Here is a 72089-nt window from a genome sequence, read left to right on the forward strand (position 1 = left end):
AAAGTAGAGGATGTCTAACTTGTTTTTGCAGGGCATGTTGTGATGTGATATGGTTAAGACGTGATGATATATAATTTGTTGTATGAGATGATCATGTTTTGTAAAATTTATCGGCAACTGGCAGGAGCCTTATGGTTGTCTCTTTATTGTATAAGATGCAAGCACCATATAATTGCTTTACTTTATCGCTATGCGATAGCAATAGTTGCAAAAGCAACAGTTGGCGAGACGACCATGTGACGACACGTTGATAGAGATCAAGATGATGGAGATCATGGTGTCATGCCGGTGACGATGGAGATCATGACGGTACTTTGGAGATGGAGATCAAAGGCACAAAATGATGATGGCCATATCATGTCACATATTTTGATTGCATGTGATGTTTATCTTTTATGCATCTTATTTTGCTTAGTACGGCGGTAACATTATAAGATGATAGGGGCAAAGGTGTCCCGATGTTTCGATGAGATAGCAATCGTTTTCTATGGGAGTCGACTTTGACGATCCGACTACGAACGTGCGAAGACGTCGCGCCTTAGCAATCGCTAAACCAACTTCCGAGGGGTTATTGACCACACCGGAGCACGATCAACCTGACCACGAGGGTCTATTTCCTGCGAGCAAACAAAGAACAAGCAAGAAACTGAGATTGCAATCTGGATATTGCGAATAAAAGAGGAAAGCTTTATTAATGAAGGTGGGGTTCTGTGACGCCTTTGTCTGGTCGTTGAACACAAACGAAGTACGCGAAGTTGCAGCTCTGGCGAACTTTTAATCTAAACAAAACCCAAAGTCTAAACGATGCCCTAGGGATTGTATATATGGACGAAGAGGGGGGAAATTTCGTGGCCCTTGGAGGAGGGGTCCGAAACCCACCCTAACTCTTGTTTCCCCACACATACGGACTCTAAAAACAGCCTATATTGAAGTATTTCGAAATTACATGGGCCTGGCCCAAAAATAAGGTGACGCGGCACCTAGAATAGCCTCTGGACGAAAATTATGAAGTGGCATCTTGTATATTTCGTCCAAGGCTTCATGCACTCATTATGGTGGCTTCAAAGTCCTGAAATCATCACTTGAAACTCTGTTCTTGTCTCCCTTGCGCATGCCATCAACTCCATGCTTGTTCTTGCTCCAATGTTCATCCTTCTCCAAGCTAGGCCCTTCATTTGTAAGCAAAACAAATGTATCCAATTTAGGCAGCATCATATTCTCATGAACATTAGAATCATTACCAAGAAATGAAAGTACTTGGTAATTTAATTGGCGTGCGCGAGCTCTAGTAATCGGTCCAGTATGTATAGTAGCAGGGGTTGTGGGTGTAACAATGGTATTGATGTCATCATCATCCTCCCCTTCTTGAAATGAAGTCGTCCTCGACGGAAGCTCATCTTCCTCACCCAAATAAGGCTTCAAATCTGCAATCTTAAAAGTGGGACTAACCCCAAAATCTGCAGGCAGCTCAAGTTTATATGCATTATCATTTATTTTCTCTAACACCTTAAAAGGACCATCAGCACGTGGCATTAGCTTTGATTTGCGCAAATTAGGAGAACCTATCCTTACGCAAATGTAACCAAACAAGATCCAGGTGCAAAGACAACATGTTTTCTACCCTTATCTCCAGCAAGTTTATATTTAGCATTCATGCGCTCAATGTTTTCCTTAGTTAACTCATGCATTTTTAAGATCAATTCAGCATGTTGTTTAGCATCAAAATTAACCTTCTCCGAAGATGGAAGAGGCAACAAATCAATGGGTGCACGAGGTAGGAAACCATACACAATTTCAAAAGGGCACATCTTAGTAGTAGAATGCAACGAACGATTATAAGCAAATTCAATATGAGGCAAGCATTCTTCCCACGTTTTCTTATTATTCTTCAAAACAGCCCGAAGCATAGTAGACAATGTTCTATTGACTACTTCAGTTTGACCATCAGTTTGGGGGTGAAAAGTAGTACTAAAAAGCAGTTTAGTCCCCAACTTAGCCCATAAACATCTCCAAAAGTGGCTAAGAAATTTAGTATCACGATCTGAAACAATAGTATTTGGCACACCATGCAAGCGAATAATTTCACGGAAGAACAAATCAGCAACATTAACAGCATCATCGCTTTTATGACATGGTATAAAGTGTGCCATTTTTGAGAACCTATCCACGACAACAAATATGCTATCCCTCCCCTTCTTTGTTCGAGGTAAACCTAAAACAAAGTCCATAGATATATCCTCCCAAGGAACACTAGGTACAGGCAAAGGCATATATAAACCATGAGGATTGAGTCGTGACTTATCTTTTTGACATGTAATGCAGCGAGCAACAAAACGCTCAACATCCCGTCTCATCTTTGGCCAAAAGAAATGTGTAGCAAGTATATCCTCCGTCTTCTTCACACCAAAGTGTCCCATTAGTCCTCCTCCATGCGCCTCCTGCAACAACAAAAGACGAACGGAGCTAGCTGGAATGCATAGCTTGTTAGCACGAAACACAAATCCAGCGTTAATGACGAACTTGTTCCATGTTCTACCTTCTTTACAATTCTGCAATACATCTTTAAATTCAGCATCATGCACATATTGATCTTTGATGGTCTCCAAACCAAATATTTTAAAGTCAATTTGTGAAAACATAGTATAACGACGAGACAATGCATCAGCAATAACATTTTCTTTACCCTTCTTGTGTTTAATGACATAAGGGAAAGTCTCAATGAATTCAACCCATTTAGCATGCCTACAGTTCAGTTTAGCTTGACTTTTAATGTGTTTCAAAGATTCATGATCAGAATGTATAACAAATTCTTTGGGCCATAAATAATGTTGCCATGTTTCTAAGGTCCGAACAAGAGCATATAATTCTTTATCATAAGTAGAATAGTTTAGACTAGGCCCACTCAATTTTTCAGAAAAGTATGCAACAGGTTTGCCATCTTGTAATAACACACCTCCTAATCCAATTCCACTAGCATCACATTCAAGCTCAAAAGTCTTATTAAAATCAGGAAGTTGGAGTAAAGGAGCATGTGTCAACTTATCTTTCAATATCATGAAGGCTTCTTCCTGTGCGGTACCCCAAACAAAAGGCACATCCTTCTTTGTAAGCTCATTGAGAGGTGCAGCAATGGTGCTAAAATCTCGCACAAAACGCCTATAGAAACCAGCGAGTCCAAGAAAACTCCTCACTTGTGTGACCGTTTTGGGCTGCGACCAACTCTCGATAGCTTCAATCTTGGCTTTATCAACTTCAATTCCCTGTGGAGTAACAACATAGCCAAGAAAATATACTCGGTCGGTGCAAAAGGTGCACTTCCCAAGATTACCAAACAAACGTGCATCACGTAGAGCAATAAAAACAGCACGTAAATGTTCCAAATGTTCTTCCAAAGATTTGCTATAAATCAGTATATCATCAAAATAGACTACCACAAATCGTCCAATGAAAGCACGTAAAACTTTGTTCATTAGTCTCATGAAAGTACTAGGTGCATTAGTTAACCCAAAAGGCATGACTAACCACTCATATAAACCAAATTTAGTTTTAAAAGCTGTTTTCCATTCATCTCCCAATTTCATACGAATTTGATGGTATCCACTACGCAAATCAACTTTGGAGAATATTGTAGAGCCACTCAATTCATCAAGCATATCGTCTAGCCTAGGAATAGGATGACGATAACGAATAGTAATATTATTAATGCCTCTACAATCAGCACACACACACGTGACGTACCATCCTTTTTTGGCACTAGAATAATAGGAACAGCACAAGGACTAAGGGATTCGCGAATATAACATTTGTCGAGCAGCTCCTGTACTTGACGCATAATCTCCTTCGTCTCCTCTGGATTGGTACGGTATGGTGCACGGTTGGGTAGCGATGCATCGGGAATTAAGTCAATTTGATGCTCAATCCCTCGAATAGGTGGTAATCCCGGTGGCACATCTTGTGGGAAGACGTCAGCGAACTCCTGTAAAATGTTAGTGACTGCAGGGGGCAAAGAGGAAGGCACGTCCTCGAATGAAAATAATGCCTCTTTGCACACAAAAGCATAGCAAACAGATTTGCTAAAAACTAGCTCATCAATATCAGATTTGGTGGCAAGTAAACATGCACTTTTCAATTTAATTTCAGAAGCAACACTAGATGGTTTATTATTAGGCTTCATTTGTTGCTCAAATTCTTTTGCCACAATCTGATTTTCACTCTTATTTTTCTCCTGTTTTGCTTTATTAGCTCTATGAATATCATCTTTCAAAATGGAATCAGGAGTCATAGGAAGCAAAGTAATATTTGTATCCTTATGAACAAGAGTATACTGATTGTTTCTACCATGGTGTACAGTATTTTTATCAAATTGCCATGGTCTACCAAGTAATAAGGAACATGCTTGCATAGGTACCACGTCACAATCAACATAATCAGCATATGTAGAGATACTAAAATGCACCCGAACAGTACGTGTTACCTTAACCTTGCCGCTGTTGTTGAACCATTGGATGTAGTAAGGATGTGGATGTGGTCTTGTGGTGATAAATAGCTTCTCCACCATCTCCATGCTAGCCAAGTTGTTGCAGCTCCCTCCATCTATGATGACGTGAATAGAACGTTCCTTCACAACTCCCTTTGTATGGAACAAATTATGCCTCTGATTTTGCTCAGCTTGTGTAACCTGCACACTCAAAACACGTTGAGCAACTAAACATTCATACCTGTCAGCATCTTCAGCAGCCATGTATTGCGTCTCATGATCAGAATCATCTCCACCGTGTTCTTCATGTGTAATAAGAGCCAAAGTCTCCTCATCATAGTCACTAGCGGACTCATACCCACCATCCTCAGTAGCAATCATCACACGCTGGGATTTGCATTCTCTCGCAAAATGTCCTCTTCCCTTACAACGACGACAAATAATATCACTTGTGTGCCCTATTGACGCCATGGAAGAAGAAGAGCTCTGTGCAGGCCCGGCAGGTGTGCTCTTGGCAAATAGTGGTGGTAGTGCCTGCTTTCTCATATCACGATTGGAGGTGGCACCTGAAGGAGGTGATGGTGCAGTGGAAGTAGATGATGCACGTGGTGTCCATGATGAAGGTCGACCTGCAGAAAAGTTAGTTCGCGCCAATGCCTGTCGATCCTGCACTTCACGTTCAGCTTTACAAGCAAGATGGAATAAACGAGTGATATTATTATAATCCTTATACTCTAGAATGGTCTGAATCTCTCTATTTAATCCATCCATAAAACGTGCAAGCATAGCTTCATTCTCCTCAACAATACCATATCTAATCAAGCCAGTTTGTAATTCCTGATAATATTCTTCTACAGAATTTTTTCCTTGTCTTAAGCGCTGCAATTTTTGAAGTAATTCACGTTGATAATATGGTGGAACCCAACGAGTGCGCATAGCAGTTTTCAAAGCAGCCCAAGTAGCTGGAACAGGATATAATCTACAATGTTCAGACCACCAAACATATGCAAAGCTGGTGAAAGCACAAACAGCAGCAGGAACACGTCTCTCCTGAGGATATTGTAAACATGTAAATCGTTGTTCAGTTTCTAACTCCCAAGTAAGATATATATCAGGAACATATCTACCCTCAAATGGTGGAATATTCAATTTCAGTTTAGGGAGATGGTCATGATCTCGTACCTGAGGGGGAGCCCTAACATTGCCATTATTTGCATGTGGACGACCTGGTGGTTGTGGTGCTGGTGGTTGCATGTAGTTCTGATTTTGATCAACCTCATCCTCGTAATCTCCCGCATAATCATCCTCCTCCACATCAGCAACAGGAGCCACAGAAGTTTCAACAGCAGCACCAGCAGTTTAGCCAGGCTGAAGAGGGACACGGCTCGCTCGGCGGAGGGCTATTTCCCGACGTGGAGGTAGTCGTTGTTGTTGTTGTTGTTGTTGTTGTTGTTGTTGTTGTTGCAGAGGTGCGACAGGTGCAGCCGGTGGTGGAAGACGCGCAAGCAGTTCATTAAATCTGTTATCGAGCTTTGTTTCGAACGTCTTCTCAAGGCCAGTGATCTTCTCCATGGCCTCTTCAAAATTGTTTAGCACATCTTGCACCTGTTCAGTCATCATTTGCTGAAACTTATCATGAAGCTCCTTGTTCGTTAAGTTCTCCCAGTCAATCTCGTCGGCTTGTGATCCTGGCATGGTTAGCAGCAATAGAAACACACAAAAATATGATCCTATAGACTACTAACAAGTGGTGGCGGTGGTGGGTGTCACAAATACGTCAAGCAATTCTCAAATTCTTACCAGTTCTTACCCAGCAGCAGGCAGTGATCTGCAACCGATGTAGTCAAAACTCTCAAAGCTTGGATAGAGCGATTACCAGGGAGAGTCAAACGCACGATGTAGATGTATGTGGAGCTGGGAAGGCTTATAATATGGTAGCAAAAAGGGTCAGCAATAATCAATTCAGAGATGCAAAGTTGAATAAACGCTCAACGACGGTACTGTGCTGGTCCTAGGCTAGACCGTGCTAGAGACGCGAGCCTAGAACACTAACAAAATCACGGCGCTGCACGTAAACAAGGGAGGAGCACACTCTGAATTTTTTTCCTTTTTTGCACTTTTTTCCTCTTTTTTTTGCTCCGCAACATTTTTTTTCGAAAAAGTCTACAAATGGCCTAAAAACTGCCTAGCCAGAATTTTCCAGACTTAGTTTTTTTTAAACTGGAACTATTTTTCTACTGCGGGTAACACGGAAGTTTGGGAGTCCTTCTTTGTCACGACTCGGAGTATGGAGTGATCTGGAAATCCAAAACAGAGTAACAAAATACTAGACTCGGAATAGGACTGGTGGCGGAGATGAATCTGGTGGAACTCGGACTGGTGGCGGAGATGAATCTGGTGGAAATCGGACTGGTGGCGGAGATGAATCTGGTGGAACTCGGACTAGCGTGATGGCGTGATGGCGGCGGATAGGTGGTGGCGTATATGGACTCGGATTGGCGGTGAAGATGTGGCGGTGGTATATGGCAGCGGTAATGAAGTTGGTGCGGTGGTGGTATATGGCAGCAGCGATGATGATGATGTGGTGGTGATATATGGCAGCGGCAATGTGACAACCTGTGAACAGAACTCGAAACTCTAAAGGACTAGACGCTAAGACCAGCAACTTGACACGAAGATGCAACCGCAGATTCAACAAAGCAAATACAGAAAAGATTATGCAAAGGCTCAGATTGGTTCGGATAGGATGAACTAACCCTATTTTTTTGGCTTTTTCGTTGACTATAGGTATGAAGAACAGACTCGATCTAAACTACAAAAAACTGTAAAATCTCACCGAGCAACCTGGAAATCTGATACCACTTGATAGAGGCAAAGGTGTCCCGATGTTTCGATGAGATAGCAATCGTTTTCTATGGGAGTCGAATTTGACGATCCGACTAGGAACGTGCGAAGACGCCGCGCCTTAGCAATCGCTAAACCAACTTCCGAGGGGTTATTGACCACACCGGAGCACGATCAACCTGACCACGAGGGTCTATTTCCTGCGAGCAAATGAAGAACAAGCAAGAAACTGAGATTGGAATCTGGATATTGCGAATAAAAGAAGAAAGCTTTATTAATGAAGGTGGGGTTCTGTGACGCCTTTGTCTGGTCGTTGAACACAAACGAAGTACGCGAAGTTGCAGCTATGGCGAACTTTTAATCTAAACAAAACCCAAAGTCTAAACGATGCCCTAGGGGTTGTATATATGGAGGAAGAGGGGGGAAATTTCGTGGCCCTTGGAGGAGGGGTCCGAAACCCACCCTAACTCTTGTTTCCCCACACATACGGACTCTAAAAACAGCCTATATTGAAGTATTTTGAAATTACATGGGCCTGGCCCAAAAATAAGGTGACGCAGCACCTAGAATAGCCTCTAGACGAAAATTATGAAGTGGCATCTTGTATGTTTCGTCCAAGGCTTCATGCACTCATTATGGTGGCTTCAAAGTCCTGAAATCATCACTTGAAACTCTGTTCTTGTCTCCCTTACGCATGCCATCAACTACATGCTTGTTCTTGCTCCAATGTTCATACTTCTCCAAGCTAGGCCCTTCATTTGTAAGCAAAACAAATGTATCCAATTTAGGCAGCATCATATTCTCATGAACATTAGAATCATTACCAAGAAACGAAAGTACCTGGTAATTTAATTGGCGTGCGCGAGCTCTAGTAATCGGTCCAGTATGTATATTAGCAGGGGTTGTGGGTGTAATAATGGTATTGATTTCCTCATCATAATATGATCCCTCACTAAATTTCAAGGTATAAGTGTTCTCCCTGAGTATGCACCGTTGCGACAGTTTCGTGCTGAGACACCACGTGATGATCGGGTGTGATAAGCTCTACGTTCACATACAACGGGTGCAAGCCAGTTTTGCACACGCAGGGTACTCGGGTTAAACTTGACGAGCCTAGCATATGCAAATATGGCCTCGGAACACTGGAGACCGAAAGGTTAGGCGTGAATCATATAGAAGATATGATCAACATAGAGATGTTCACCATTGAAAACTACTCCATCTCACGCGATGATCGGACATGGTTTAGTTGATTTGGATCACGTGATCATTTAGATAACTCGAGGGATGTCTATCTAAGTGGGAGTTCTTAAGTAATAGGATTAATTGAATTTTAATTAATCATGAACTTAGTCCTGGTAGTATTAGCATATCTATATTGTAGATCAATAGCTCGCGACGTAGCTCCTCGTTTTTTTATATGTTCCTAGACTAATATAAGTTGAAAGATGATAGTAGCAATGATGCGGACTTGGTCCGTGATCTGAGGATTTTCCTCATTGCTGCATAGAAAAATTATGTCCTTGATGCACCGCTAGGTGACGGAACTATTGCAGGAGCATATGCAAACATTATGAACGTTTTGACAAGCTCGGTATGATGACTACTTGATAGTTTAGTGCACCAAAAATGTTTAGAACGCCACGGAGCATATAAGATGTTCCAAGAGTTGAAATTAGTATTTCATACTCATGCCCGCGTCAAGAGGTATGAGACCTCTGACAGTAGTTTGCCTACAAGATGGAGGAGAATAGCTCAACCAGTGATCATGTGCTCAGATTGTGTGGGTACTACAATTGCTTGAATCAAGTGGGAGTTAATCTTCCAGATAAGATAGTAATTGACAAAGTTCTCTAGTCACTATCACCAAGTTACTAGAACTTCGTGATGAACTATAATATGCAAGGGATAACGAAAACAATTCCCAAGCTCTTCGCGATGCTAAAATCGGTGAAGGTAGAAATCAAGAAAAGCATCAAGTGTTGATGGTTAACAAGACCACTAGTTTCAAGAAAAGGGCAAAGGGATAGAAAGGGAACTTCAAGAAGAATGACAAACAAGTTGTCACCCCCGTGAAGAAGCCCAAAGCTAGACCCAAGCCTGAAACTGAGTGCTTCTACTGCAAAGGAAATGGTCACTGGAAGCGGAACTGCCCCTAGATACTTGGCGGATAAGAAGGATGGCAAAGTGAACAAAGGTATATTTGATATACATGTTATTGATGTGTACTTTACTAGTGTTTATAGCAACCCTCGGTATCTGATACTAGTTCAGTTGCTAAGAGTAGTAACTCGAAACAGGAGTTGCAAAATAAACAGAGACTAGTTAAGGGCGAGGTGACGATGTGTGTTGGAAGTGATTCCAAGGTTGATAAGATCACCATCGCACACTCCCTCTACCTTCGGGATTAGTGTTGAACCTAAATAAATGTTATTTGGTGTTTGCGTTGAGCATAAATATGATTTGATCATGTTTATTGCAATACGGTTATTCATTTAAGTCAGAGAATAATTGTTGTTTTGTTTACATGAATAAAACCTTCTATGGTCATACACCCAATGTGAATGGTTTATTGAATCTCGATCGTAATGATACACATATTTCATAATATTGATGCCAAAAGATGCAAAGTTAATCATGATAGTGCAACTTATTTGTGGCACTGCCATTTAGGTAATATTGGTGTAAAGCGCATGAAGAAACTCCATGCTGATGGGTTTTTGGAATCACTTGATTATGAATCACTTGATGCTTGCGAACCATGTCTCATGGGCAAGATGACTAAGACTCCGTTCTCCGGAACGATGGAGCAAACAATTGAATTATTGGAAATAATACATACTGATGTATGCGGTCCAATGAGTATTGAGGCTCGCGGCGGGTATCCTTCTTTTCTGACCTTCACATATGATTTGAGCAGATATGGGTATATGTACTTAATGAAACATAAGTCTGAAACATTTGAAAAGTTCAAAGAATTTCAGAGTGAAGTAGAAAATCATTGTAACAAGAAAATAAAGTTTCTACGATCTGATCGTGGAGGTGAATATTTGAGTTACGAGTTTAGTCTTCATTTGAAACAATGTGGAATAGTTTCACAACTCACGCCACCTAGAACACCACATCGTAATGGTGTGTCCGAACGTCATAACCGTACTTTATAAGATATGGTGTGATCTATGATGTCTCTTACCGATTTATCACTATCGTTTTGGGGTCATACATTAGAGACAGCTGCATTCACGTTAAATAGGGCACCATCTAAATCCGTTGAGACGACACCATATGTACTGTTGTTTGGCAAGAAACATAAGCTGTCGTTTCTTAAAGTTTGGGGTGGCAATGCTTATGTGAAAAAGTTTCAACCTGATAAGCTCGAACCCAGATCGGAGAAATGCGTCTTCATAGGATACCCAAAGGAAACTATTGGGTACACCTTCTATCACATATCCGAAGGCAAGATATTCATTGCTAAAAATGGATCCTTTCTAGAGAAGGAGTTTCTCTCGAAAGAAGTGAGTGGGAGGAAAGTAGAACTTGATAAGGTAATTGTACCTTCTCCCGAATTGGAAAGTAGTTCATCACAGAAATAAGTTCCAGTGATGCCTACACCAATTAGTGAGGAAGTTAATGATGATGATCACGAAGCTTCAGATCAAGTTACTACCAAACCTCGTAGGTCAACCAGAACACGTTCCGCACCAGAGTGGTACGGTAATCTTGTCCTGGAAATCATGTTACTAGACCATGACAAACCTACGAACTATAAGGAAGCGATGATGAGCCCAAATTCCGCGAAATGGCTTGAGGCCATGAAATCTGAGATGGGATCCATGTATGAGAACAAAGTATGGACTTTGGTTGACTTGCCCGATGATCGGCAAGCCATAGAGAATAAAACGGATTTTCAAGAGGAAGACTGACGCGGATAGTAGTGTTACTATCTACAAAGCTCGAATTGTCACAAAAATGTTTTCGACAAGTTCAAGGTGTTGACTACAATGAGATTTTCTCACTTGTATCGATGCTTAAAAGTCTGTCCGAATCATGTTAGGAATTGCCGCATTTAATGAAATTTGGCAAATGTATGTCAAACCTGCATTCCTTAATGGATTTCTTAAAGAAGAGTTGTATATGATGCAACCAGAAGGCTTTGTCGATCCTAAAGGTGCTAACAAAGTGTGCAAAGCTCCAGCAATCCATCTATGGACTGGTGCAAGCATCTCGGAGTTGGAATATACGCTTTGATGAGTTGATCAAAGCATATAGTTTTATACAGACTTGCGCTGAAGCCTGTATTTACAAAAGGTGAGTGGGAGCACTACAGCCTTTCCTGATAAGTATATGTGGATGACATATTGTTGATCGGAAATAATGTAGAATTTTCTGGAAAGCATAAAGGAGTTTTTCAAAGAAATACCTCAGTGAAGCTGCTTACATATTGAGCATCAAGATCTATAGAGATAGATAAGACGCTTGATAAGTTTTTTCAATGAGTGCATACCTTGACAAGATTTTGAAGTAGTTCAAAATGGACCAGTCAAAGAAGGAGTTCTTGCCTGTGTTGCTAGGTGTGAAGTTGAGTAACACCCAAAGCCCGACCACGGCAGAAGATAGAGAGAGAATGAAAGTCATTCCCTATGCCTCAGCCATAGGTTCTATAAAGTATGCCATGCTATGTACTAGACCTATTGTATACCCTACCCTGAGTTTGGCAAGGGAGTACAATAGTGACCTAGGAGTAGATCACTGGACATTGATCAAAAATTATCCTTAGTGGAATAAGGATATGTTTCTCGGTTATGGAGGTGACAAAAAGTTCATCGTAAACGGTTATGTCGATGCAAGTTTTGACACTGATCCGGATGACTCTAAGTCTCAATCTGGATACATATTGAAAGTGGGAGCATTAGCTAGAGTAGCTCCGTGCAAAGCATTGTAGACATAGAAATTTGCAAAATACATACGGATCTGAATGTGGCAGACCCATTGACTAAACCTCTCTCACAAGCAAAACATGATCACACCTTAGTACTCTTTGGGTGTTAATCACATGGCGATGTGAACTAGATTATTGACTCTAGTAAACCCTTTGGGTATTGGTCACATGACGATGTGAACTATTGGTGTTAAATCACATGGCGATGTGAACTAGATTATTGACTCTAGTGCAAGTGGGAGACTGAAGGAAATATGCCCTAGAGGCAATAATAAAGTTATTATTTATTTTCTTATATCATGATAAATGTTTATTATTCATGCTAGAATTGTATTAACCAGAAACTTAGTACATGTGTGAATAAATAGACAAACAGAGTGTCCCTAGTATGCCTCTACTTGACTAGCTCGTTAATCAAAGATGGCTAAGTTTCCTAGTCATAGACATGTGTTGTCATTTGATGAACGTGGTCACATCATTAGGAGAATGATGTGATGGACAAGACCCATCCGTTAGCTTGGCATAATGATCGTTTAGTTTTATTGCTATTGCTTTCTTCATGACTTATACATGTTCCTCTGACTATGAGATTATGCAACTCCCGAATACCGGAGGAACACCTTGTGTGCTATCAAACGTCACAACGTAACTGGTTGATTATAAAGATGCTCTACAGGTGTCTCCGAAGGTGTTTGTTGGGTTGGCATAGATCAAGATTAGGATTTGTCACTCCGTGTATCGGAGAGGTATCTCTGGGCCCTCTCGGTAATGCACATCACTATAAGCCTTGCAAGCAATGTGACTAATGAGTTAGTTACGGGATGATGCATTACGGAACGAGTAAAGAGACTTGCCGGTAACGAGATTGAACTAGGTATGATGATACCGACGATCAAATCTCTGGCAAGTAACATACCAATGACAAAGGGAACAACGTATGTTGTTATGCGGTTTGACCGATAAAGATCTTCATAGAATATGTAGGAGCCAATATGAGCATCCAGATTCTGCTATTGGTTATTGACCGGAGATGTGTCTCGGTCATGTCTACATAGTTCTCGAACCCGTAGGGTCCGCACGCTTAATGTTCGATGACGATTTGTATTATGAGTTATGTGATTTGATGACCGAAGTTTGTTCGGAGTCCCGGATGAGATCGGGGACATGACGAGGAGTCTCGAAATGGTCGAGAGGTAAAGATTCATATACTGGAAGGTTATATTCGGACATCGGAAAGGTTCCGAGTGATTTGGGTATTTTTCGGAGTACCGGAGAGTTACGGGAATTAGCCGGGAGAAGTAATGGGCCTTATTGGGCTTTAGTGGAGAGAGGGGAGAAGGGCCAAGAGGTGGCGCGCACCTCCCCCTGCCCAAACCAAATTGGACAAGGGGTGGGGGCGCGGCCCCCCTTTCCTTCTCCCTCTCCCTCTCTTTCCTTCTCTCCTACTCCGAATAGGAAAGAGGAGGGGAATCCTACTTGGACTGGGGAGTCCTAGTAGGATTCCCCACACCTGGCGCGCCCACTTGGGCCGGCCACCTCTTTCCTCCCCTCCTTTATATACGTGGCCAGGGGGCACCCCCATAGCACATCAAAGTTTCTTTTATCCGTGTGTGGTGCCCCCTCCACAGTTACACACCTTGGTCATATCGTCATAGTGCTTGGGCGAAGCCCTGCGCCGGTAACTTCATCATCACCGTCGCCACGCCGTTGTGCTAACGGAACTCTCCCTCGGCCTCAACTGGATCAAGAGTACTAGGGACGTCATCGAGCTGAACGTGTGCTGAACACGGAGGTGCCGTACGTTCGGTGCTAGGATAGGTTGGATCGTGAAGACGTACGACTACATCAACCGTGTTGATAAACACTTCCGCTTTTGGTCTACGAGGGTACATGGACGCACTCTCCCCGCTCGTTGCTATGCTTCTCCTAGATAGATCTTGCGTGATCGTAGGCAATTTTTTTGAAATACTACGTTCCCCAACACTTGTATCGAACCATGTTATGTTTATTGTCGTTTTATGTACTATGCTTGAGTGATGAACCTTTATGGGTTGAGTAATGCACCTATATATTGAGCCTATTATGGTATTATGGTATCTTGTTTACTTTATAAGATTTGGTTGTTTTGGTATCATATTGAGGGGGAGCTCTCCTCATGCTTATTTTATTTATGCACATGTTTAGGGGGAGCATCGCAACAAATCCTTTTGATATTCTAAAGTTTTTTTTTTACATATTGAGAAGTGCATGTATGTTGTCATCAACTACCAAAAAGGGGGAGATTGAAAGTGCAATCATGCCCTTAATCTTATTTTGATGTTGATGACAACATGCATATAGGGGACTAATCATGTTTATCAAGTATATCTCGGGATTAAGTCTCAAGGGCCGTGTGTGGATCATGACACGGACAAATATATATCACTCAAGAGCGGAGATACAAGACAATAGTTTTGGCTCTTTTTCAGTTCATTCCTGAGTATAGGGACCCCGCACTATTAAGAGGGGATCATCGGATTTCGTGAAAGACTTGCTCAAAACCCACAAATTATCCTCTCACAACATCTCTGCTTCATCTATAGTTCTTCCAGTAACTTGTGCACAAAGTCTGTTGTGATCATGAGCTAGTGTGCTTTGTTTTCACCAGACGACTGAAATTCTACGGACGTCCGACCCCTCACAGCCGACCGGGCATCTGGCTCTCTCCGGATGTCTGGTGCATCCTCACAGAAAGAAAATAGCGGAAATCCGGTCCTCTCCGGACGACCGGTCACCGGAGGTCCGTTTCTCTCCGAAAATCCGGGACAGCCTCAGCAGAACACTTATTAACGGATTTCCGGTCCTCACCTGATGACCGGTCACCGGACGACCGGCACATTCTGGACGTCTGATGGTTGTGTGTCTCGTGCTACTTTGTGACCTGGTGGATTCCCAGTGACTGGACGACTGGCGGCCTGGTCAGACGTCCGGTCCAATTTGTGCCACCGGACGTCCGGTATTATCCGGACGACCGAGAACTCAAGTGGCTCAACGGTCAGTTTTTACACTACTACTATATATAGCCTCCTCCCTCCACGGGATAAGGTTGACCATTCACTTTGAGCTTTCCAAGAACATATTTCACTCCCTCTCTTGATCCCCTACACCAAATCCTAGATCCCCAAGGGATTTGGGAACATTTGAGAGAAGTTCTCCAATGAAGTGATAGATCCACTCCTTCCCCTTCTTCTCACCTGAATTTGTGATTTGAGCAAGTTCTTGAGCTTTTCTCGTCGTTCTTGTTACTCTTGGAGGTTGGAGACTCCTAGGCAGTAGGAGTCAGTCGGTGAGGAATCGATCATTGTGATTACCCCCGGAAAGTTTGTGAGGGTTTGGGGATCACTCCAAGGTCTACCACTAGTGGTTGAGAAACGCCTTCGTGGTGTTGTCTCAAAGGGAGAATATGGTGAGCCTTCGTGGCGTTCGTGTGCCTTCGTGGTAACATCCACCTCTCTAACGGTGACGTAGCTTCCCTCCAAGGAAGTGAACATCGGCATACATCCTCGTCTCTCGGAGTTGCGGTTATTCCTAACCCTAACTCTCTACTTGTGGTTACTTGTCTCTTAGTCCTTACTTATATCATATTGTGCTTGCTTACTCACATAGTTGTGTTACTTGTTTACCTTGCTTAGCTCTTAGCATCATACTTGCAATTGTTAGACTCACTTTCATATTCCGCATTATTGCCTAAAATTGCTAAGTAATAATTAAAATTTGTAATTGTACCTATTCACCCTCCCCTCTAGGTCCATCTTGATCCTTTCAGCCATTCGCCCCGGTAGTTACCTTGTGATCGGTGTTCATGCTTTATAATATAAAGCGGGGGAAACCCTATTTTGTCGAAAGCAGATACTTAAATCGCCTGTAAACGTCCACATGACGTTGTCTGGATGCAGTTTGTCATTCAACGCCGTCCGCATCGGCTCGTGGACCAGTCCACTTGTTTGTTTTTTTGCAAACCGGAAGCAAACTAGGGGTGGGGATGGGGGTTTGTGAGAGTACGGACCGCCACCGCGTAGGACTCCGACCCCACTGGCCCACCCAAAACCCCACCAGGACCCGCGTCTCCATCCCTTCCTCTTTCTATGCATCCCCTTCCCTCCTCACCGTTGTTGCCGCTCTACCACCCCGGCCGCTCGCCAAGCCCTTCCAGGACCTACGCGACCTCGGCCGCTTCACCCACTCGCCACACCGTTTGCCTACGCCGCCGGTCCACGCCTCTCGTTCGTCCGCTGCGCAAGTACCATCCACCCCTACAAGGGTCACCACGCCCGACAAATGCTTGGTGAAATGCCCGTGCTAATTTTTTGTCCCTTCTTTGAAGCAATGGATTCGTACATGAAGTACATGTACAAGCACTATGTTGAGTCGTCCGACTTGGAGGATTATGAAGATAAAATGATGATGATGCAGGCAATCCTTGCAGACGCGGAGCATGTGGAAGAGCATGTTCTAACCAATTGTCGCAGACACCGAAAGGCTCTTGGCAATGTCCGAAGCAAGAGAGTGGCCAAGTTTGCTTGGATCTCTTGATTGCATGTATCTGAGATGGTAGAACTGCCCAAAAGCTCTACAATGGCGATATTAGAGCCATGTTAAGAATCTCATCATCATTCTTGAAGCATTTGCATCACATAACCTCTCAATTTGGCACGCCTTTTTTGCATGTCCGAGTCTCACAATGACATTAATGTGCTGCATCGGTCTCCATTGTTTGTTAGGTTGACTAAAGGGCAAGCTTCTCCTTGCACCTATATTGTCAATGGGCATTAGTACAACATGGGCTACTATATTGACGGTATCCAATCTTTGTGGGCTACCTTTGTCAAGACCATCTTCGACTCAGTTGGTCAGAAAAGAGCTATCTTCGCCCAAAGACAAGAAGGAGCTAGAAAAGATGTGGTGGGGGCATTTGGAGTGCTCCAAACCCATTTTGCAGTTGTTTGTGGACCTCCTAAACAATGAGATCCAAAGACCCCGTGGGAGGTGATGACATGTTGCGTGATCATGCACAACATGATCATGGAGGATGAGAGTGAAGATGTTGTCGAAGGTCTAGAATTTGGGAACGTGGGTGATCCTATCCAACTTCTATATCAAAATCCCGCCACGTTTGATGAGTTTGTTTAAGTGCATCAACAAATTCGAGTTTGAGGAACTCATGAGTAACCGAAGAAAGATTGATTGAGCATCTGCGGGCGGTTAAAGGGGACAACTAGGACATATGTGTGAGTTAAAATCAAGTTTGAACTATTTTATTTGAAAACTTAGTTAGAGTTTAATATTTAAATTATAAGTACGGTTGCATTTGAATATTTTCACTCATCAAAAATTCAATATGCTATTATTCTTTAGCTCACGGACTTGAAAAAATTGAGAAGGACGTTTAGGGGACAATGTTGGATGGTCGGCTCTCGTATCATTGTCTGTGGACCTACCCACAGACAAATATAGTGTCCATTTTAAAGGCCGGCGTTGGAGATGCCCTAAGTCGTCAGAATGCTTTCAACAAGGATAGGAATATTATGGATGAGATCATGTTTTTACATGAGATTTTGCATAAAGTCTAAAAGGTTGAAACAACAAGGGGTTGTGTTGAATGGGTGAAGGTGAGGCTATAACTGAAATCCGGGTTCTACTATTATTGATGCTGATGATGGCAACTCCCGCGAGCATCTAGGTCTTACTGGATCAGAAGATGGAGACATTTTGTGTGGTGTTTCCTCTTATGGGCATTGTCTTGGAGCTGGAAGCACCCTGAGGTCTTATTGTATAAGGTAAAGATGGTGGTTGTGTTGGGGAACGTAGTAATTTCAAAAAAAATCCTACGCACACGCAAGATCATGGTGATGCATAGCAACGAGAAGGGAGAGTGTGTCCACGTACCCTCATAAACCGAAAGCGGAAGCGTTAGCACAACGCGGTTGATGTAGTCGTACGTCTTCACTGATCCGACCGATCAAGTACCGAACGCACGGCACCTCCGAGTTCAGCACACGTTCAGCTCGATGACGTCCCTCGAACTCCGATCCAGCCGAGCTTTGAGGGAGAGTTCCGTCAGCACGACGGCGTGGTGACGATGATGATGTTCTACCGACGCAGGGCTTCGCCTAAGCACCGCTACGATATTATCGAGGTGGATTATGGTGGAGGGGGGCACCGCACACGGCTAAGAGATCAAGAGATCAATTGTTATGTCTATGGGGTGCCCCTTGCCCCCGTATATAAAAGAGCAAGGGGGAGAGGCGGCCGGCCAGGAGGGGGCGCGCCAGGAGGAGTCCTACTCCCACCGGGAGTAGGACTCCCTCCCTTCCTTGTTGGATTAGGAGAAGGGGGAAGGAGGAGGGAGAGAGGAAGGAAAGGGGGCGCCGCCCCCCTCCTTGTCCAATTCGGACTAGAGGGGGAGGGGGAGCGCAGCCTGCCCTGGCCGCCCCTCCTCTTCTCCACTAAGGCCCATGTAGGCCCATTAAACCCCCGGGGGGTTCCGGTAACCTCCCAGTACTCCGGTATATATCCGATAACCCCCGGAACCATTCCGGTGTCCGAATATAGTCGTCTAATATATCAATCTTCATGTCTCGACCATTTCGAGACTCCTCGTCATGTCCGTGATCACATCCGGGACTCCGAACTATCTTCGGTACATCAAAACACATAAACTCATAATATAACCGTCATCAAACTTCAAGCGTGCGGACCCTACGGTTTCGAGAACTATGTAGACATGACCGAGACACGTCTCCGGTCAATAACCAATAGCGGAACCTGGATGCTCATATTGGCTCCCACATATTCTACGAAGATCTTTATCGGTCAAACCGCATAACAACATACGTTGTTCCCTTTGTCACCGGTATGTTACTTGCCCGAGATTCGATCGTCGGTATCTCAATACCTAGTTCAATCTCGTTACCGGCAAGTCTCTTTACTCGTTCCGTAATACATCATTCCGCAACTAACTCATTAGTTGCAATGCTTGCAAGGCTTATAGTGATGTGCATTACCGAGTGGGCCCAGAGATACCTGTCCGACAATCGGAGTGACAAATCCTAATCTCGAAATACGCCAACCCAACAAGTACCTTCGGAGACACCTGTAGAGCACCTTTATAATCACCTACTTACGTTGTGACGTTTGGTAGCACACAAAGTGTTCCTCCGGTAAACGGGAGTTGCATAATCTCATAGTCATAGGAACATGTATAAGTCATGAAGAAAGCAATAGCAACATACTAAACGATCAAGTGCTAAGCTAACGGAATGGGTCAAGTCAATCACATCATTCTCCTAATGATGTGATCCCGTTTATCAAATGACAACTCATGTCTATGGTTAGGAAACTTAACCATCTTTGATCAATGAGCTAGTCAAGTAGAGGCATACTAGTGACACTCTATTTGTCGATGTATTCACATGTATTATGTTTCCGGTTAATACAATTCTAGCATGAATAATAAACATTTATCATGAAATAAGGAAATAAATAATAACTTTATTATTTCCTCTAGGGCATATTTCCTTCAGTCTCCCACTTGCACTAGAGTCAATAATCTAGCTCACATCGCCATGTGATTTAACACCAATAGTTCACATCACTATGTGATTAACACCCATAGTTCACATCGCCATGTGACCAGAGTCAGTAATCTAGTTCACATTGCTATGCGATTAACACCCAAAGAGTACTAAGGTGTGATCATGTTTTGCTTGTGAGAGAAGTTTAGTCAACGGGTCTGCCAAAATTCAGATCCGTATGTATTTTGCAAATTTCTATGTCTACAATGCTCTGCATATAGCTACTTTAGCTAATTGCTCCCACTTTCAATATGTATCCAGAATGAGACTTAGAGTCATCTGAATCAGTGTCAAAACTTGTATCGACGTAACCCTTTACGACGAACCTTTTGTCACCTCCATAATCGAGAAACATATCCTTATTCCACTAAGGATAATTTTGACCGCTGTCCAGTGATCTACTCCTAGATCACTATTGTACTCCCTTGCCAAACTCAGTGTAGGGTATACAATAGATCTGGTACACAGCATGGCATACTTTATAGAACCTATGGCTGAGGCATAGGGAATGACTTTCATTCTCTTTCTATCTTCTGCCGTGGTCGGGCTTTGAGTCTTACTCAATTTCACACCTTGTAACATAGGCAAGAACTCTTTCTTTGAGTGTTCCATTTTGAACTACTTCAAAATCTTGTCAAGGTATGTACTCATTGAAAAAACTTATCAAGCGTCTTGATCTATCTCTATAGATCTTGATGCTTAATATGTAAGCAGCTTCACCGAGATCTTTCTTTGAAACTCCTTTCAAATACTCCTTTATGCTTTCCAGAAAATTCTACATTATTTCGGATCAACAATATGTCATTCACATATACTTTATCAGAAATGATGTAGTGCTCCCACTCACTTTCTTGTAAATACAGGCTTCGCTGCAAGTCTGTATAAAACTATATGCTTTGATCAACTTATCAAAGCGTATATTCCAACTCTGAGATGCTTGCACCAGTCCATAGATGGATCGCTGGAGCTTGCACATTTTGTCAGCACCTTTAGGATTGACAAAACCTTTTGGTTGCATCATATACAACTCTTCTTTACTAAATCCATTAAGGATTGCAGCTTTGTTATCCGTTTGACAGATTTCAAAAATGTGGGAATTTGCTAACATGATTCGGACAGACTTAAGCATCGCTACGAGTGAGAAAATCTCACCGTAGTCAACACCTTGAACTTTGTCAAAAACCTTTTTCGGCAAGTCTAGCTTTGTAGATAGTAACACTACTATCAGCATCTGTCTTCCTCTTGAAGATCTATTTATTTTCTATGGCTTGCTGATCATCGGGCAAGTCAACCAAAGTCCACACTTTGTTTTCATACATGGATCCCATCTCAGATTTCATGGCCTCAAGCCATTTCGCGGAATCTGGGCTCATCATCGCTTCCTCATAGTTCGTAGGTTTGTCATTGTCAAGTAACATGACCTTCAGAACAGGATTACCGTACCACTCTGGTTTACCTACGAGGTTCGGTAGTAACTTAATCTGAAGTTACATGATCATCATCATTAGCTTCCTCATTAATTGGTGTAGTAGTCACAGGAACAGATTTCTGTGATGAACTACTTTCCAATAAGGGAGCAGGTACAGTTACCTCATCAAGTTCTACTCTCCTCCCACTCACTTCTTTCGAGAGAAACTCCTTCTATAGAAAGGATCCATTCTTAGCAACGAATATCTTGCCTTCGAATCTGTGATAGAAGGTGTACCCAACAGTTACTTTTGGGTATCCTAGGAAGACGCACTTCTCCGATTTGGGTTTGAGCTTATCAGGATGAAATTTTTCACATAAGCATCGCAACCCCAAATTTTAAGAAACGACAGCTTAGGTTTCTTGCCAAACCATAGTTCATACGGTGTCGTCTCAACGGATTTAGATGGTGCCCTATTTAACGTGAATGTAGCTGTCTCTAATGCATAACCCCAAAACGATAGTGGTAGATCGGTAAGAGACATCATAGATCGCACCATATCTAATAAAGTACGGTTACGACGTTCGGACACACCATCACACTGTGGTGTTCCAGGTGGCATGAGTAGTGAAACTATTTCACATTGTTTTAACTGAAGGCCAAACTCGTAACTCAAATATTTTACCTCTGCGATCATATCGTAGAAACTTTTATTTTCTTGTTACGATGATTCTCCACTTCACTCTGAAATTCTTTGAACCTTTCAAATGTTTCAGACTTGTGTTTCATCAAGTAGATATACCCATATCTGCTCAAATCGTCTGTGAAGGTCCGAAAATAATGATACTTGCCGCGAGCCTTAACACTCATCGGACTGCATACATCAGTATGTATTATTTCCAATAAGTCAGTTCCTCGCTCCATTGTTCTGGAGAACGGAGTCTTAGTCATCTTGCCCATTAGGCATGGTTCGCAAGCATCAAGTGATTCCAAAAAGTCCATCAGCATGGAGTTTCTTCATGCACTTTACACCAATATGACCTAAACGGCAGTGCCACAAATAAGTTGCACTATCATTATTAACTTTGCATCTTTTGGCTTCAATATTATGAAAATGTGTATCACCATGATCGAGATCCAACAAACCATTTTCATTGGGTGTATGACCATAGAAGGTTTTGTTCATGTAAACAGAACAACAATTATTCTCTAACTTACATGAATAATCGTATTGCAATAAACATGATCCAATCATATTCATGCTCAACGCAAACACTAAATAACATTTATTTTAGGTTCAACACTAATCCCGAAAGTATAGGGAGTGTGCGACGATGATCATATCAATCTTGGAACCACTTCCAATACCCATCATCACTTCACCCTTAACTAGTCTCTGTTCATTCTGCAACTCCGGTTTCGAGTTACTACACTTAGCAACTGAACCAGTATCAAATACCGAGGGGTTGCTATAAACACTAGTAAAGTACACATCAATAACATGCATATCAAATATAGCTTTGTTCATTTTGCCATCCTTCTTATCCACCAAATACTTGGGGCAGTTCCGCTTCCAGTGACCAGTCCCTTTGCAGTAGAAGCACTCAGTTTCAGGCTTAGGTCCAGACTTGGGCTTTTTCACTTGAGCAGCAACTTGCTTGCCGTTCTTCTTGAAGTTCCCCTTTCTTTCCTTTGTCCCTTTACTTGAAACTAGTGGTCTTGTTAACCATCAACATTTGATGCTCTTTCTTGATTTCTACCTTCGTCGATTTCAGCATCTCGAAGAGCTCGGGAATTACTTTCGTCATCCCTTGCATATTATAGTTCATCACGAAGTTCTAGTAACTTGGTGATAGTGACTAGAGAATTCTGTCAATTACTATCTTATCTGGAAGATTAACTCCTACTTCATTCAAGCAATTGTAGTACCCAGACAATCTGAGCACATGCTCATTGGTTGAGCTATTCTCCTCCATCTTGTAGGCAAAGTACTGTCTGAGGTCTCATACCTCTCGACACGAGCATGAGTATGAAATACCAATTTCAACTCTTGGAACATCTTATATGCTCTGTGGCTTTCAAAACATTTTTGAAGTCCCGGTTCTAAGCCATAAAGCATGGTCCACTTAACTATCAAGTAGTCATCATACCGAGCTTTTGTCAAAACGTTCATAACGTCTGCATCTGCTCCTGCAATAGGTCTGTCACCTGGCGGTGCATCAATGACATAATTCTTCTGTGCAGCAATGAGGATAAACCTCAGATCACGGATCCAATCCGCATCATTGCTACTAACATCTTTCAACTTAGTTTTCTCTAGGAACATATAAAAATAAACGGGACAACAACACGGGCCATCTATCTACAACAACATAGACAAGCAAGATACTATCAGGTACTAAGTTCATGATAGATTTAAGTTCAATTAATCATATTACTTAAGAACTCCCACTTAGATAGACATCCCTCTAATCCTCTAAGTGATCACGTGATCCATATCAACTAAACCATGCCCGATCATCACGTGAGATGGAGTAGTTTCAATGGTGAACATCACTATGTTGATCATATCTACTATATGATTCACGCTCGACCTTTCGGTCTCAGTGTTCTGAGGCCATATCTGTTATATGCTAGGCTCGTCAAGTTTAACCTGAGTATTCCGCGTGTGCAACTGTTTTGCACCCGTTGTATTTGAACGTAGAGCCTATCACACCCGATCATCACGTGGTGTCTCAGCACGAAGAACTTTCGCAACGGTGCATACTCAGGGAGAACACTTGTACCTTGATAATTTAGTGAGAGATCATCTTATAATGCTACCGTCAATCAAAGCAAGATAAGATGCATAAAAGATAAACATCACATGCAATCAATATAAGTGATATGATATGGCCATCATCATCTTGTGCTTGTGATCTCCATCTCCGAAGCACCGTCATGATCACCATTGTCACCGGCGCGACACCTTGATCTCCATCGTAGCATCGTTGTCGTCTCGCCAACTTATGCTTCTATGACTATCGCTACCGCTTAGTGATAAAGTAAAGCATTACAGGGCGATTGCATTGCATACAATAAAGCGACAACCATATGGCTCCTGCCAGTTGCCGATAACTCTGTTACAAAACATGATCATCTCATACAATAAAATTTAGCATCATGCCTTGACCATATCACATCACAACATGCCCTGCAAAAACAAGTTAGACGTCCTCTATTTTGTTGTTGCAAGTTTTACGTGGCTGCTACGGGCTGAGCAAGAACCGTTCTTACCTACACATCAAAACCACAATGATAGTTCGTCAAGTTAGTGATGTTTTAACCTTCTCAAGGACTGGGCGTAGCCACACTTGGTTCAACTAAAGTTGGAGAAACTGACACCCGCCAGCCACCTGTGTGCAAAGCACGTCGGTAGAACCAGTCTCGCGTAAGCGTACGCGTAATGTCGGTCCGGGCCGCTTCATCCAACAATACCGCCGAACCAAAGTATGACATGATGGTAAGTAGTATGACTTATATCGCCTACAACTCACTTGTGTTCTACTCGTGCATATTACATCAACGCATAAAACCAGGCTCGGATGCCACTGATGGGGAACGTAGTAATTTCAAAAAAAAATCCTACGCACACGCAAGATCATGGTGATGCATAGCAATGAGAGGGGAGAGTGTGTCCACGTACCCTCGTAGACCAAAAGCGGAAGCGTTAGCACAACGCGGTTGATGTAGTCGTACGTCTTCACGATCCGACCGATCAAGTACCGAACGCACGACACCTCCGAGTTCAGCACACGTTCAGCTCGATGACGTCCCTCGAACTCCGATCCAGCCGAGCTTTGAGGGAGAGTTCCGTCAGCACGACGGCGTGGTGACGATGATGATGTTCTACCGACGCAGGGCTTCGCCTAAGCACCGCTACGATATTATCGAGGTGGATTATGGTGGAGGGGGCACCGCACACGGCTAAGAGATCAAGAGATCAATTGTTGTGTCTATGGGGTGCCCCCTGCCCCCGTGTATAAAAGAGCAAGGGGGGAGAGGCGGCCGGCCAGGAGGGGGCGCGCCAGGAGGAGTCCTACTCCCACCGGGAGTAGGACTCCTTCCCTTCCTTGTTGGATTAGGAGAAGGGGGAAGGAGGAGGGAGAGAGGAAGGAAAGGGGGGCGCCGCCCCCCTCCTTGTCCAATTCAGACTAGAGGGGGAGGGGGCGCGCGGCCTGCCCTGGCCGCCCCTCCTCTTCTCCACTAAGGCCCATTAAACCCCCGGGGGGGTCCGGTAACCTCCCGGTACTCCGGTATATATCCGATAACCCCCGGAACCATTCCGGTGTCCGAATATAGTCGTCCAATATATCAATCTTCATGTCTCGACCATTTCGAGACTCCTCGTCATGTCCGTGATCACATCCGGGACTCCGAACTATCTTCGGTACATCAAAACACATAAACTCATAATATAACCGTCATCAAAATTTAAGCGTGCGGACCCTACGGGTTCGAGAACTATGTAGACATGATCGAGACACGTCTCCGGTCAATAACCAATAGCGGAACTTGGATGCTTATATTGGCTCCCACATATTCTACGAAGATCTTTATCGGTCAAACCGCATAACAACATACGTTGTTCCCTTTGTCATCGGTATGTTACTTGCCCGAGATTCGATCGTCGGTATCTCAATACCTAGTTCAATCTCATTACCGGCAAGTCTCTTTACTCGTTCCGTAATACATCATTCCGCAACTAACTCATTAGTTGCAATGCTTGCAAGGCTTATAGTGATGTGCATTACCGAGTGGGCCCAGAGATACCTCTACGACAATCAGAGTGACAAATCCTAATCTCGAAATACGCCAACCCAACAAGTACCTTCGGAGACACCTATAGAGCACCTTTATAATCACCCAGTTACGTTGTGACGTTTGGTAGCACACAAAGTGTTCCTCCGGTAAACGGGAGTTGCATAATCTCATAGTCATAGGAACATGTATAAGTCATGAAGAAAGCAATAGCAACATACTAAACGATCAAGTGCTAAGCTAACGGAATGGGTCAAGTCAATCACATCATTCTCCTAATGATGTGATCCCGTTTATCAAATGACAACTCATGTCTATGGTTAGGAAACTTAACCATCTTTGATCAACGAGCTAGTCAAGTAGAGGCATACTAGTGACACTCTGTGTCTATGTATTCACACATGTATTATGTTTCCGGTTAATACAGTTCTAGCATGAATAATAAACATTTATCATGAAATAAGGAAATAAATAATAACTTTATTATTGCCTCTAGGGCATATTTCCTTCAGGTTGCCCTTTGGTTCTTCTCCTACAGATGTCATTCATCCTTTGTTGGTTGGATGTTTGGGCGTGTCATCGGAAGAGCCGAAGATTTTTATCCGAAGCGGGGTTAGCGAGTCCTCTACCACTTTGGATCAACTCATTCCGAGACGACACCCCTTCCCTCTTTTACAATGGGTGTTGTTGGATGGCAATTAGACAACCTTTGCTAAAGGTGTCTGCCTTGATCTGGTTAGAGGATGACAAAGTTGAAGTCATTCTCTCCGTGGGCTGATGAGACATATGGACGTCGAGCGCCTTTTCTTCATGTTTCTGTAACGTGCTCCTTAGTCGTCTTACCCGCCTCCCTCCTCTTTTTTCTATATCTTTAGCCTTTTTCTCTTCATTTTGATGTCACTGCACTCACGACTATCGTCCATTCTTTCACTTCTTTTAATGAAATGAAAATGACACCGATTTCTTTGGTGAAAAAGAAGACTCACCTTACATGCTGACGTCTCTTCATCCGCTAATACATACCATGCAAGTTTTGTAATTGTTTTGAGTACATACCATGCACGATAAAATGAGACTTTGAGATGGTTCTATACATAGGAGGGGATTTATGGCATGCAGGTGCGGACGCTCGCAATCCCAGGACTCCACTACAAATCTGATGTTAGTTTTTTGACACATGGCAAATCAAACATTTTTTATGTCAATTTGCGTTTGACGGGGATGACAAGTTTAGTTGGCAAGTGTTGCAAATCTGGCTCAGTTCATTTTTTTGCTAGAAAATTGTCGTGCTCGTAAACTAAATTTGACGCTCTCACGCCAACTAAATTTGCCATAAAAATGTTCGATTTGCCATGCTTAAAAATCAGACGTCAGATTTTTAGCATTACCATTTTTCTTTTGGCTTTTGATTTTTAATCTTTCATACATTTTGAACCAAAAGTCTAAATTATGTTTTATCGTGTTTCTTGTGATAAGGGCTTTCAAATGAGATTCATTTTGAATATGTTTTGACAACATTTTTTATTATGTTTTCAACTTTTGAAACTTGGTATGATCTATCGACAAAATCGCAAGTTTCAGAACTCGCAACCAACAAAATCATAGGCTTTCAGTTTCAACTTTGAAACTTGGTACGAGCGGCCGAGAGAACTGTAAGTTTCAAAACTAAAACTTAAAACTTGATGTACCATCATGTGGGATCCCACTACTTTGCGGATCGCGAGGTAATTGGGTGGCTAGTGCGGCTTGGCAGGTGCGTGCCCGTACAATTTTTTGATGTATGCATCATGATGATGTAGAGGCTAGAGCCATCTTTATTTTTTATAGAGACTTTGAGATTATTAGGCCCTTCCCAATGCTCCATTTTGTATGAGTGCTAAGGTTGCTATTTAGGCAAAAAACCTGATGTGCCAAGGTATTTAAGAGGAGAGAGAAGAGTTTGGTGACCTCGATAATAAACAATGCTAAACGCATGAACCTAGGCAAAACACTTAAATGAAGAAATCTCACAAATACAGGCAAGAGTTTAATTGCTAAATCATTATGAAGGAAGCTTAACTTCAAGATGTACCTGAGAGCTTTAGTTGCTAAATTTTTAAATGCACTTATCACCTCGTCTAAGCAACCCTGCATTGGAAGAGACCTTATGATGGACTGCATCTATAATTTCAATGGCCTAGATTCATGATATATCAGAAAAAACGTGCTGGTTAATTTGTTGTTGCTGCTGCTACCAGCGAGTTCTTGTCTCGGATGTCACTTGGATGAGTAAACAAATGGCAGGGCATCTTCAAAGCGGACCCCCAAAACGTCCGCATCCGTTCGGACCGGCCTGTCCAGACACATTTTGCCATCCAACGCGGTACCCATTGACTCGCCGACGCGTCGAGGCGTTCATTTTCCCGCAAACTTGAACCAAACAAAGAGGGGCTTTGCGGGAGTCCGGACATCCACATGACGAAATAAACAACCACCATGTACCCCTCTTCTCTCGGTTTGGATGGTGAAAGCCCGCAAATGCGGTTTGATAGAAGGATTAGCATGCTTGGCGTTTGGCGAAAGCAACTAATCACTTTGTTTCACAATTTTTTTCCTTCATTTTCTCTTTCAGATGCTCATTTGGCGGAAGCAAGCAGGCTGGGTACTATTCCCTCTGTCTCAAAATTCTTATCTTAGATTTGTTTAGATACGGATGTATTGGGGCGGAGGGAGTAGTTCATTTGGCAGAAGCTACTTGCTGGTGGAAGCTAGTTCAAATGCTTAAGCAAACTACTAGTTCGTGCTTCACTTGACCGAAGCTAGTTCAAATGTTGAGCTAGCTCATGGACTAGTTGCCTTCCGCCAAACAGAAGGCCACTAATCATCATTGTTATTTTTTTAAGAAAATCACATGGTTATTTTGACATATTTGAAAGAAGATATTTGACGGAGGGCTATTTAGGAATAAATTTAACAGAAACGAATATTTGAGATATATGATTGGATGGACACAATGTCTGTCTTAAAGGTCAATGTTGAAGATGTCCTCACTGCACATACCAAGAGCATCCGGATAAAACAAGTGATCGCCCATCGTTTGTTGTGCCCGGTTCCCTTTTGTGACTTTAATGCTCATCTGGACAACAGTTGACTGAGAGTTAAAACAGGAGGTTCCCCAAGGTCGCAACCCTGCCCCTTTGCGCTCACGTAATTGCTCATCATTTCTCAAGCATCATTCAGTTCACCTACCTTTTTACTTTTGTGAACCGGCATCAGCTCGTGTCGCGACTTTGCCGATAAATTCCCGTTGGCACCATTCATACACGAGACTCCACCCACAGATGCGAATCATGTGGCCGCTCGCTTTCGGTGGTACCTACGTATTCGGACGAGAGAAGGCCGGCTACACGCTCCCAGTTTACTTTTTTTTTTTTTTTTGCGAATGACGCTCCCAGTTTACTTAACACCGGAGTATGCGAAAACTTTGTTGGACTAGTAAAAGGATAGCAGCCAACACGTTTCGTCGAGTGCCTAGTTAATTAAAGGGAAAAAAAATCAGGCGAAGAACAGTAGAATAAACTGGAAGGACCTGGCCAGAGTAGACCTGGAGCCCTGTGGCTGGACGACGCGATCGACACGGCAGACGAACGCACGACCGAAACAACCACCGCCGGAACCGACCCACGGCGCGTAACTCACGTGCGATCCTTGCTCCCATATCGCTCCGCTCGCAGATCACAGTCGTGGGAAGGGGCGTCGGGTGTGCTGTCGTACCTTTCCTTCGTGTACAAGTCACTGCTGGGCCCGTTCCAGCGGCCGATCGCTGCTGCGGGCTCGTGCAATCAATGCTGGATCTGCTCTTGTACTCTTCTTAAAAAAAACCAATCCAAGGGCTAATCCTCGTTGGCTTTTTTTATAAGAGAAACTCCGTGAGCACCGCATGTCCGTGCCGTAACTCGAACTTGGGTGGGCTGGCAGCAACCTCAGCTGCCCAGCCAACGGATCGACGCCCCGTCCTCTTGTACTCTCCTTGATGTGTTGTGTTGGTCCGATTTTTCGCACTTTTTGTTAAAGCGAAGCTAGAGCAACTTTTTCTTTTTGAGTTGGAAGTTGGAGCAACTTTTTTTTGCATGGTAATACGTGTCTCATTTATAAGATGAAATTAAGTTACAAGGCACGTACACACCGACCTTACAGACCTGAAAAGATAGGATAAACCTATCCAAAAAACAGCGCCTGTCTCCCTCCTTGGACACCACCGAAGCGACCACCAAATGGACGGAAGACAGATCACCTCTATACGCGAGCTCGACGCGGCTCCATCGCTGATCAGCAGCTTTACAGACCTCCAAAATCGTTTGCCAGAAGCAAAACCATTGCCGTTGAACGAATCAGACCGGGGCAACATGTCCCCGGACACGCCATCAAGCTCCAGAACTGACATCCCCGCACGACTTTCGATGGTCTTGTACTTGGACCGAATACCTGCCAGTACCATGTAGTACCTCCAATTATCGTCTGCATTTCCTTAATATATAGTATATAATCTAGATATATCGTCTGCATTATTTTTCTTTGACGTGGCATCAATTGGTGTTTTATACCTTAACTTGTGTTTTTTTTAGGGATTAACTTGTGTTTTCTTAATGGCGCATCAAATGGTGTTTATGATCAAGTGATTAGCCGCTGGCTTGTTCCTTCAGTCGCCGCCAACACGGGCCCAGCTGGTAACCTCGCTTCCTTCCTTGACGGGCCTAAGCCCAAACCCGGAGCTGAAAAGTAAGCTGGACGTCTAGCTACTCCTTGCAGCCAGCCGCAACCCGTGAATCGGCCGCGTCCCCCTTCCTCTTCGTCAGTTCATCCACCCCATCCCGGATCTCGTCACGCATCGCCGCTGATCCCACCTCCCTCCTCGCGGCCATTCCCCCGGCCGCCTCTCAGTTAGATCTACGCGCATCCGCGCCCACATTGCGCGCCGCCGTTTACTCCGATCTCCTCCCCACCACCACCAGTCTCCGCTTCGCTGTCCCACTATCGTTGACCAATTCCGCTCGCATTTTTATTCGGAAGGCTTTCCTCGGATGCGGCGTTGATGAAGTGAGCCCTCGCCATGGCCGAGGACGCCCACGAGATGCGCGATTCCTCGCCGCCGCCTCCGGAGCAGGGCCCGTCCGTTCCGCTCGCCGACGAGGCGGGTGCCGAGGCGGCTCCGTCGAGTCCGGGGACGAGCGCGGCCACGCCAACTTCGCCGCCGGCGCCTCGGGAGCAGGGCTCCGTGGAGCAGCTCACGCCGCTGCCGTTCACCGACGAGGTGGGCGTCGAGGAGGCGGCGTCGAGTCAGGAGACGAGCACGGGCACGTCGGCGCCGCTCCCGACGGCCCGACAGCAGGGCCCCGTGGCGGAGCAGTTCGCGGCTGTTCCGCTCACGGATGAGGTGGTCGTGGAGGAGGGGCTGTCGAGTCAGGAGACGAGCTCGGGCATGCCGGAGCCTTCGCCGGCGCCTCAGGAGCAGGGCTCCGTGCAGCAGTTCGCCGCGGTTTCGCTCAGCGAGGAGGTCGGTGTTGAGAAGGGGACGTCAACTCCGAAGACGAGCACGGGCATGCCGGAGCCTTCGCCGGTGCCTCAGGAGCAGGGCTCCGTGCAGCAGTTCGCCGCGGTTTCGCTCAGCGAGGAGGTCGGTGTTGAGAAGGGGACGTCAACTCCGAAGACGAGCACGGGCACGCCGGAGCCTTCGCCGGTGCCTCAGGAGCAGGGCTCCGTGCAGCAGTTCGCCGCGGTTTCGCTCAGCGAGGAGGTGGGTGTTGAGAAGGGGACGTCAACTCCGAAGATGAGCACTGGCACGCCCACGATGCCGCCGGATCCTTCACCACCGCTGAGGAGTAGGCATCGGCCTCCGGGAGTGCCAGCTGACGCGCCGCAGGAGGTGGTGCGGGCTGTGGATGCGGCGGTCATGGGCAATCGTGGGGGTGGGATGGACTGCCTCCTCGAGATGGTCTCTGAGGGGCAGGGCGAGTTACCGCACTCCGTCGTTGACGTTCTGCTCGGAACCATGGGCGGCGTGGATGGCCTCGATGAGGTTAGGGACACCACTGGCACTGGCACTTCCCCGAGCATCATGTCCAACTCGGGCGCCGCCATCACTGCAGCGGAGCTCCTGCCTCACCTCCCCTTCAGCGAGGAGCCATCACCACGCACTCGTATGGCTGTGGGCCTGCACGCCGCGCTAAGGGCCTGCACCCGTAACCGTGCTATGTGCTCTTCGTCAGGCCTCCTAGCTGTACTCCTTGAGTCTGCAGAGAAGCTGTTCGTTGGAACAGGCCGGAGTAGTACTTCCCCGAGTAGCTGGGACGGGACACCACTGCTTCAGTGCATTCAGCTCTTGGGTGGCCACTCACTTAGTGTGAAGGACCTCCATTCCTGGCTTGGCTTGGTTAAGAAGGTGCTCGGAACAAGCTGGGCCACGCCACTGATGCTGGCACTTGAGAAAGCTATGGGTAGCGAGGAAGCAAGAGGTCCTGCTGCAACGTTTGAGTTTGATGGGGAGAGCTCTGGTCTGCTTGGTCCTGGCGATAGCAGGTGGCCCTTCTCAAGTGGCTATGGATTTGCTACTTGGATCTATATAGAATCATTCTCTGACACACTTAGCACAGCAACAGCCGCTGCTGCCATAGCTGCGGCTGCAGCAGCAACATCTGGAAAATCATCAGCAATGTCAGCAGCTGCAGCGGCCAGTGCCCTTGCAGGAGAAGGTACAATACACATGCCACGGCTTTTCAGCTTTCTCTCTTCGGATAACCAGGGTGTGGAGGCTTACTTCCATGGCCAATTCTTGGTGGTGGAGAGCGGGGGCGGGAAGGGTAAGAAGGCTTCTCTGCACTTCACTTATGCGTTCAAGCCTCGGCGCTGGTACTTTGTTGGGCTAGAGCACACAAACAAGCATGGTTTGCTTGGGAAGGGAGACAGTGAATTGAGGTTGTATGTGGATGGTAGCCTGCATGAGAGCCGTGCTTTTGATTTCCCGCGCATATCGAAACCGCTGGCATTTTGCTGCATTGGGACGAATCCACCACCAACTATTGCAGGCCTGCAGAGGCGTCGACGGCAATGTCCATTGTTTGCCGAAATGGGCCCCATCTACATCTTCCGGGAGCCAATAGGTCCAGACAGAATGAGTCGGCTGGCACTCCGGGGAGGAGATATACTTCCCACTTTTGGAAATGGTGCAGGTTTTCCATGGAAGGCAACGAACGACCATATTAAGAACATGGCAGAAGAGAGCTTTGCACTGAACCATGAGATTGGGGGCTCCTTGCACCTTCTTTATCACCCTAGTCTTCTCAGTGGCCGTTTTTGTCCAGATGCTTCCCCTTCTGGTTCAGCAGGTTCTTTCTATTTCTTCTTTTTACATTAATGTTACTATGATCGTTTTCCTTTATAAGCAGTACATTCTATGTTTATGGAGAATTAAAATTTGATTTAATTTACCCAAGTGGAATAGCTATGCAGTCTTGCAGGTAGAGAAACACTTTGTAACTTAGAAACTGATGCCTGAATTTTTGCTAAATCTCAGTTACATTTTTAGGCCTTCGGATCAAGATCCAACTATTGTCATTTCGCTTCATCCCATTTACAACATAAAGACTGAAATTGCAGTTAAGTTTGATTAAAATTGCACATTTTCAACACTGCATTTTTTGGTTAAATGATGTGCAATTTTAGATGACTGAGATTTACAGAAGTTATAGTCAACTGAGAATCAGCTAAACCATTTTTTTTCTTGGGCAAAACATAGTACTATTACGTTTTTAAGCCATATAAAGAGGTGGCGTTAATCATCTGCACAAGGGATAGTTACTATTTTAACCCATCAATTTTGGATGGGTCTTTCTCTGGACCTTCTAAAAGGAAAAAAAAACTATAGGGGAGGCCCTTTTGAATGTCCTATCATGGTCCAGCAACTTTCTCATTCTGGCCCTATAATAAAATCCTTTTGAAAGTTGTGTACGATCACAAATTGTAGCCTAAAAATTGTAGGATCCCAAAATAGGCCTTTCCCAGAAGACAACAGAAGATGCATCATACTCGAAAAAACGAGAGAAAAGATTTGAGAATTGCCATCAGCAAGGCATTCACTCTTGCATAGAAATCAATATTTTACTCATGAGTCAGTTCTTTAATCTATTTTTTTTCATATGATCCAAAAAAAAACAGATTGGGTTCCACTATCAACTGATAATGGAACAAAAACAAGAGAAAAACATCCATGTGCAAACTTCAAAGCTATTCAAACAGGTTCAAAGAGGCCTAAACAACCGTGGCCACTGCCACATGCGTAAAGGGGGGGCAAAAGTATAAAGAGCTACAAAAGGACACATCAACATCACATTATCTTGAGTCATCTAAATATTTGCTACCAATAATTGACAAATCACTGAGTCAGGATCACATTGTCTTGAGTCATCTATGCCATTTTCAGTGTGCAGAGCTATTTGATAATCCTTCTCCACTATATTGTATTTGTCATTGCTTTTATGTTATCTGTATCAGATTGTCAAGTTTTTGTTGTAGGAATGATGCTGGGACATTTGAATGTTGAAATTTTCAGTTACTTCTGAATGTACTGAGCAATGTTCTGTTATATATGATTTTATTGATGCTTTCTTCTGTTAAATTGCAGGAACTCATCGAAGGCCTGCAGAGGTTCTTGGGTTGGTTCATGTTTCACCTCATGTGCGGCCTGCGGAATCTTTGTGGGCCTTAGCTTATGGGGGTCCAATGGCTTTACTTCCATTAACTGTGAGCGGTGTGCAGATGGATACTCTTGAGCCTGCACTTGGTGAATTGTCGTTGTCACTTGCCACTGCTTCCCTTTCTGCTCCAATCTTCAGGATTATTTCCCTGGCTATTCAACATCCTGGCAATAATGAAGAATTATGCCGTACATGTGCACCTGAGCTTTTGTCACGCGTTTTACATTATCTGTTGCAAGCATCTTCAAAGCTGGGAAGTGGAGAAAAAGAGGGAGTGACTAATGAGGAGCTAGTCGCTGCAATTGTATCTTTGTGCCAATCTCAAAGAAACAATCATGAGCTTAAAGTGCAGCTTTTCAGGACTTTGCTGTTGGACTTGAAGATGTGGAGTTCATGCAACTACGGTTTACAGAAGAAGCTTCTGTCCTCACTTGCAGACATGGTATTTACTGAGTCTATTTGCATGCGAGATGCAAATGCATTGCAAATGCTTCTTGATGGTTGCAGAAGGTGTTACTGGGCGATTCGGGAACCAGATTCTATCGATAACTTACCACTTACTGGAACAAAGAGATCCTTGGGTGAAGTGAATGCTCTGATTGATGAGCTTTTGGTTGTTATCGAACTTCTGCTAGGAGCAGTATCTTCCACGGCTGCTTCGGATGATGTTTGCTCTTTGATTGGATTTATTGTTGACTGCCCACAACCTAATCAGGTGAATGGCACCTACCATTGCAAGTACATTGACTGTATGCTCTTAAAGATTGCATGTGGTTGCACAATATTGTTCTTTTGTGATATGTTATATACTACCTCCTTCCCAATATGTAGGTCCTTTCAGCATTTTTCCCATCCAAATATTTTTAAGTTTGATCATCTATAAGAGAAAAAGTACTCCCTCTGTAAACTAATATAAGAGCGTTTAGATCACTATTTTAGTATTCTAAACGCTCTTATATTTGTTTACGGAGGGAGTACTACGTAGCATCCAAAACGTCAAGTTGATATTAGTGAATCTATAATGAATTATAATTTCATGATGTATATTGATTTATTTTGGATAGGAGGACGTATTCTCTTATGAAAGTGTAACAAAGTATGTGTAAGATCGCCTAATGTGGCTAGCTTAATTGACAATCTAGTATGAAGCTGTTCCTTATGATCTTATGAAATGTACTCGTTGGCAGGTAGCAAGGTTGCTTCACCTCATCTATAGGCTGATTGTGCAGCCTAACATTTCTAGAGCCAACATGTTTGCTCAGTCATTTATATCTAGTGGTGGTGTGGAAGCACTTCTCGTTCTTCTACAGCGAGAAGCTAAAGCTGGCAATAACCATATTTTGGACAATAGTGCAAATTTAAGTGAATGTGATGTAGTGAGTAATGAGGGTTCTGACGCAAAAGCTATGACCGGTGAAGGATATTACCAGGATGATGAAAGTCAGTTAGCTGAACAGCATGAATCCATTGTTCATGAAGACACTGAACAGGAAGCTGCAAAAACAAATGGTGCTTCTTTTAAGATGTTGGGAGCAAAAATAGGAAGAAAGATTTCTAACTCTGAGAATCAGCTCATAAAGAATTTGGGTGGCATCAACTTCTCAATTACTGCTGATAACGTCCGGAATAATGTATACAATGTTGACAAAAGTGATGGAATCGTTGTTGGAATCATTCGCATTCTGGGTGCTCTAGTTGCATCAGGACACCTAAAATTTGCCTCGAGTTCTTCAAATCCAAATTTACCTGATGGTCTTCTGACGACAGTTCATGACGAAGGAAATACTATGTCAGAAGACAGAGTATCACTGTTACTTTTTGCGTTACAGAAAGCATTCCAAGCAGCCCCAAGGAGGCTTATGACTGCAAATGTCTATATGGCTTTAATTTCTGCTGCGGTACGTTGATTACAATTTCAGTTGCCCTTATTTACGCAAATGCCCCCCACAGTCGAAAGTTTCTACCCTTGATGTTGTTGTCTTGAATGCAGATTAATGTTTCTTCAGCTGATGAAAATCTGAACCTATATGATTGTGGCCACCGTTTTGAACACATTCAACTTCTGCTAGTGCTGCTCCGCACGCTTCCGTATGCACCAAGGTCATTCCAAGCTCGTGCTATACAGGTGCGTTTTGTTATTGTGCATGGTTCCAGTTGTCGTGTCAAACCTACTTTGTCTGCTTTGTGCTAGTTTTGAACTGCCATTGATTTCCCTCATCTTAACAGAAACTAGCTGCCCATACAGGCAAGGGAAAACTTGCCCACTGAGGAGAGTCAATTGATTCTATCATGTTGGCAAGGCCGTTGCTAAGGCTAAAATTATATCATGTTGTGTCCACCAAATAGTTTGAAATAAATGCTGCATACTCTTACAACAATTTTACCTTTGTGTTAAATAGACCCTCATAATTCTGAATTCATCTTATGCTTTCAACTTTTCAAGACAAAATAACCAAACACCTAGCTTTGCTAACCTTTCTTTCCTGAGCTATTGCTTATGTGAGCTAGTTTTTCCTCGCCTTGGAAAGCAAGGTGGCATGGGATCCAATCATGCCCTCAGGTTTTGGAGTTGTAACTTTGGTATTTTTCAGCTTCATTTACATTACACAAACCATTCTCAGTCAAACGGCATGCATACTTAGCAGTGGTCAAGGTCATCAGTAAAAGTCAGCGGAGAACTCAAAAGAGCAATCTACAGATATTTGTGTTATTTGTGTAGTGTAGGTGCGCATTGATGATGTCATGTCGCCAAATACTTGCACGTCTGCAACTCCGGATGCTTATATTTCATGATCTCCGTTAATTTTGTTTGCTCTATTCCATTGTTGCTTTTTTTTTGTAACCTTGTTTGCCAGCTTACCTGCTTATTTTCTTAGGGTCTCAAAATTTCCTTCTGTATCATTTCAGGATATTCTGTTTTTGGCTTGCAGTCATCCTGAGAATAGAACCACAATGACCACAATTGCAGAATGGCCAGAATGGATTTTAGAGGTTTTGATTTATAATCATGAGGTAAGTATCACAAGCTTTTGACATTATTTCATGTTCTAATTAAAATTATATAGAATGCACTAGTTTCATCGACTACATTTCGTACTGTGTTCTACCCATACCTCTAATTCAGATGTTTACAATTATAGAAGGGTAGTAAAAAATATGTCGATGGTGTAAGCATTGGTGAGATTGAAGACCTTGTACACAATTTCCTGATTATCATGTTGGAGCATTCAATGCGACAAAAAGATGGGTGGAGGGTAAGATAACTTCTTTTCCAGATCAATTTACTCAGAAACGCTTTTGCTTTTGGGTCGTGCAACCTTCTTTCTGGGTTTTGTTGGGTTGATTGTATCACTACCAGCTCCGCCTTGTAACTTGAAAGATTTTGCTATTGCTGTCACAACATAGGATGTGGAGGCTACAATTCATTGCGCAGAGTGGCTTTCATTGATTGGAGGATCTAGCACTGGAGACCAACGGTTTAGGTACTCTCTCTCTCTCTCTCTCTCTCTCTCTCTCTCTCTCTCTCTCTGTTTGCATGTATATGTGTATGTCTGTAAAGCTGAACTACAATCTCGGTACCTGTTCTTCTTAGGCGCGAACAGTCATTACCAATTTTCAGAAGGAGATTATTAGGTGACCTGCTTGATTTCTCTGCCAGGGAGCTTCAAGTTCAGGTAAGTGCTCTTTTCTCGACAAGATTTTCTTGCATTCTTATGCATGTCCAAGCTGTTGTTTCTTACATTCTTTGCTGTTACTACTTGCTTTAGTTGATTTTTCTTTGTCATGTGATGTAGTTTGTTTGTCCTGACCCATTTTAAGCCCTCTTTGTATCACCCAAAAGAATAGAAAAAGCACAGTAAAGGCAGGAATAGAAAAAGTGCATTGATACCACATAAATAGAAATTTCGTACTTCCTCCGGTCCATATTAATTGACGCTGCTTTAGTACAACTTCAGCGTTAATTACTATGGATCGGAGGGAGTAGCATTTTCTTCTGGTTTAAAGGGTTTTTATAGGAAAATACTCTAGGTATTGGATGCTGAAACGCAAAGAGGGCCTAATTTTTTGAAAAATTATGGGAAAAGGCGAGTGTAAATCTAGACAGATTCTGGGATACCCTTCAGATTGAACTAGTAGAACACCACAATTGATACCTTCGCATTTCCACAACCCCATTTGAACACGCAAGCGACACTTTGCACCTAGATGTAGCACTACAACGCCAAGAACATTGCACTGTTATTTATGATGTTACTGGGACGGCATATATCCAACTCCATTTGTTTTTTCTTTTGAACTTGAACAATAACTACCATGCTACTAATGTTACCTTGGACTTGAACAATATCCAACTCCATTTTTTACTTTATACTTTTATCTCTATTCGTAATGTGCCTTCCTTTTGCTTGCCCTGCAACAGACTGAAGTAATTGCAGCAGCTGCTGCTGGTGTTGCTGCTGAGGGCTTGTCTCCTGAAGAAGCAAAAGTGCAAGCAGAAAATGCTGCTCATCTCTCAGTAGCACTAGCAGAAAATGCAATAGTTATCCTCATGCTTGTAGAAGATCATCTGAGGACACAAGGCCAACATTATTGTGTGTCCCGTGTACTCAATAGTGTTTTTTCTTCCGCCTCCATTGCTTCGTCTGCTCCCAGTCGGACAAATTCATTGAGCAGAGCTGGTAGTGAGCATATGGATACTGGACTCTCAAGGCGGTCATCTTTGTCCAGTGATGCTGGTGGCCTTCCACTAGATGTAAGAAGTGCAGACTGCAGACATTTATATTCAAGTCAGTTATTGGCATTATTCTGATCAAATGGATATTTATTTCTAAAGGGATTAAAATTTGAGTACTTTTACATTTACCTTTATACGCAATATGGCCATCTTGGATAGATATGTTTCCTTCAAGATGATGTGTCATGTTGTTGGAAAATCATGATATTAACCTGGATTTAGACTTTTAGATTGATTTCATACTTTATCCATGTTCCTGGAATCCTAGCATATCATTTACTAGCCTTATATAGTACTCCCTCTGTAACTTAATATAAGACGTTTTTTGATACTGTCATAGATTCCAAAAACATCTTATAAAAAGTTAGAGTGGTAGTAGCTATTACACTCCTCATGGCTAGGATATGTAGCAAAAGTTTTTTTTTCAACCTAGTCAGCTTGCCCACCTTGTCCTGCATTGGCATTTAATACCGGAGCAATTTATTGCATGGGGAATGCTAGGATATTTCTCATTACAGGTATTGATCATGTTTGATCTACTGCAAATTGGATGTAGAACAGAGTGTAAGTTTTTTGTTTAACAGATTATAGATAGGAAGACACATTCCACTTTAATAGAGGTGTTCTACAAGAAAGTTTCTTGTAGTCTGTCTATTAGTGTGCACAAGCACTCACACGTGGCAGCATGAAATACCTGTGAAGTCGATAAGCACTACTGGAAATTAGGTTCCCTTTTTAAGATTTACCATCAATTTTGGTATTTTTTCTGGTTACCTAATGAACCTGCATGTAATCCAGTGTTCCTTTATGGCTTATGTATAATTTTAGATATTGCAGACAGATTGGCAGATAGTTTTTAAAATTTATTCATATGAGTGCTGCATTTATTCTTGATTCTGTGTGACCAAAGCAGGTGCTTACTTCTATGGCTGATGCAAATGGACAAATTTCTGCTGCCGTGATGGAACGCCTTACAGCAGCAGCAGCAGCTGAGCCATATGAATCTGTCAAGCATGCCTTTGTGTCTTATGGGAGCTGCATTGCAGATCTCGCAGAAAGCTGGAAATACAGAAGCCGCTTATGGTATGGTGTAGGCGTTCCATCCAAATCTGATTTATTTGGTGGTGGTGGAAGTGATTTAGAATCTTGGAGATCTGTTTTAGAGAAGGACTCAAATGGGAATTGGGTTGAGCTTCCACTTGTGAAGAAATCACTCGAAGTGCTGCAGGCACTCTTGTTAGATGATTCTGGACTTGGTGGTGGTCTTGGTATTGGAGGGGGGTCTGGCCCTGGTATGGGGGTTATGGCTGCACTTTATCAATTGCTAGATAGTGATCAGCCATTTCTTTGCATGCTCAGAATGACTCTTGTTTCGATGAGGGAGGATGACAATGGTGAAGGTGATGCTCTTTTGAAGAACACTAGTATAAAGGACGTCATATCAGAAGGAAGCCTGGTGCCATTTGATGGCAACAGTCACTCATCTACAAGGAAACCCCGGCCTGCACTTCTTTGGAGGTACATACTATGCACCATCAAGTATCAATTATCAAAATGGAATATGTACTTTTTCAACTGCAGGAAAAAAAGATTTACAAACTATACTTTCCCATTGAACTACCAGAATCCATTTCGAGAGGAAAAACGTTAACAAAACTCAAAGTTCACTTGATACCTTTTAACTGAAAACTTTAGGAGAAAATCCATTTAGCATAGCAGAGTCCTGTGCTAAGAATCTCTGATAGGAGCTGAACATTTGTATATAAAATGCGTTGGAATAGTCTTTCATGTTGAAAGAAATCTTCTTCATACTGTTTTGCCATTATGTAATAATATCCAAAACTTTGATGGAAGAACAGTTGCCTTAATATATTACATAGGTGGTCAGCCTGTCTATTCTGGGCTACTATTATGTTAATTTTGATTTTACTGAAACTCTTATAACTGTACAGTGTGCTTGGCCCAATCTTGAATATGCCTATTACTGAGTCGAAGAGGCAGAGGGTGTTGGTTGCTTCTTCTATTCTCTATTCAGAGGTGAGTCTGTTACTTTGCCTTGCATACAAGCATGCCACGCCCTGATAGTCAATTTCATTCCATGCTCTATTCTTTGCCTACGATTCTAATGCCGAAGAATAACCTGTCTGTCCGAATTTGTAAAGCTACTGTGATTTATTAATCATTGTGTGATAACTTAGTACATAAATGTTCATCACGTTACACGTTCTGTAACTTCTTATTTATTAGAGATAGTAATCTGGACAGTAAAAATATCATATATTTTCATGCTATCTTGCTCGTGATGCAGGTATGGCATGCTATTAGCAGGGACAGAAGCCCCCTAAGGAAACAGTACATTGAGCTGATTTTACCACCATTTATAGCCATCCTAAGAAGGTGGCGGCCACTTTTGGCTGGTGTTCATGAGCTAACTTCTTATGATGGACGGAATCCACTCATTGCTGATGATCGTGCTCTGGCAGCAGATGCACTACCCATCGAGGTACTAACTGGTTCTTTGTAAGCCAACCATAGTCCCGTCAGTGAAGTTACATAGTGTTAATGCTGAATTCTGCATCAGTGGCATATTGCACTAGCAAAATATGGTGATATGTGTTATGCTTGTTTTACTCGTATCCTCTCTCTTTAAACTGGGAAACAGCAAGTCCACGGAATATCTTGTTATTTTGCTTACCTTAGTCCATAAATGGAAGGTTGGATGGGTCCAATCACCCATAGACTCACCATAAGCTGATAATCTTAAAATAGTCTAACATGATTTATCTAGCTTCTCCTAATCTGGTAATATGATTCACACCTGTTGACACTCGCCCTACCTTCTGATCCATCTTATATTAGTCTCTCAGTGTAGCTATTGTCTGCTTGACTTTTTTCCCCTTACGTATTTGGCAATTGGTTAGCATTTTTGTTGTGGACACTTTGATATCTAACTAACCTGAACTCATGTTACTAAATATTCAAATGTGCTTCGTGCCATTTATCATATGCTCATAATTTGTCACAAACTTTGATGAAAAAATGCTGTTGTGTCTTTGCTAGTTTAAAACTAACTATCAGATGTTGCCAGGCTGCTCTTTCAATGATATCGCCTGGCTGGGCTGCTGCTTTTGCCTCACCCCCGGTTGCAATGGCATTAGCCATGATGGCTGCTGGTGCCTCCGGAACCGAAACAGTAACACCTCAAAGGAATACCTTGAGTAGGCATGACACTTCTTTGCCAGAGCGTAAAGCAGCAGCAAGATTACAGACCTTCTCAAGTTTCCAGAAGCCTGTTGAAACAATGCACAACAAGCCTGGGTCCATCCCAAAGGACAAAGCAGGAGCTAAAGCTGCGGCATTAGCTGCTACACGTGACCTCGAGCGGACTGCTAAGATTGGTTCAGGAAGGGGTCTTAGTGCTGTAGCAATGGCAACATCAGGACAGAGGAGAAGTGCAAGTGATATCGACCGTGCAAAGAGGTGGAATACATCTGAAGCTATGAGTGCTGCTTGGATGGAGTGCCTGCAATCAGCTGATTCTAAGCCTGTTTCAGGAAGAGAATTTTCAACCCTTTCATACAAATATGTTGCAATTCTTGTTTCTGGTTTTGCCTTTGCACGGAACTTACAGCGAGTTGAGGTAAATCCACTTGGAATATTTTCATTTCCGATGCTTAGAATTTACTACCATACATCCTATAAATTTTTGTTCATGATGCAGATGGAGAGGCAAACACAAGCTGATGTGCTGAATCGGCATCGTGCATCAACTGGAGTTCGAGCATGGCGGCATCTTCTTCACTGCCTGACAGAGATGGGAAGACTATATGGACCTTTTGAAGAACCCCTGTGTACTCCTGATCGGGTATGTACAATAGCTAGTTTATTTATTTTATCTCTGTTTTCGTGCCCAGCTTCTTTATCATGACACACACTTTGTTGACCGGTACATCTGGGAGTAGTTGAGTTCTTCTCATGTAAGATTCTTCACATCTGCATGAAAAGAAGCACTGTGTCAAAAGAGAGAAAAAAGCTCTAGGACAAATCCTGATATATCTTTTCACTCCTGCATTTTGCAGATTTTCTGGAAATTAGATTTTACTGAAAGTTCTTCAAGAATGAGAAGATTTATGAAAAGGAACTATAAGGGATCTGATCATTTGGGTGCTGCTGCTGATTATGATGATCGGAAGCTTCTTAGTGCTGCTGTGCAATCAAATGAATGCAACCCCAAGGGTGCAGACTCTTCATTAACAGACACCATTCCATCAACTGCATCGGTAGTAATTGCTGAGGCCATGTCAGTGGATGACAGAAATGAGGACATTGAGCAGTTAGAATCCGACACTACTCACAGCAGTGCTGATCAACTTCAGTCCTCATCAGCAGATCAACAATCGATGAAAAGATCAGTAGATTCAAGAAGTTCTGGTATTTCTGCCGATCGCAATTTGGTTCGATCCACAGTTGTTGCACCTGGATATGTGCCAACTGAAGCTGATGAGAGAATTATAGTTGAACTTCCATCATTGATGGTGCGACCATTGAAAGTTGTGCGTGGAACCTTCCAAGTAAGCACTGAGAAAAGTTAATGCTTGCCAGTTACGAAGTTCTAGTGCCATGAGCAGTCCTGAAAATGCGAAGCTGAGCTTTGATGGTGTAGAGTTTAACTTATCTTGTAGGCATCCTTAATCTAATGTGTTCTTATCTAGAATTCTGAATTTCAAAATTTAGGGTCCGTTCTCTTAAGATTGGCTAGTTAACAATTTAGCTACAGTATATCACATACGTTGCAGTTATTACCAATAAAGGTTGCACTAATTTAACACAATATTTTGCCATAGTGTTTTATTCTGTAGTTCAACGGTTTCTCAAAATTACTGTACCATTTCAGTTGAAGTAGTGCAATAATATGGCGAGTTTCTTCTTTCCTTTGATGTAGCATTGAGTTCCGTAGCAGGCTACAAACTGTTGGCACTTCTGTATGGATGGATGAGAAAGCTTCATGCTACCTCATTATTAATAATGACTAAAATTGCTTCCTACTTCTGATTTATGTATTCTCTAGTGTAATCATCTATGATCTATCCCTTGTAATGATATATGTTGTGTTAATATTCCATTGTTTGAATCATGCACTCCTTGTGTGTTCTAGTAAATGTGTACTCCCTCCGTCCGAAAAAGCTTGTCTAACAAGCTTTTTCGGACGGAGGGAGTACATGAAAACAAATCTGTATTTTTTTTTATGGTATCCAACTATACATACATGCAAACATATGCACAAAAATATGATGTCAATATGCGTAGGGGTGCACCCGATCTGCTTTGTGCTTAACCACATAACTTTTTCATACGAAACTATGACTACGGAATCACAAGGATCTATATGATGGAATTATTCTCCTTTTTCTTCAGTTCCCACTTAAGCTGTTAGCTGGTATCATTCACACCTGTAATTTTGTTCCCAGGTAACATCAAAGAGGATTAACTTTATAATTGACGAGCATGCAAGTGACAGTAATGTGGATGATCATGCATCCACTAGTGGCCAATGTTATCAGCAAGATAAAGATCGGAGCTGGTTGATCTCTTCTCTACATCAGATATATAGCAGGCGGTAAATTTTATATTCTGATCTGGTTCTAATGTTAAAAGTTGATTCATACATACTCCTATGATGCATATACCCTGTTCTGTTGGAACAAAAGGTGTCTATGCTTTTGGACTGAATAACTGTGCAGCATCATCTGTGAATCACCACACCATGTAGTTTAGAGTTTATTTTCCATTTACTCATTTGGTGATTTTGTTGACTTGTTGCAGGTACTTGTTACGACGAAGTGCTTTGGAATTATTTATGGTAGATAGGTCAAATTTCTTTTTTGATTTCGGGGTACGATCTTTATGATACTCTACTATAGTGGTTTAGGTCCATGCCTGACACAGATTAATAACTTCCTTACACTTTTGTGTCTGAATTTCTTATACTTTATCTAGGATATGGAAGCACGCAAAAATGCTTATCGGGCGATTATTCACACCAAACCACCTAATTTGAATGACATTTTTCTAGCTACCCAGGTTAGTGCAACGTTTTTTTTCTCCTAATCTCCAGTGTTGTCAATATGCAATGATGATCAGCAGTAATCTATAATATTTTGTTCAGAGAGCTGAGCAAATCCTTAAAAGAACTCAGTTGATGGAGCGCTGGGCTAACTGGGAGGTACGCAAACACTAAATATGTTTCATTTTTGTTGTTGTTTCAAGATCTAAGTATGTCCAATTTCTTCAGATTAGCAATTTTGAGTACTTGATGGAACTGAACACTCTTTCTGGGCGCAGTTATAACGACATAACTCAGGTCAGTTTGATGCACATAAAGTTTGTCTAGCCTAAATGTCTAATAAAGTAACCTATCATTCAACTAATCTTATATGCTTGTGCAGTATCCTGTTTTCCCCTGGATAATTGCTGATTACCAGTCCAAAGTTTTGAATCTGGATGATCCTTCTGCATTCCGTGATCTTTCAAAGGTTGATCTCCTGCTATTATTGCTTCTATCTTTTCCCTAATTGTGTAAACTGCTAACCGTAGTGGATATTTGATGCAGCCAGTTGGAGCACTAAACCCAGAACGACTAAAGAAGTTCCAAGAACGGTACTCGACGTTTGAGGATCCAATCATCCCGAAGTTTCATTATGGTTCACATTACTCCAGTGCTGGCACGGTATAATCTTCTTTTTATAGCTGAACCAAATGTTTATCTATAATGTCAGCTAGGTACTATCTCCCGCTGAAGGATTTCCAATCATATTCTACTCTCTGGGTCTCTGTAGTTCTCAATAACTTTTAGCTCAATCAATTTGTAATGTGCAGACTAAAAGATGATATCGTAATTACCGTATAAGAGCCTACATGTTATGCTTGCACATGGCTTTTCCTACATCGGTGAAAACTCTGCATGTGCATCGTATTAATATTAAGATACGACTGTTGATAGGTTCACCCTTCTGAATAATTTTGGTTGGCTACCGGTCTGCTTTTGCTGATGCTGTTCATTTGGTTAGGAGACATAACATCCAATATTTAATTACCGTTGGCCTACAATTCTATTCTGTACCCCAAGTGCTTTTTTTGATGCAAAACCATTTGAATATTTTCTACTGATAACTAATATTCATTGCAGGTCTTGTATTACCTTTTCAGGATGGAGCCCTTTACCACACTATCTATACAATTGCAAGGTGGCAAATTTGACCATGCTGATCGCATGTTTTCTGACCTTTCTGGTACATGGGATAGTGTTGTGGAAGACATGAGTGACGTAAAAGAGCTAGTAAGTTGTTGGTGTCTCCAGTATGTTTTCCTGGATGTTGATTGGGTGGTACCGACATCCATTCAGGGTTTGCTCCAATTTTATTATATGGTAATTTTTATGTAGGTCCCAGAGATGTTTTACCTCCCTGAGGTATTTACCAACATAAATTCTATTGACTTCGGGACAACTCAACTTGGAGGAAAGCTAGGTAAATGCATTTTCCCCTGTGTAGAAGTACGTATCAGAATACATGATTGCAGAGTAATGTAATACTGAACAGCATTGCAGATTCTGTAGAGTTGCCTCCTTGGGCCGAGAACCCTGTTGATTTTGTCCATAAACACCGGAAGGCTCTTGAGAGTGAGCATGTCTCGACTCATTTGCATCACTGGATTGATCTAATATTCGGGTACACTGTTCTATTCTATTTTACTACTTTTGCAACCTACTCCCTCCGTTCCTAAATCTAAGTCTTTTTAGAGATTCTAATAAGTGACTACATACGGAGCAAAATGTGTGAATCTATACTCCAAAATATGTCTATATACATCCGTATGTAGCCTTTTATTGGAATCTCTAAAAAGACTTATATTTAGGAACAGAGGGAGTATTTCTTCATGGAATGTTGTGTGCTTGAGCGCACACTCGAATATACCCACCATAATTTGGTGGAGACTGTTAACTAGTATAATATATGCATTATTGTAAGTAGGATGACCATGCTTATATGGCCAATCTAGTAGGTTTAATCCATGTGACCCATAACTCTTCTGTATCTTTCTTTCTAATGTACTAAGATGCAAAGCTTCCATATGATGATTGTACCTATGATGGTTTGAACTTTCTTTCAAGCATTACCTTTTTGTCACCATTAGTATGTTATCTCTTTTTCCATCAGTATAACCTAACCTCATAAACTCAAGCCCCTTTTTGGATCGAAATCGAGCACTTTTGATGCTTAAAAAAAACATAAAATCCTTTGGATGGAGCATCCTATTTTTAGTTTGGAAAAAGATTTATGTAATGTAGCAAGATGAAGGATCTGGATTTTCAGTATTGGCAAATTCAACCTTTGTGTTTTTGTGCTTATATTTTGTGTCTGACATCCATGAATAAGGTAGGACACCTGGTTACTTGCTTTATGAATATCCTACTTATGTTTTGCCTGCACAATGTCTATGCACAGCTGTTTTATCATGGAGACTTCCTTTTGCAGATATAAACAGAGGGGTAAAGATGCGGTAATGGCCAACAATGTGTTCTTCTACATCACTTATGAGGGAACTGTTGATATTGACAAAATTGCAGATCCAGTAAGTATTATTTATTTGATTTGGTGTTACATGGTTTTGAACCAGTTTCATTTGGCTGCTGATATTTTACTGAAAATGCTTAAGGTGCAACGGCGAGCCATGCAAGATCAAATAGCCTACTTTGGACAAACACCGTCTCAATTGCTGACTGTCCCTCACATGAAGAGAAAGTCATTGAGAGATGTCTTACAACTGCAGGTACTTTATATTAGCCGATGCATGAGTTCAAGTATTTTTTTAATTAACCACAATTAGTTAAATTGGGTTTGTGTAGCTAATTGAGTTTTGCCTTTTCCCATGCTAGAAATGGAAATTCATTGCCATGCGAAGAAGTGATATAAAAAAAAATACTCCCTCCGATCCATAATAAGTGTGGTGGAACTAAAACCACGACACTCATTATGGATCCGAGGGATTAATAATCTAGCTATAGTTCTCCATTACAGAATTTTAGGGTATGGTTGTTCTTTGAATTTAGTGTATCTCCATTTTGTTTATCATGCTTCTTGATAGAAGAGCACTACATCCCTGCAAAATAAATACGTAATAAAATTGACAACCACTCTTAACAGCTCTTACTGCCTTTTTTGTTTTGCATGACCTGACCCTCATGATTTACTATGCAGACCATATTCCGGAATCCAAGTGAGCTTAAATCTTATGTACTGCCTAATCCAGAACGCTGCAATGTCCCTGCAAGTACCATGCTTGTATCAAATGATTCTATTGTAGTTGTAGATATAAATGTGCCCGCGGCGCATGTGGCACTTCACCAGTGGCAACCAAATACTCCAGATGGCCAAGGGACACCTTTCCTTTTTCATCATGGTAGAAATGCTGCAAGTTCAACAAGTGGTGCATTCATGCGTATGTTCAAAGGATCCACTAGTTCTGGAGAAGATTATGAGTTCCCAAGAGCTATAGGGTTTGCTGCTTCTGCAATCCGTAGTTCAGCTATTGTTGCTGTCACATGTGACAAAGACATCATCACTGGTGATTATTTTTCTTACTGTTTGTCCTTTGGATTTATTATCTGCATACCAACACTACCTTTTGAAGAAACCTCAAATTTACAATCACGCACAGAAGATACAAAAGAAAAGGCCTTCAGGATTGACACTGGCTTTATTTGTTTTCACACCTTAAAATTGACTTACTTTGTATCTTCTGTAGAGTTGGTTTGAAGCTGAATCTTTAGTGTAAATGTAGAATACTGCTTCCTCTATCTAAATAATTTTTAAGATTTTTTGGTAGATTTTTAGACCAAAGTGCACACCCCTAATAATGCCATTCTAGAATTTTGTTTCTTATTATCAATTCTGCTATGATACTTTTAAGCCGCTTCTATTGTTTGGTCTTTCGATGCTGCTGCTAATGCCATCTCTAATACCATTTTGTCTTAACAATAGGTGGGCATGCGGACTGTTCGGTGAAGTTGATCTCCCCAGACGGAGCAAGGACAATTGAAAGTGCTTCTGGGCATCTTGCTCCAGTAACCTGCCTTGCACTTTCCCCTGATAGCAACTACCTTGTGACAGGGTCTCGAGATACTACAGTTATACTCTGGAGGATTCATCAGGCAGGCTTTATACATAAGAAAAATCCTCCTGAACCTCCACCTGCAACACCAAGGACACCACGCAGCCCTCTTCCTACTAGTCCTAGTAGCATGAGCAACCTTTTAGAAACCAGGAAGTGTCGAATCGAAGGTCCTATGCATGTGTTAAGAGGACACCTTGGAGAAGTAATTAGCTGTGCAGTTGGTCCAGACTTGGGACTTGTTGTATCCTCGTCAAACATGTCTGGTGTGCTGCTACATTCTTTGCGGACAGGTCGGCTGATAAAGAAGATTCATGTAGCGGAGGCGCATGCTGTATCCTTGTCTTCTCAGGGAATCATATTGGTTTGGAGTGAATCAAAGAAAAGATTATCTAGCTTCACAGTCAATGGAGTCCCTATTGCTACCTCAGTTCTATCACCTTTTTCTGGGGGAGTTAGTTGCATTGAGATTTCTATGGATGGTCATTTTGCCCTGATTGGAACTTGTTCGTCCAGCAATTACAAGTGTGAGGACAATACTGAGGTAGCAGATCATGAGCCCAACAAATCAAGTCGCAAGGTTGATATATCTGAGCAAACTGAAATCAGGCAATCTGTTAACGTGCCTTCGATCTGCTTTGTTGATCTGCATAAACTTAAGGTTAATAAACAAACAAATCTAAAACAAGTTTCTGATTTACGTTGTTTGTCATTTGATGGAAGTCTTACCAGAAACGTTTTCCTGCTAGGTGTTTCATACACTGGAGCTTGGAAAGGGCCAGGACATCACAGCAATTGCATTAAACAAAGAGAACACTAATCTTCTAGTTTCTACTGCCGATAAGGGCCTAATGGTTTTCACTGATCCTGCCGTGAGTATACTACATATGTCATTATAAATTTTGCATCAGCAATCCAATTTTACCACCTTATATGCGAGCACTTAATCTAATTAGAATGTTGCTAGTTGCATGGAAGTTTGACTTGTGCAACTTTGAACCTTCTTTCTGATTTGAATTGGTAATGTTGCAGTTGAGCCTGAAGGTAGTGGATCAGATGCTACGCCTTGGCTGGGAAGGTGACGGACTTCTTCAGTCATCAGAAAGCCATCGATGTTAAAAGTCATTACTTGCTTATAGATTGGTGACGCCCATTCGTTAGCATAGGTAGGAGCAGGGTACTGAAGCAAATGGGTGGAATATGCCATATGTACAAAACGAAAAAGCAATAGGCGTTGCGAGTTAGGCTAGGTCGTATACTGTATCCAACTGCTCGTATAGTCAGAGATAAAGTGGGAACGCGTAGACTTGCTGAGCAACAGTATGATCCTTCTGTTGCGTCAGTTTTGCCTTGTAAATTCTCGGCCGTTCTGTAGAGTGCGTGAATAGATACTTAGCATCTTTGCCAATGTAATTTTGGCTGGTCGCTGCATACCATTTTGATGTGAGTTTTGACTGTTGGTAGCAATAACTAAAGAGTGTTGAAAGGTGTTGGACTAAGTTTTTTTATCAGTTGTGATCGGCATGGGCGGCTGCAGCCCCTATTCATCATGGTTACCTTGCCTTATTTCCCTATTGAAGTCTTGTTTTGTTACATTCTTTTGACTGCGTTCTGTCATTACTTTGTTAGGGCTATCTTGTCGCACATTGACCTTTGAAGTCTCTACATTATTTTCCAACCGATTTTTTTGTTGCCAAAGGGCCAAAAGAATGGTAGTAATATATTTTACTCAAATCAGTGCACAAAATTGTCCCATGAACTTACTTGCCGTGCTCACCTGCGCCTGTACGAGCTCCACTGCCTCATATTTGTGCTCCAGCGCCTCGTCCTCCTTTGACGCCTCGATCGTCTAGAGCTGCGCCGCCCCCTCCGTGAAGGATCTACGCCGCTTGCTGTGCGAGCTCGGCTGCCGCTTGTGAGGTGTAGAATTATGTGCGAGCTTCACTGCTTGTTTGCTTAGGCCGAGGTATAATCTTGTGAACGTGAGGGAGATGGTAGTCTGGTTCGGCTCCGACCATGCACCACAAGTCCACAACAAGCTAGAAACATCAACAACTAGCAGATGGTAGCAGTGAGCGCAGAACAATAGCTAGCAAGCGGCAAGCAGTTAGCAATCAGTAGAAAAATCTCCTTAGCCGAAGGGGAGCGATAGGCGCCGGCGCGCCGGCCCAAATTTGGGCCGGTCGCAGCCCAGGCGTTGGATGTGTGCATGTACGGCCGTTAGATCTGGGCTCCTCCTGTCGTCTTCTTTTCGAAAAACAAATCTGAGCGATGCCGGTGAAGAACACGAGCAGCATGGATGAGCGAACGAGCAACCTCGAAGCACCGTCACTTCGCCGCCGGTCGCCGTCCTCGCCGGTGGTCGGTGCCTCCCAAGCGTTTCTCGCCGACTTCACGCATGCAACACCGAGCGCTTGCAGGTTGCAGTCACAAAGTGCCATGGGTCGCAGCTCCGGTTAACGACGGGGCGCAGCTCCGGTGGCGGCGGTCGCCGGCCGCAGCGCTCCATGGACGAACTCGCAGTGTACCTCCCCCGGTTTCTGGTCGCAGCAAAACCGCCTGCCAGTTATAGCAAACGCGAACAACGGTTGCAGCAAAAAAGCAACTCCTATCATTGCCGCACGCCATTGTCAGCTTACCGCTCTCTCGTTGAGGCTTTTTCAGAAGCGGGTTGAAGCTTTCTCATAGTCGGTTGCAGTTTTTCTCTGATTTTCTTCGCCGGTCACCGCCAAAGAAGGGTGGTAACAAATTATGTCGCCGGTCGTAGCAAAAAATGACCGCGGTTGCAGCAAAAAATGTGTTCACCGCCGTCGCATGTTTAGCATCACCATTAATGATGTAGCAAATCTCGATGATGGTAGTAGCAAACATTTACGACGGATGCAGCAAAAACACGTCTCGCCATATAACCAATGCAGCTCGCGCGCTACAGGTTGCAGCTCGCCTTGTTGCGGGTTGTAGCAAATTGCAACAATGATGGTAGCACTTTCACAGATAGAGGGAGAGGAGAGGGAGGGTCAAGCTGGAGACTGCCCCTCATGGCAGCACCTAGGGGGGATGTAGCAGCATCTGTGGGGGATTGTAGCAAATCGCGACTATGGTTGTAGCAGTTTCAAAGGTAGAGAGAGAGAGAGAGAGAGAGAGAGAGAGAGAGAGAGGGGAGATCAGGAGAGGGACGGCCAAGCTGGAGAACCCCCCTCGTAGCAGCACCTAGGGTAGCCATGGAGCTGTGCTCTAGCTGGGGAAGAAAAAGGGAAGGGACGAGTGGAGGAGAGAGCTACAGAGAAAAAATAAGAGAAATACAGTGCGTGGGCCAGAAAAAAGTATGAGTGCGTTGTCTCCCTGGTCGTACGATCCAGTTGGATCGCGTGGCCCGCGCGCGTCCGGCGCAACGGTTTGGCCGGCGCGCCGGGTGGAAACGTTTCCCTTAGCCGAAACCCTAGCAAAGACCGTCTCTTCCTCTATCTAATCTAAATCTAAAGGAAAAGAAAGAAGGGCGACGGGGTTGGCGGCGGAAAGACAAAGAGCGGCGGAGAGCGGCCTCGTGAGGTGGAGATGGAAGGGGAGGCGAACGGCGAGAGTGGTGAATCTGGAAACTGCATCGGCCATGGTGCTGACATCCAGAGGAGGAAGCATCAGGAGACAAAATCGGAGATTGAAGTAGCCAACAAGAGAGGTCAGGTTGCGGCATTGATTTCCGCTTCTGTTGACACAAAATTGGAGATGGGGGAAACTGAGGGGATGAAGGAGAACATGCTGTCGGAGATCCAGCACGAGGGGACAAAATCGGGGACTCAGTCGGCCACGGAGATGGTCAGGGCTGAGATCTGCTCCTTACTCAGTCGTATCTCCAAGAAGGTCACGGAGCTGAAAGCCGAGCAGAAGCTGAGGATTAGCGACTATAGCAGTGACGAGGTCCATATCCACATGGATAACATGTACAGCGAGGTGACAAATTTGCTGCAGATGATGGAGAAGGTGCAGAACAGCGAGATTCCCGGCAAAGAGCAAGTCTCGGAGAACATCGGTGTGGAAAGGATTCAGATTAGGACTGAAGACAAGGGTGGATCAGCAACCAAGAAGCAGGGGCTGACCTACTATGAATATGGACTGAATGCAATCTTCAACGGGTTGGATCAGCTTTGCACCCGGTTGGATCAGATGGGACATCTTAGTTACAATTCTCAATTGTTCTCCGAGCTGTTCAAGGAGTCGGTCAACATGACCAAAATCAGGTTAAGAGCCAGAATCAAATTGGATGAGGTGGATGAGACGACACCAATAATTTCCGATGATACTCTGGAGGCAGCCAACGGGAAGTGCGAGGTGTCGCCGAAGATTTCCACTTCCACAGAGATAAAATTGGAGATAGAGGAAACCAAGGAGATGGGAGTTAAAGCAAAAGAGAAGCTCAGGAAGGCCATGATGCACAATAAACAGGATGAGGAGTTCTTTGATGAGTACCGTCGTGGCTGGGTATCGAATTGGTCCAGATTATATGGTACCTTCACAGAGACGAGTGAGTAAACATTCGTTCATGCCATATATCTGCTCATTGTTCATTGCGTTTCTTCTTTCCAACTGCATGTATCAAACAAGCATACTGCATACATAATCTCTAAATAGTCTTCCCCTCTGATGGCTGCAGCTTCATTGAGTCCTATGCACTTTACACACAGTACACCAGGAAACACCCCATCTGCGGCTTTTGTTGCTAGCACTCTGCAGATTTACTCCATCCAAGTTAAAGAAATAGAAGATGTTCCAGGCTTGAAGTGGCCGATGGAAGTGTACGGCGTGATAGCTGCAAGAGACGATGTGGATCACAATCGCAACATACTCTTTTCCCGTCGAAGGAATAACTGCCAAATACTCAATCAAGAGGTCCGTTTAGTATTTTTCTTCCTATTTTATCTTTCCTGGTCCGTTAATTAGTTATGACTGATGCATTTAGAAATACACATCTTGTTAAGAACACACATCAAGCGATTGCCCACTAAATTGCTAGCTTAGCAAAACTGATTAATGAATGGTGAATGCAGGATCCTTTTTTGCACTTGACTGGCCCGTCTCGTGCAATTGTATGTGAGGAACCTGTTCATGTGGAAATCAAGCTCAAAGTGAAGGCTGGAACAGAGTCTGAAGATATTGCGTTGATGACTCGTGTCTGGTATTACAGCGGTAAAGTGTCATGTACTCTATATACCCCTGTTGTCGGAGGCTTATGCACAATGGTGTTAAGCTCAGAGGAACTTCATGAATCAGTCCAGGCTACTATCGTGGGTATCCGTCTCCGTGTTCCTGAAGAGACACCAAGTCTTTTCAAAAACGGTGGCAGAGTTGTTTGCTTCTCTCTGCCTCGGAAAGGCAGGCCTCGGAAAGGCAGGTTGCCTAACAGTACTCACCCTTTATTTCGGCAAGTTGTGCTTCAAGATGGAGCAATGACTAGTTGTTCAAAGGGTTACCTTAATCTGTCAAGGCATGTTGTCTCTGTAAAATTATGTGGAACGCTTGAAGTTGTCATACATGCTAACTCGCAGTCTGGGGCTATCAAAGGTGAAGTATCCATCAAGGCCCAGAAATGCAATATAACTCAGGATGTGTGTCACCTTGGCGACTCTGAGCTGGAAATCACAGTTGCTTGGTCCCGTCTAGTTCAAGACAAGCTGTGGATCTCAATGGAGGGAAGTGAGGAAGTTTGATTGTGCTCAGGCGTTATGAAAGCTGTCAGACTTAGTATTTCCAGTGTTCTGTATTGTAGAAGTGTATTTTGTATTTCCAGTGTTGTGTATTGTATTAGTGTATCCTATTATGTAATGTGGTACTGACCAGTATGTCACAAAATATCTGACTGTTTGTGTATAGGTCTTGTTCTCGTCAGCTTTTTGTTATCTATGCTAACACTCTGGCAGCATTGTTCTTACTTAAATGATTCATTCAACAAATCTGCTGAAGTGAAAAAGCCTGAGCGAGTAACGGAGTTCCACCCTATTAGACTTGTAATGTACTCTGCAAACTTATCTCCCAAGATTCTTGCAAACCGGTTGAAGGAGATACTGCCAGAAATCATCTCGCCAACACAGTCCGCATTTGTTCTGGGGAGGATGATTGCAGACAATGTGTTATTGGCATATGCGATTACTCACCTGATGCATAGGAGAAAGGGTGGTCGTGTGGGGCTGGTTGCAGTCAAGCTAGACATGAGCAAGGCTTGTGACGGGTGGAATGGAGCTTTTTGGAAAGAGTCCGTTAAGTACCGAGTTAAAATTCCCCCGCAAAAAAAATAAGTACCGAGTTAAAATTAATCGGGGCTTTATAGGAGACAATTGTGCCTGAAAGGGGTCTCCGACAACAGGACCCTCTACCCCGTACCTATTCATTATGTGTACTGAAGCGTTTTCCGAATGTTGCAGCAAGCAGAGGAGGAGGGAACCATTCAAGGTGTGCAGATTTGCAGGGGTGCACCAAAGATTAATCACTTGTTCTTTGCAGATGATTCTCTTATAGTTATGAAGGCAAATGTGCAAGGAGCAGCAAAGTTACAACAGATTTTAGCTTTGTATATGAGGAGCAAACTGGCCAAAAAAATCAACAAGGACAAATCCACTGCCATCTTTAGTAAGGGGACAAGTGCGGCAACAAAAGCGGGTGTTCTTGTTAGTTTGGGTATTGCAACAGAATCACATAACCAGAGGTACTTGGGCCTCCCGGTACATATCGGTGCATCCAGAAGCAAAGAGTTTGAATGTCTGAAGCAGAGAATATGGCAGAGGATTCAAGGATGGAAGGAAAAGTTACTACCGAAAGCAGGGAAAGAGGTGCTCATAAAGGCGGTTGCATACGCGATCCCAACCTATGCCATGTCGTGCTTTGATCTCACTAAGCAAGTTTGCGAAGAAATCAGTGCACTAATTGCGCGGTTTTGGTGGAGTCAGCAAGATAAAATGAACAAATGCCATTGGGTCAGTTGGGAGAAGATGACTAGATCAAAGAAGGATGGTGGACTTGGCTTCGTGACTTGCATATTTTCAACATGGCAATGCTAGCTAGGCAGGGATGGCGACTTCTGGAAGCACCAGACACACTATGTGCTCAAGTCCTGAAGGTCTGCGATCTAATCAACTCTGTGACTGAGCAGTGGGATGAGCCGTTATTACATGACATTTTCTGTGCCGAGGACGTGAAGGACATTCTGAAAATACCATTGAGAGGAGGAATGGCGGATCACTTTGCTTGGCATCCTGATGCTAAGGGTCATTTCACAGTCCGCTCTACGTACCATTTGGGAGCACACTTGTGAGATGCGAAGAGGAGGAGCCAGGTGGGCTCCTCGTCGGCAGGTGGCCGAGGTAGCATGCAGTGGGATAGAATCTGGAAATCAGCATTTCCAGGGAAGGTATGTATCTTCTTGTGGCGAGGCGACTAGCACATAACAGTCTGCCACTTTGCATGAATGCTCAGAGGAAAAGGATTGAGCTTGATACTAGATGTCCTGTGTGTATGCGCCTGGATGAAGATGGAGGGCATTTGTTTCTAAAGTGGAAATTTGTCCAAAGGATATGGAGTGACATGGACATGGAAGATCCCAGGCTAGCTCTGTTACAGTGTAAGAACGCAGCTGTGGTTTTTGAACATCTATGGACCCTTGTGGCGCATAAGAGAGATGCTTCTTTTGTCCTGCTGTGGGAGGGGTGGTCGGCCAGAAATAAGGTGAATGCTGGGGGCAAGCTGAGATCGGCTGATGATATAGTTTATTCGATCAGGCAGCACATTCAGGAACTCAAAGCTGGTACGAAGGTTGCGAACGCCTCTGTTGCTAGCCAGCAAATACTCCAGTGGCAAAGACCCCCGGATAACACACACAAAGTTAACTTTGATGCTTCTCTTTATGCGGAGACTGGCAGGGGCGCTTGGGGCTGTGTTGTCAGGAACTCTCAAGGGGAATTTTTAGCTGCACGTTCAGGATATTTGGAGCACATGGCTGGGCCGCTGCATGCTGAGATGTCGGCCTGTGTGAGGGCCGTTGAAGCTGCTGCAGAACTGGGCATTCATAGGGTGATATTTGAGTCAGACTCCTCTGTCCTGGTTAATGCTCTCAACTCTGATGAGTATGATCGTTCAACGATTGGCGTGCTCCTGAGGGAGTCTCAGTCTTTGCTTTGGGAACTTTTGAGTCTTTCGTGTTTAGCTTTTGTAAGCGCGAGTGTAATAAAGTGGCCCATGAACTAGCCGTGTTTGGCTACCGGGCAGGTGGTGTAGTTTCTTCCTGGCTTGAGCAAGCCCCGGACTTTGTGTCAGCTATTGTCGCCAGCGATGTTGCTGGGCGGGCTTAGTAATGGAAAGTTGGTTTCCAGCGTAAAAAAAGAAGAAGCAAATCTGCTGAAGTGAATGCCATCGCTTGGTTCTGGTGATTCTTCTTGGGCGCTGCTAGGCATTGGTATGCAATGCATCCATCAGACTAGTCATTGCACCATCGGATCAGAAGAATTAGGGGCGTCCAATCTGCTTCCTAGGACCCACGCGGGAGGGTGTTTAGGATCGCTAATTGCGTGCTTCCTCACACGCGCCTTCTCCTGCAACCAACGCCCTCCACTATCGGGGTTCTCTCCCTCAAGCCGTTCCTTCCTCCTCCATCTGAGTATGTTTCCTAGTCCAGATGATTTTGTCCAGTTTATGCAAAAATGGCGCACCTGATGCTTGAGATTGAGTATCGGGATCCCTATTGCAGATCGTCATCGTGCTTCCGGTGGTCCAAGTCTGGCATCAGTTCCGAAGCAGGAGGAGATGCTGCAGCCTGGCTTGAGTTCGGAAGGAGGAGATGCTGCAGGTGGGTTTAATCGGCAGTTCAAAAATTCCCCGGTTTTGTCAACGGAGGCGAAGACGTAAATTGAAGACTGTACCTGTTGTTTCGTTTTTTGGGTGATTTTGACGAGAATCGGGCTCCGTTTGATGCTAGTTAGTGTTGAATGGATATTTCTCCATTAGGCAGCAAGACCGTGTGATTATTGGGATAGTTGTATGTATTTTGTTATAATAATTCGATGGAAGCATTATATGTGTAGATTTGTGATGCACCGGTCATGCTTGGTAGAAGCTCTGAATGTCCATGTTCTGTTGTTTCAGCTATGTCATGTTCTTGTAGCATCCGTGTTCATGTTTTGTATGTAGAAGCATTATAGTTTGCCAAGTTCAAGGAGATGATGGAGGAAACAACATCTTTGACTATAGATGCGGTAGAAGGTAATCTGTTTCAGTTTGAGCTACAGCGTAATGATCCTAGTTCCAAGAAAATTCATATGGTTATTGTCGACCCAGTTGCTAGCTCATATGACTGCTCATGCAACCGAGTCCACATGAATGGGGTCTTGTATCATCACATGCAGAAGTTCATGGTGCATACTAATGCGCAAGAAATACCAAAGATTTTATCGACGTGTTTGGTTCGACAGTTTTCCACCGTCGCCCGATTACACGGAATTTCCTATACGCCGCTTATTGCGGCAAGTTGTCGCGCCTTCGCACAGGGCGCAGCTCACCCTGGGCCGGCCCATTTGCGGTCGTTTCCCTTCTCGCGAGATTAAAAACAGCACCTTCTGTACACGCCGCGCGCTAGCCACCCCGACTGACTCGTTCTAAGTTGACGAACCACAACGCGCAACCTAGAAAAACATAAAGCAGCGACAAAACTTAAAACCAGTTCACGGAATTTTCCAAAAAACTTTTGTTCCTTCTACTGGTTTTTTCGGGTTTTCTTCACAGTCTCTTTCCGTTCTTTCGTTTCTTTATTTTTTCTTTTCTTTTTAAGTTAAAATATTGTTCAGAATTTTGAAAAAAAAATCTTGTAGCCAAAATTTGTTCATATTTTTTAAATAATGTTCACATTGCCAAAATTTTGTTCGCAATTTCAAAAAAGTTCATGTTTTCATATTTTAGGTTACAATTCAAAAAGATGTCCCAAATTCCAAAAAAATTCACATTTTCAAAATTTTGTTCACAATTTACAAAAATGTTTGGAATTTCGAAATTTGTTAATCGCTTCAAAAGATGTTTTTTGAGTTTTGTTCATGTTCTGAAAAATGTTCAAAATTTATAATTTTGTTCACATTTTCAAAAAAAATCGCACTGTTAAAAATGTTCGGAATTTCCAAAGAAAATCATGTAGAAAAATGCTTGGAGTTTCAAAATTTTGTTCGCATTTTTCAAAAAATGTTCACCTTTTCAAAAAATTGTTCTCACTTTTAAATTTTGTTTGTGTTCTCCCCATCCCCGTCGCGAGCAGCCACGCTCGCCGGACTTCCCCCTTCTTCGTCGCAAGTAGGCATGCCGGCCGGGCCTCTCCCTTCTCCTCACTTCTTTTCCGACGCTCTGGTTTGGGAAACCAACCCTTCGTTGAACCAAACACATCACGGATTACCGCCCATCCGTCAATCGCCTTATCTTGTCGACGACCCGTGCCACCAATCGCCTTATCTTGTCGACGCCCCGTGCCGCCGATCGCTTGAATCCACTGATGTGTGACATTCAGTCAAACATGTTCACCAATAACAACTGGAATACTCTTCAGCAGCACATTTGGGTAAATATTCACATAGGTCGAGCAACATCCCTGAACCAACACGAGAGCATAACAGTTACAGTCTTTGAGAAATTTGCATAGCAGCATAGCAACAACCAGCAGCACATTTGGCAGCTGATACAAGAATGAGAAAGTTGGTTTCTGAGACAAAACATGAACAGATGATGTAAGAAAAGGGGCATGATCACAGCTGATACCCGAGCACCAGGATAATCTAACACACCTATGTAACACGACTCTATTTCGCTACTGAAAGAGCACTTGTAAACACTCTTTCACTCTAGAAAACTGAATCTGTGGGTAAGTTTCTCTGCACATCATCCTTGCGCCAGACAATCGTCCAGAGGAATTCTTGCCGGCCGACGGCAGCTCCTCCGCGGCCACGTGCCATATCCTTCCGCCTCCTCCCCTCCTCCTGGGACGCGCCCTCTCTCCTCCGCATCCCAGGCAAGCGGCCCAGCGACCGGGACGGGCGGCAGGCGGGTTGGCTGAGCGGTGACGGCGTACGAGCAGGTGAGGCGAACGACGACGATGGTCGGGCGGAGTGAGCAGCGAGCGGCGACGGCAACCGGGCGGGCGGCGCGGAAGGCGCTCTTACCGACGACCAGAAATTTGGCTCGTTTCTCTGTCGAACCAGATGCATAAGCATATAGGAATACTCTCTACGTGTACACAACCTTAGGGGTAGTTTGGTCTTTTCTGATGCTTACAAATAGAAAAGAAAAAAGAAAATTAGTAAAAGAATGAAAGTGGCATGGTAATCAAGGAGTCAACGGGCTGAGTGGCAATTTTGCGAAGCCAATCATCGAAGTGGCAATTTTAAGAAGCCACGTATAAAAAGTGGCAAATATCCCATTTTCTCTCGACTAGGAGCGCCGTGAGCAGAGGGGTTCTCTCCTCCTCTGGCAGTGGGGCCGGGCACTGCATCTGCTGCATCTTGGATGCCCAGTTCTGCAAATATAAAACGAGGCAATTCATCAAAATCTGTCGCACCTTACAGGAAAAGAAGAATATGAATGTGTGTGTTACACTTGCCGGTGGGGCATCGTAGCCGACCTCGAAGCCGAGGTCCTCCCCTTCCTTAGGGATCTTGTCCATGGACAGCTTGAAGAGCCGCATCCACATTCCGGCCAAGGTGGAGCGGAAGAAGTTGAGGACGAGCCCCGCTTCCTTGGGTTTGTGCTCCCACATCGGGGTGGCCCGGATTTGGATCGGGAGGTTGCGGCGGTGGAGCATGACGTTGACTACGTCGGCTAGCTGGAGGTCCTTCTTTGATCTTCTTCATCAGTGCCTCCACCTCCTCTGGGTTCCCCTAGACGATGCCCTTCTCCCTCCAGGACTTGAGCTTCCATCTGGCCGGCGAAAAGCGGCTCGGTGATATAAAACCACTCGCGATGCCATTCCTTGACCGTCTTGATAAAGGCGCCTTTGAACCAGTCTGCATTCTGGTTCTTGCTAACCGTGTCCGCTCAGCACTCCGCCAGATCGGAGCCGCTAGACTTTGGCTTGACGCCGAAGATTTTCAGCCATAGACCAAAGTGTGGCTCGATGCAGAGGAAGGCCTCGCAGACCGCGATGAAGGAGGCGAGGTGTAAAATGTTGTTCGGGGACATGTGGTGGAAGTCGAGCCCATAGTAGTGACGGGGAACGTAGCATGCAATTTCAAAAAAATTTCTACGATCACGCAAGATCTATCTAGGAGATGCATAGCAACGAGAGGGGGGGGGAGAGTGTCCATGTACCCTCGTAGACCAAAAGTGGAAGCGTTAGGTTAACGCGGTTGATGTAGTCGAACGTCTTCGCGATCCAACCGATCAAGCACCGAACGTACGGTACCTCTGAGTTCTGCACACGTTCAGCTCGATGACGTCCCTCGAACTCTTGATCCAGCAAAGTGTCGAGGGAGAGTTTCGTCAGCACGACGGTGTGGTGACGGTGATGGTGATGTGATCCGCGCAGGGCTTCGCCTAAGCACTACGACACTATGACCGGAGGAGTAAACTATGGAGGGGGGCACCGCACACGGCTAAGAACAATTGATGTGCTTTGGGGTGCCCCCTGCCCCCGTATATAAAGGAGAGGGAGGAGGCCGGCCAAGGGGCGCGCCATAGGGGGGGGGAACCGACTAGGACTCCAAGTCCTATTCGCCCCCTTCCTTCTTACGGAGGGGGAAAGGGGGAAGGAGAGGAGAGGGAGAGGGAAAGGGGAGCCGCGCCCCCTCCCCTTGTCCTATTCGGACTCCCCTTGGGGGGGGGGCACCCCCTTGTGGGCTGCCCTCTCTCTCCCCTATGGCCCATGAGGTCCAATACTTTACCTGGGGGGTTCCGGTAACCCCTCGGTACTCCGAAAAATACCCGAACCACTCCGAAACCATTCCGGTGTCTGAATACCATCGTCCAATATATCAATCTTTACCTCTCGACCATTTCGAGACTCCTCGTCATGTCCGTGATCTCATCCGGGACTCCGAACAATCGCTACGATGGAGATCAAGGTGTCAATCCGGTGACGATGGAGATCATGATGGTGCTTTGGAGATGGAGATCAAAGGCACAAGATGATGATGGCCATATCATGTCACATATTTTGATTGCATGTGATGTTTATCTTTTATGCATCTTATTTTGCTGAGTAGGGCGGTAGCATTATAAGATGATCCCTCACTAAATTTCAAGGTATAAGTGTTCTCCCTGAGTATGCACCGTTGCGACAGTTCGTCGTGCCGAAAGACCACGTGATGATCGGGTGTGATAAGCTCTACGTTCACATATAACGGGTGTAAGACAGTTTTGCACGTGCAGAATACTCAGGTTAAACTTGACGAGCCTAGCATGTACAGACATGACCTCGAAACACTGAGACCGAAAGGTCGAACGTGAATCATATAGTAGATATGATCAACATAGAGATGTTCACCATTGAAAACTACTCCATCTCACGTGATGATCGGACATGGTTTAGTTGATATGGATCACGTGATCATTTAGATGACTTGAGGGATGTCTATCTAAGTGGGAGTTCTTTAGTAATATGATTAATTGAACTTAAATTTATCATGAACTTAGTCCTGATAGTTTTTGCATATCTATGTTGTAGATCAATGGCCTGTGCTACCGTTCCCTTGAATTTTAATGCGTTCCTAGAGAAAGCTAAGTTGAAAGATGATGGTAGCAACTACACGGACTGGCCGGGTCCGTAACTTGAGGATTATCCTTATGACTGCACAGAAGAATTACGTCCTTGAAGCACCTCTAGGTGCAAGGCCTGCTGCAGGAGCAACTCCGGACGTTATGAACGTCTGGCAAGCTAAATCTGATGACTACTCGATAGTTCAGTGTGGCATGCTTTACGGCTTAGAATCGGGACTTCAAAGACGTTTTGAACGTCATGGAGCATATGAGATGTTCCAGGAGTTAAAGTTAATATTTCAAGCAAATGCCCGAGTTGAGAGATATGAAGTCTCCAACAAGTTCTATAGCTGCAAGATGGAGGAGAACAGTTCTGTCAGTGAACACATACTCAGAATGTCTGTGTATCATAACCACTTGACTCAGCTAGGAGTTAATCTTCCAGATGATAGTGTCATTGGCAGAGTTCTTCAATCACTGCCAACAAGCTATAAAGGCTTCGTGATGAACTATAATATGCAAGGGATGGAAAAGAAAAATTCCCGAGATCTTCGCAATGCTTAAGGTTGCAGAGGTAGAAATCAAGAAGGAGTATCAAGTGTTGATGGTTAACAAGACCACTAGTTTCAAGGAAAAGGGCAAAGGCAAGAACGGTAACTTCAAGAAGAAAAGCAAGCAAGTTGCTGCTCCCGGGAAGAAGCCCAAGTCTGGACCTAAGCCTGAAACTGAGTGCTTCTACTTCAAAGGGACTGGTCACTGGAAGCGGAACTGCCCCAAGTATTTGGCGGATAAGAAGGATGGCAAAATGAAAGGTATATTTGATATACATGTTATTGATATTACCTTACTAATGCTCGTAGTAGCACCTGGGTATATGATACTGGTTCTATTGCTCATATTTGCAACTCGAAACAGGGGCTACAGATGAAACGAAGATCGGCTAAGGATGAGGTGACGATGCGCGTCAGAAATGGTTCCCAGGTCGATGTGATCGCCGTCGGCACACTACCTCAACATCTACCTTCGGGATTAGTTTTAGACCTAAATAATTGTTATTTGGTGCCAGCGTTGAGCATGAACATTATATCTGGATCTTCTTTGATGCGAGACTGTTATTTATTTAAATCAGAGAATAATGGTTGTTCTATTTATATGAGTAATATCTTTTATGGTCATGCACCCTTGATGAGTGGTCTATTTTTGTTGAATCTCGATCGTAGTGATACCCATATTCATAATATTGATGCCAAAAGATGCAAAGTTAATAATGTAACATCCCAAATTTTCAATTTGAAATGTTATACATAGGTCATCCATGCATATCATATTTTATTGCATTTCGTTTTGCGATCCTCGAAATTCTAAGCAACTCAAGGACCCACGGAGAGAGTTGAGGATTTCACGTTTTTCATATTTGAATTTTATCAAATATCGAAACAAGGATCACTTTGGTTTTAATTATTTTTCTCTCCGAAAATATTTCATATTAAAATATAAGAGAGGAGATAATATGACTTCTCCAAAATAAAGGGAATATTGGAGGAAACATATTAAAATCAAATACATAATTTTTTGGACTTTTATTGCTATTTTATTTGAATTAGGAAAAATATGCGTTTTTAAAAATTGCATTAGAGGCCCAAATAAATGTTCACTTTGTCCGCAATATTATTAGAGTACCGTGAAAATTCAGGATTTTTGGACTCCGTTTAATATTTCTTTTACTTGTTTTTCCGCGTCAGGATTATTTAAAAAAAAGGTGCACCGACCTAACGGGCCGTGCCCGACCCGGACACCGCCCGGCCTTTAAAGGGCGAGGCCCGAAAGCCCTAGCGCCGCCGCCTCGAAATTCGTGCCGCCACCGCCACTTCGCGCCGTCGCCGCTCGACGCCGCCGCCTCGCGACGCTGCCACCCGCCGCCGCCGCCGACCGCCGCCCGCCGGAGCCGCCGCCTATCGCCGGAGTTGCCGCCGCCACCGATCCCGCCGCCGCCGCCACTCGCCGGAGGTAGAAACAGCCGCCGCCGCCGCCGTCTCGGTTTTTCTCAGAAAACCGATCGGTTTTTAGTAAACCCTTGATTCATTTTTTATTAGATCGGTTCGGTTTTTTTCTCGGTTTAGTTACTTAGCGGATGTTCGTCCGTACGTTCGTTTTAACGAACGTTGTTCATTAGTTAGCCGCAGACAGCGAACGTTCATTCGTTCGCCTGTTCGTCTCTTTTTATTTTTCCAGGGTTTTTCCGCGATTATTTCCGATCACGATTTCTGCCCTAATCTTCGTTCTAGTATATCTTTTCGCTCGTTTATCCAAATCAGGTGAAACAGGCGCCTAGATCTTCGTCTCAAAACCTTCTGTTTAACCAACTTGAACAAGATTTTGGTACTGTAAAATTTGATTTTAGTCCAGATTAGTAAACGGATCTTGTTTCTTTCGTAGTTTGAGTTTCGTTGCTCCGTTTGATTTGATTCTTTTTGCAAATCGAATCTCCTCAGTTGAGTTTTCGGATTCGATCTTCTTATTTGAGTTTACCTGTGCATCTTTGCTTGAGTGCTTATGTATGTTATTGTTTGTTGCGATAGAATTCCCGGAGTGCGAAGCATGCTACTACGAGTCCCTAGGTTTTGCGGATCGTCAGCAAGGCAAGTAACACATTGATCATACCCTTTTATTACCCTGTTTTTATGCATTAGTTTCAACCCTCACACATTGCATGAGTAGGATCTCTTAACATGTGGGTCTGGGAAGTAGCTGATGAGGTAGAACCTATTACCTGTTTTATTATCAAACCCTTGGGAGTTACTTCTACGTTATGCTTATATTGCCATGCTCTGCTCATAGACGTGGATTGGGTTTGAGTGTATCCATGACAGATGTGAGTTTGTAAATTAATGGTTCAACTTAAGGTGGCAACTTTAATACACATCTGGGTGGATTGCTCGTGGGCACCTGGAGAATCCAGTGTTGTCCTAGGATATCCCGGAGTACCCGTGTGATCATCCTACGGTCCGCCACCCAGGCTCAAAGGGATCATAAGATTATTCATGCTAGAAACTTCTGTGTGCAGCCACAAGCCATTATGGGCTCTGGCATAGTTGAGTATGTTGCGTGACCTCTTTCAGTGGTAGGCTAGCAGATGTAGAGGGAAAGTAGGTGTAACTGTCTACCCAGAGTAAAGAGTTAATGCTTCTGAAAGACTGTGTCTCGGTCATCCGTTTCTCAAACACCATGTAGTGCGAGAAATCAAATGGAGGAGATCGAGTCTTGTGGGGAAAAGTGCGCAAACCTCTGCAGAGTGTATAAACTAATCATGGTTAGCCGTGTCCCCAGTTATGGACAACTTGAGTATTTGGTACTTGAATTATTGATTTGATCTCATCAGTCTAAAATTAATTTATTGGGATGTTAATGATTACTTTAATTGGGATTGAGTTGGAGGAACCTTCTCAATGATGTTCAACCACCATGATAGTTAAATAAAATCTATTCCTTTGCTGTAGGGAAAATTTGGCTTTTTGCAAAACAATATAACCATAGAGCCTCCACCAGCCATATATGCATGTAGTGATAACATTTATCTGTTCATTGCTCTACTGTGTTATTTATCCAGCATATTCCATGTGCTGACCCGTTTCGTGCTGCAACATATCATGTTGCAGACTTTTCAGACGAAGAGTAAGGTGCGTTAGGCCGTTGTCATGCACTCAACTATGCCGTTGGAGTTGATGGAATCACTTTATCTTCCAAGCCTTCCACTGTTATCTTGTTTAGATGGCCTTAAGCCATATTTATTGTAATAAGTTCTCTTTTGAGACATTCGATGTAATAAGTGTGTGATTTATACTCTGTTATAAATCCTTCGAGTACTGTGTGTGTCAGCATTACCGATCCACGGATGACACTGAACACAGAGACTTGACCGTCTGAGGTCGGATCGCTACAAATAATGATAGTGCAACTTATTTGTGGCATTGCCGTTTAGGTCATATTGGTGTAAAGCGCATGAGAAACTCCATGCAGATGGGCTTTTGGAGTCACTTGATTATGAATCACTTGATGCTTGCGAACCATGCCTCATGGGCAAGATGACTAAGACTCTGTTCTCCGGAACAATGGAGTGAGCCATTGACTTATTGCAAATAATACATACTAGTCTATGCGGTCCGATGAGTGTTGAGGCTCGCGGCGAGTATCATTATTTTCTGACCTTCATAGATGATTTGAGAAGATATGGGTATATCTACTTAATGAAACACAAGTATGAAACATTTGAAAAGTTCAAAGAATTTCAGAGTGAAGTGGAAAATCATCGTAACAAGAAAATAAAGTTTCTACGATCTGATCGTGGAGGCGAATATTGAGTTATGAGTTTGATCTTCATTTGAAACAATGTGGAATAAATTCGCAACTCACGCCACCTGGAACACCATAGCATAATGGTGTGTCTGAACGTCATAACCGTACTTTATTAGATATGGTGCGATCTATGATGTCCCTTACTGATTTACCACTATCATTTTGGGGTTATGCTTTAGAGACGGCTGCATTCACGTTAAATAGGGCACCATCTAGATCCGTTGAGATGACACCATATGAACCGTGGTTTCTTAAAGTTTGGGGTTGTGATGCTTATGTGAAAAAGCTTCAGCCTGATAAACTCGAACCCAAATCGGTGAAGTGCGTCTTCATAGGATACCCTTCTATCACAGATCCGAAGGCAAGATATTTGTTGCTAAGAATGGATCCTTTCTAGAGAAGGAGTTTCTCTCGAAAGAAGTGAGTGGGAGGAAAGTAGAACTTGATGAGCTAATTGTACCTTCTCTCAAGTTGGAAAGTAGTTCATCACAGAAATCATTTCCAGTGATGCCTACACCAATTAGTGAGGAAGTTAATGATGATGATCATGAAACTTCAGATCAAGTTACTACTGAACCTGGTAGGTCAACCAGAGTACGTTCCGCACCAGAGTGGTATGGTAATCCTGTTCTGTAAGTCATGTTACTAGACCATGACGAACCTACAAACTATGAGGAAGCGATGATGAGCCCAGATTCCGCGAAATGGCTTGAGGCCATGAAATCTGAGATGAGATCCATGTATGAGAACAAAGTATGAACTTTAGTTGACTTGCCCGATGATCGGCAAGCCATAGAGAATAAATAGATCTTCAAGAAGAAGACTGACGCTGATGATAATGTTACTTTCTACAAAGCTCGACTTGTTGTGAAAGGTTTTCGACAAGTTCAAGGAGTTGACTACGATGAGACCTTCTCACGCGTAGCGATGCTTAAGTCTGACCGAATCATGTTAGGAATTGCCGCATTTTATGATTATGAAATTTGGCAAATGGATGTCAAAACTGCATTCCTTAATGGATTTCTTAAAGAAGAGTTGTATATGATGCAACCAGAAGGTTTTGTCAATCCTAAAGGTGATAACAAAGTGTGCAAGCTCCAGCGATCCATTTATGGACTGGTGCAAGCCTCTTGGAGTTGGAATATACGCTTTGATAGTGTGATCAATGCATATGCTTTTATACAGACTTTTGGAGAAGCCTGTATTTACAAGAAAGTGAGTGGGAGCTTTGTAGCATTTCTCATATTATATGTGGATGACATATTGTTGATTGGAAATGATATACAATTTCTGGATAGCATAAAAGGATACTTGAATAAGAATTTTTCAATGAAAGACCTCGGTGAAGCTGCTTACATATTGGGCATCTAGATCTATAGAGATAGATCAAGACGCTTAATTGGACTTTCACAAAGCACATACCTTGATAAAGTTTTGAAGAAGTTCAAAATGGATCAGTCAAAGAAAGGGTTCTTGCCTGTGTTACAAGGTGTGAAATTGAGTCAGAGTCAATGCCCGACCACTGCAGAAGATAGAGAGAAAATGAAAGTCATTACCTATGTTTCATCCATAGGTTATATCATGTATGCAATGCTGTGTACCAGACCTGATGTGTGCCTTGCTATAAGTTTAGCAGGGAGGTACCAAAGTAATCCAGGAGTTAATCACTGGACAGCAGTCAAGAACATCCTGAAATACCTGAAAAGGACTAAGGATATGTTTCTCATTTATTGAGGTGACAAAGAGCTTGTCATAAATGGTTACGTCGATGCTAGCTTTGACACTGATCCGGATGACTCTAAGTCGCAAACCGGATACGTATTTATGTTGAATGGTAGAGCTGTCAGTTGGTGCAGTTTCAAGCAGAGCGTCGTGGCGGGATCTACGTGTGAAGCGAAGTACATAGCTGCTTCAGAAGCAGCAAATGAAGGAGTCTGGATGAAGGAGTTCATATCCGATCGAGGTGTAATACCTAGTGCATCGGGTCCAGTGAAAATCTTTTGTGACAATACTGGAGAAATTGCCTTAGCGAAGGAATCTAGATTTCACAAGAGAACCAAACACATCAAGAGACGGTTCAACTCCATCCGCGATCAAGTCAAGGAGGGAGACATAGAGATTTGCAAAATACATACGGATCTCAATGTTGCAGACCCGTTGACTAAGCCTCTTCCACGAGCAAAACATGATCAGCACCAAGACTCCATGGGTGTTAGAATCATTACAATGTAATCTAGATTACTGACTCTAGTGCAAGTGGGAGACTGAAGGAAATATGCCCTAGAGGCAATAATAAAGTTGTTATTTATATTTCCTTATATCATGATGAATGTTTATTATTCATGCTAGAATTGTATTAACCGAAAACTTGATACATGTGTGAATACATGGACAAAACAAAGTGTCCCTAGTATGCCTCTACTTGACTAGCTCGTTCATCAAAGATGGTTAAGTTTCCTGACCATAGACATGCGTTGTCATTTGATGAACGGGATCACATCATTAGGAGAATGATGTGATGGAAAAGACTCATCCATTAGCTTAGCATAATTATCGTTAAGTTTTATTGCTATTGCTTTCTTCATGACTTATACATATTCCTTTGACTATGAGATTATGCAACTCCCGAATACTGGAGGAACGCCTTGTGTGCTATCAAACGTCACAACGTAATTGGGTGATTATAAAGATGTTCTACAGGTGTCTCCCAAGGTGTTTGTTGGGTTGGCATAGATCGAGATTAGGATTTGTCACTCCGAGTATCGAAGAGGTATCTCTGGGCCCTCTCAGTAATGCACATCATGATAAGCCCTGCAAGCAATGTAACTAATGAGTTAGTTACGGGATGATGCATTACGGAATGAGTAAAGAGACTTGACGGTAACGAGATTGAACTAGGTATGAGGATACCGACGATCGAATCTCGGGCAAGTAACATACCGATGACAAAGGGAATGACGTATGTTGTCATTGCGGTTTGACCGATAAAGATCTTCGTAGAATATGTAGGAACCAATATGAGCATCAAGGTTCCGTTGTTGGTTATTGATCGGAGATGTGTCTCCGTCATGTCTACATAGTTCTCGAACTCGTAGGGTCCGCACTCTTAACGTTCGATGACGATTTGTATTATGAGTTATGTGTTTTTGGTGACCATCTCGCCAACTATTGCTTCTACAACTATCGCTAACGCATAGTAATAAAGTAAAGCAATTACATGGTGATTGCATTTCATACAATAAAGCGACAACCATAAGGCGCCTGCTAGTTGCCGATAACTTTTATAAAACATGATCATCTCATACAATAACGTATATGACATCATGTCTTGACCATATCACATCACAACCAGCCCTGCAAAAACAAGTTAGATGTCTTCTACTTTGTTGTTGCAAGTTTTACGTGGCTGCTACGGGCTTCTAGTAAGAACCGTTCTTACCTACACATCAAAACCACAATGATTTTTCGTCAAGTGTGCTATTTTAACCTTCAACAAGGACCGGCCATAGTCAAATTCGATTCAACTAAAGTTGGAGAAACAGACACCCGCCAGCCACCTTTATGCAAAACAAGTTGCATGTTTGTCGGTGGAACCGGTCTCATGAACGTGGTCATGTAAGGCGGTCCACGCCGCTTCATCCAACAATACCGCCGAATCAAAATAAGACGTTGGTGGTAAGCAGTATGACTATGATCGCCCACAACTCTTTGTGTTCTACTCGTGCATATCATCTACACATAGACCTGACTCTGATACCACTGATGGGGAACGTAGCAAGTAGAACATTAACCCGCGCACGAACGGGTGCAGCGGGAACCCTAAACCCCCGACGAGGTGGGGGACAAAGACTACCTGCTCCCCTGGGTTGGAAGCGGTGATACGTCTCCAACGTATCTATAATTTTTTATTGTTCCATGTTGTTATATTATCAATCTTGGATGTTTTATATACATTTTCTCGCAACTTTATATCATTTTTGGGACTAACCTATTGACATAGTGCCCAGTGCGAGTTGTTGTTTTTTGCTTGTTTTTACTTTGCAGAATATCAATACCGAACAAAGTCCAAATGCCACGAAACCTTTTGAAGATTTTTTCTGCCCAGAAGACACCCAGGGAGCCAAAGGAGCACACGAGAGGAGGCCCATGGGGCCCACTAGGCACCAGGGCGCGCCAGAGGCCCTAGGTGCGCCCTGGTGGGTAGTGGATCCAACGATGTCGGCGTTCTGGGAACGGGGGTCCCCAGACTTGCCTGCCTGCGGCCCACGGCGTGGCTAAGCTGGCAGGCCGTACGGCCCATCTTCACCAACAAGGCAT

At 43.5% G+C, this 72089-nt stretch overlaps 2 protein-coding genes across 4 annotated transcripts; both read left to right on the plus strand.

Moving 5' to 3' along the window:
- Positions 1 to 30860: 30860 nt before the first annotated feature.
- LOC123054220 (BEACH domain-containing protein C2) lies at positions 30861 to 51222 on the plus strand. 3 transcript variants are annotated; one of them, XM_044477941.1, is made up of 31 exons: positions 30864 to 33442; positions 34738 to 35525; positions 35998 to 36708; positions 36801 to 36935; positions 37718 to 37822; positions 37951 to 38064; positions 38216 to 38292; positions 38403 to 38484; positions 39231 to 39563; positions 40456 to 41063; positions 41498 to 41582; positions 41854 to 42048; positions 42634 to 43185; positions 43267 to 43410; positions 43625 to 44116; positions 45014 to 45162; positions 45369 to 45438; positions 45543 to 45626; positions 45712 to 45768; positions 45838 to 45906; positions 45992 to 46078; positions 46156 to 46272; positions 46732 to 46881; positions 46987 to 47071; positions 47152 to 47272; positions 48080 to 48176; positions 48261 to 48374; positions 48803 to 49169; positions 49586 to 50376; positions 50465 to 50587; positions 50748 to 51222. In XM_044477941.1, the coding sequence occupies exons 1-31, from the start codon at positions 31171 to 31173 to the stop codon at positions 50832 to 50834; spliced, it is 9261 nt and encodes a 3086-aa protein (XP_044333876.1). In that variant the 5' UTR covers positions 30864 to 31170; the 3' UTR covers positions 50835 to 51222. The 3 variants fall into 3 exon arrangements, 2 of the variants coding, with proteins under 2 accessions (XP_044333876.1, XP_044333877.1); XM_044477942.1 differs by having other exon boundaries at positions 40459 to 41063; XR_006426084.1 differs by lacking the exons at positions 48803 to 49169; positions 49586 to 50376; positions 50465 to 50587; positions 50748 to 51222 and having other exon boundaries at positions 30861 to 33442; positions 47144 to 47272.
- A 1919-nt stretch (positions 51223 to 53141) lies between these two features.
- On the plus strand, positions 53142 to 55595 carry LOC123054221 (uncharacterized). Its single transcript, XM_044477943.1, has 3 exons — positions 53142 to 54234; positions 54364 to 54599; positions 54758 to 55595. The coding sequence occupies exons 1-3, from the start codon at positions 53271 to 53273 to the stop codon at positions 55415 to 55417; spliced, it is 1860 nt and encodes a 619-aa protein (XP_044333878.1). The 5' UTR covers positions 53142 to 53270; the 3' UTR covers positions 55418 to 55595.
- Positions 55596 to 72089: the final 16494 nt, after the last annotated feature.

This window comes from Triticum aestivum, chromosome 2D, assembly GCF_018294505.1.
Source record: "Triticum aestivum cultivar Chinese Spring chromosome 2D, IWGSC CS RefSeq v2.1, whole genome shotgun sequence".
In the NCBI taxonomy this organism is placed as follows: domain Eukaryota; kingdom Viridiplantae; phylum Streptophyta; class Magnoliopsida; order Poales; family Poaceae; genus Triticum; species Triticum aestivum.

Coding starts and splice junctions, on each gene's coding strand:
- LOC123054220 (XM_044477941.1), top strand. CDS start 31,171: ATGGCCGAGGACGCCCACGAGATGCGCGATTCCTCGCCGCCGCCTCCG. Junction 45,163..45,368: donor CATCAGATATATAGCAGGCG/GTAAATTTTATA, acceptor GACTTGTTGCAG/GTACTTGTTACGACGAAGTG. Junction 46,079..46,155: donor CATTCCGTGATCTTTCAAAG/GTTGATCTCCTG, acceptor TATTTGATGCAG/CCAGTTGGAGCACTAAACCC.
- LOC123054221 (XM_044477943.1), top strand. CDS start 53,271: ATGGAAGGGGAGGCGAACGGCGAGAGTGGTGAATCTGGAAACTGCATC. Junction 54,235..54,363: donor TGGTACCTTCACAGAGACGA/GTGAGTAAACAT, acceptor TGATGGCTGCAG/CTTCATTGAGTCCTATGCAC. Junction 54,600..54,757: donor GCCAAATACTCAATCAAGAG/GTCCGTTTAGTA, acceptor TGGTGAATGCAG/GATCCTTTTTTGCACTTGAC.